The sequence below is a fragment of the Coffea eugenioides genome, chromosome 2, assembly GCF_003713205.1.
Source record: "Coffea eugenioides isolate CCC68of chromosome 2, Ceug_1.0, whole genome shotgun sequence".
Taxonomy (NCBI): domain Eukaryota; kingdom Viridiplantae; phylum Streptophyta; class Magnoliopsida; order Gentianales; family Rubiaceae; genus Coffea; species Coffea eugenioides.
In genome coordinates this window covers 62,919,363-62,991,451 of record NC_040036.1, presented here as the reverse complement: position 1 = coordinate 62,991,451, position 72,089 = coordinate 62,919,363, and the positions used below count along the sequence as shown (strand labels likewise).

General features: G+C 34.2%; 3 protein-coding genes across 5 annotated transcripts in view; 2 read left to right on the top strand and 1 right to left on the bottom strand.

The window, feature by feature from the left end:
• Window positions 1-34,032: 34,032 nt before the first annotated feature.
• On the top strand, window positions 34,033-38,242 carry LOC113763397 (F-box/LRR-repeat protein 12). Of its 2 annotated transcripts, XM_027307185.1 has the most exons (3): window positions 34,033-34,223; window positions 36,596-36,687; window positions 36,820-38,242. In XM_027307185.1, exon 3 carries the CDS (start codon window positions 36,945-36,947, stop codon window positions 38,124-38,126), a length of 1,182 nt encoding a protein of 393 aa, XP_027162986.1. In that variant the 5' UTR covers window positions 34,033-34,223; window positions 36,596-36,687; window positions 36,820-36,944; the 3' UTR covers window positions 38,127-38,242. The 2 variants fall into 2 exon arrangements, with proteins under 2 accessions (XP_027162986.1, XP_027162985.1); XM_027307184.1 differs by having other exon boundaries at window positions 36,560-38,242.
• A 3,186-nt stretch (window positions 38,243-41,428) lies between these two features.
• On the bottom strand, window positions 41,429-44,620 carry LOC113762008 (peroxisomal membrane protein 13). Of its 2 annotated transcripts, none has more exons than XM_027305238.1 (5): window positions 44,396-44,620; window positions 43,950-44,183; window positions 42,986-43,293; window positions 42,285-42,377; window positions 41,429-42,167 (listed from the first exon to the last, which is right to left on the bottom strand). In XM_027305238.1, the coding sequence occupies exons 1-5, from the start codon at window positions 44,418-44,420 to the stop codon at window positions 41,952-41,954; spliced, it is 876 nt and encodes a 291-aa protein (XP_027161039.1). In that variant the 5' UTR covers window positions 44,421-44,620; the 3' UTR covers window positions 41,429-41,951. The 2 variants fall into 2 exon arrangements, with proteins under 2 accessions (XP_027161039.1, XP_027161040.1); XM_027305239.1 differs by having other exon boundaries at window positions 43,950-44,180; window positions 44,396-44,617.
• Window positions 44,621-70,742: 26,122 nt separating this feature from the next.
• Window positions 70,743-72,089, top strand: part of LOC113761328 (mediator of RNA polymerase II transcription subunit 14) — a 16,261-nt gene continuing 14,914 nt past the window's right edge. Inside the window, exon 1 of the mRNA XM_027304276.1 lies at window positions 70,743-71,265. Coding sequence (XP_027160077.1) covers window positions 71,056-71,265 — 210 coding nt within the window. The 5' untranslated portion in view covers window positions 70,743-71,055. The remainder of the gene's footprint in view (window positions 71,266-72,089) is intronic.

The following is a 72,089-nucleotide window of genomic DNA, read 5'->3' as shown; positions in this document are numbered from 1 at the left end:
CATATTAACTAACATATTAATAGCTTTTATATTTTTAATTACATCTTAAATACACTTAACTAATCTAATTTACAAACCCAATCTAAAATTTTGGATATTTTACTGAAATATCGACTATTCAACTGAAATCCAATTACCAAAATCCAATTGCTAAATAAATCTTTGGACGATAAATCGATATTGACCTTATTGAAAAAATCCAAAAATTTTAATTTTTTAACCAAATTATAGATTACTGGCCAATGAAAACTCCTAATAATTATAGCTTCAGATTGATCATCAACTATCATGCTAGTGACCGACAAGAAATGAACAAAGTTGGCGATAGGCATATCTCCCTCTAGTGTAATACTGTGCACAAATACGTTTTTAACTTCATCCAAAATTTCATATTAGGAGTATGGTGGTCGAAATAATTCATTAACTTTCCTATATTCATGGTTATAAGGAAAATCAAACAAAGTTTGTCAAAATTGATATGAAAAAGATGACTAATGTATTTACAATTAACTAAAATAGATATTAAAGTATCCATTAATAGGAAATCATGTTTACCCGACAGTATTCAAAGCCACTAACAATGAAAAGTTTGTGGACCTTATCATGATTAGGCCACAGCTGTCCTTCCAATATCATAACTTTTACCCCTAACTAATGGCAGGACCAAGATCCTATACCTGTAACACAACATAGTTTTGCAATACTACAATTCATACGATTTTTATGTTGCAAAATCAATTTATTGCTAAAACATTTTTCAAACATGACTAACTAAACAATCTTTCAACAATCAATGTCCCATTGATTGCATAACTACCTTTCTACAAAAAAAAAGGAAAAAATTCTCTCACCAGTTGCACTTGCAACAAATAATATATCAACTAAGTTTTAAAGAGATAGACAAATAAATATACAATAATTATTTTAATTTATTTTGAAATATTTTACAAGCTCTTAAAGTTTTTTATAATAATTTTTCTAAATATTTTAAGAGCTACCGGCCATTTGAGGTTTTTGATTAAAAATCAATCTATAACTTTATAGCAAAAAAAATTTGTAAATGAAAGAGGTAAATGTTATACAAATTTATCTTATGTGTGACAGCCCCACCTTCCCTTAGGGTGTACCCTAAGAGTTAGTTGACTGCCAGCCCAACTCTCGCCAAAACTCATCAATCCAAAATTTTCAGTAGGCACACAAAAACGAACATAATTTCAAAATATCACAACCCAATACTATATACAATGGAGTCATTAACGATTCAAATTTAGAGTACAAGTCAAAGTATTCAATCTTAGACAAATACATATGAGATTTACTAATGTAGAGGAGTTAAACAAAACACTTAAGATCTAAAACTAGCTCAGCTCTTCCCAAAATCACCATCCCAAATCTTCGCCCCTAAAAGGAAAACAAGGATAACGGAATGAGTTTTCACTCAATAAGGTATCATAGGGTCATGCAGTCAGATATAAATGAGAAAACAAAATCAAATAGATTAGTCATTAAGTTATCAAACATGAATATCAATTAAAGAGTCAAACAAACACCACAAGTAATACAGAATGATTCAGATAAAAGGATACAGTTAGTTCTCGGGAGCTACATTCCCAGTTGCTATAGTTTGACCTAAAGCCGTTAACACTTCGTCAACGTTTAGAGAAGTAGAACATTGTCCATAGATCACCACTTTATACCAATTCCCATTCACCATTCATTTCTCCTACCGAGCCCAAACACCAAACAGTGAATGTAATACTCGAGTATACCAAATTTCAGAATGAAATCAGAGGTCAGTGAATCAGTAACAGTTTTTTCATGGCCGGTCAATCTACCTTGACCAAGCCCTTAGCGGCACGAATCGATTAACTAGCCAATGAGCTTTGGGCCCAAGTTCACAGTGTGGTCATTGGATAGTATGTTCCAAATGACATTCAATTCAAGCACACGTAATAGATTCCAAGTGACCAGTAGAACAATCAACCATCAACTGGGGTCGAGTGTGATAAAGTACACACCTGTCCAACCAATAGTAAATCAAAGTCACAATCAAATAATCATAGCTTTCAGTCACATAGTAGTTCACTTAAGCAACAAGTTATGCAGGTGGTACACTCACCAGTTCAAAGCAGAGCAATGTTAAACGTTCGTCTCGGGGTTATACTCGTATTCACCGACAAACCCTAAGATCAACCAAGATAAATATATTATGGTCCAACCTCTAAAACTTAGGTGAACCGAGAAAAAATCCAAGTACATACTAGGGCAATGATTCTAGTATGATTTTGGAGTGAAAGGAAAGCATTTGGACCCAAGAAACATGAACAACCAAAGAGTTCAACATTTCATTTCATTGCTGAAAATTTCCAGCAGCAAACAGTGAAGAAACCAAGGTGGTTCACCTTTTTAAACTATTAGATTCACTCCAATTCAACACACCATTGTAGTTCAAGTTTTTAACAAGTAATATGAGCAAGATTTGGCCAAAACTCATCATGAAAAGGTTGAAAAACAAGGTGAAACGCATCACTGTCAATTCGGCCAACAAGCAAAATCGCAGCCAGAAAAATTAGAGAAAACCAACAATGAAAACTCTTCATTTAATCTAAAATTCAACACACAAGTAAAGCTTAAGGGTTTACCAAGTATCTTAGGCAAATTTACCACAAAATTACCCCACAATTAAAGGAAACCAATCTGATTCCCATTCACCAGCGTCTCCCCTAATTTTTCTTAAATTTCTCCTTCAAATTTAAAGTTTAATTTCATGGCACATCAACTTTAATCAAGACCATAAGTTATAAGATATAAAGGGTACTTGTTCTAAGCCATAAAACCAACCAAATTGGACATATACCTAGCTCATATACAACCATACCAAAGCTGAAAAATTGAACCTTAAGGTGAAATTTACAAACAAAAGCTGGAAATTCCTATAGTGAAGCCAAAAGTGCATACAAAAGCATAAAAATCTTCATGTCAAAACTAAAAGGACATAGTAAAGCTAGAATTAGCATTTCAAGGCTGGAATTTCTCAATCAAAACTTGAAATTTCGAACTACTACACAAAACTAGAAAATTTTCCATGAAACTTACCATTATCAAGTCATAAATCCATTCAAGTGCAAGATACAAGAGAAAAGATAGTTTTTTGACATAAATACCTTCAAATCCTAAGGAGAAATGCAATCATGAGCTTTTTTTTCCCCCAAATCATTCCACACAAGTTTTCCCTCCTTCCTTGATACAACTTCCTATGGATTGGATTAGGGTTTTATGATGGATTTCTCAAGGAATCAAGCAAGAGATCAAGTTAGAAATTGGAATTTTTTTCTCTCTTTCCTCCCTAAGGTTCGGCCAAGAAGAAGAAGAAATGGTTAGATTTTTGTTCAAATTTTTTAAGATAAAGACCAAGAATAGTCTTGGTCAAAATCAAGATTCCATGGTTTTGTAACAAATGGTAATTCAAGAACTAATCCTAATATAATTGTTTTCCAAGTACTAAAATATTTAGCCAACTTCTAATTATCTCTTAACACCTTATAAAACAATATCTCTTTACACCAAACTCCTCATAATCTTTCAAATTTATAGCATACACCTCACTATAGGTCCCACTTCTATAATGTACTACGAATTTAACATGCACTAACTTATAGAAGAAAAACAATAAAAATCTTGACTCACTTGTAAAAGTATCTAAGAAATTAAGGCAAATAAAGTAAAGTAACGGAAAACGTATTCAAAGAAATAAAATAAAATATAAAATAATTTCGGATCTTCACACTCTTTCCCTCTTAAAAGAATTTCATTCTCGAAATTCTCACCTTGATTAATAAATAATTTAGGATATTTCTTTTGCATTTCTTCCTACACTTCATAGGTTGCCTCTTCTACACCATGATTTTCCCATAGGTTTTCATTAAGGGAATTTGCTTATTTCTTAGTTCTTTAACTTTTCGTGTCGAGTAGCTGCACAGGTTTCTTCTCATAGGTTAGAGACTCATCTATTTCAATTTCTTCTGACTATAGCACGTGAGTCGGATGAGGATGGCATTTTTTAAGTATCGAGACATGAAAAATATCGTGAATCCTGGATAAATTTAGTGGTAGTTCGTGTCGGTATACCACCTTTTCTACTCGTTGAAGAATTTTAAATGGTCCCACATATCTTGGTTGAAATTTCTTTCCTTTACCTGCTGTGACACTTCGTAACGGAGTAAGCTTAAGAAACACAAGATCTCCAATTTCAAATTTCAAATTCTTCTTGCGATTGTTTGCGTGGCTCTTTTATCAACTTTGGACTGTTTGGAGTTTCTGACGTATTAACTTGACTCTTTCATATGCATCCTTCATGAATGACACTGTCGTTGGATTTAAAATCTTCCTTTCCCGTATTTCATCCCAGTAAACTGGTGACCGGCACTTTCTTCCATAAACGGTTTCGTATGGTGCCATTTGAATAGACGAATGATAACTGTTATTATAAGCGAACTCCACCAACGTCATGTGTTGGCCCCAATTACCTCCAAAATTCATAATACATGTCCTTAACATATTCTTAAGGATTTGAATGGTTCTTTCTGATTGTGCATCTGTCTAAGGGTAGTATGTTATACTGAAGTTCAATTTAGTCCCTAAGGTTTCTTGCAATATTTGCCAAAATCGAACACAAATCAGGGATCTCTATTTGAGATTATACTTATTGGTATCCCATGCAATCTCACAATCTCATCCATACACAGTTGAGCCAATTTTTCCATGGAATACTTCATATTCACTGGCAAGAAATAGGCCGATTTGGTTAACCGAACAACGATTACCTAAATGGTATCATGGTCCCTTTGCGTCCACGGAAAAGTTGAGATAAAATCCATCATAATGCGCTCCCATTTTCATTCAGGTATCTCAAGGAGTTGTAACAAGTTTGAGGATTTTTTATATTCGGTTTTGACTTGTTGACAAATGAGACATGTCTGAATGTACTGAGTAATCTCCTTTTTCATGTTATCCCATCAATATAATTTTTTTAAATTCTGACACATCTTACTACTACCCGGATGCATCATATATTTAGACCAGTGAACTTCCTCCAAAATTTTATTTTTCAATGTTTCATCTTTCGGTATAACCACTCGGTTTCAATATCTCAAAATGTTCTCGAGACTCAAATTGAAATCGGGTAATTCTCCTTTTTACACATTTTCCATCCACTTTTGTACTGTAGAATCTTTCTTCTGAATCTCTTTGATTCGATCTAGTAGGGTGGATCTCACTGTTATATTTTTTAAAATCACCTTCTGGTGTTCAAGGCGAGAATTCCACTCACTAATCTTTTCTAACATTTTTCATTTCTTAATCATTAACTTGGCCACTTGAATTTTTCGATTTAGGGCATCCACTACTACATTGGCCTTCCCAGAATAGTAGTTAATCATACATTCATAATTTTCTAAAAATTCCATCCATCGATACTATCTCAAGTTTAGCTTCTTTTGAGAAACTAAATACTTAAACTCTTATGATCCATATAGATCTCAAAAGTTACCCCATATAAATAATGCCTCCATTTTTTCAAAACAAAAACAACAGCTGCTAGTTCCAAATTATGGGTCGAATAATTTCACTCGTGAGATTTCAACTTTTTAGAGGCACAAGCAATCACATTTCCATTTTTCATTAATACACACTCTAATTCTTCTTTCGAGATATTAGTATATACAGTAAAACTATCATTTCCATTAGCCAAAACTAAAACTGGCGCTATGGTCAACCTTCTTTTCAATTCTCGAAAACTAGTTTCACATCTGATATCCCAAACAAAGTTGTCATGCTTCTTCGTCAGATCAGTTAAAGGTCCTGTAAGTTTCGAGAAGTCCTTGATAAAGCGCCGATAATACCCAACTAAATCTAAAAAATTTCTAATCTCAATAGGATTTTTTTAGTCGTTTCCATTCAGCGACAGTTTCTACTTTTGCCGGATCAATAATGATATCATCTTTCGAAATTATATGCCCTAGAAAAGACATTTTTTCGAACCAAAATTCACATTTATTGAATTTAGCGTATAACTGGTATTCTCTCAAAATTTGTAAGATAATCATTAAATGTTGTTCATGCTCCTCTTGGGTTTTAGAATAAACAAGAATATCATCAATAAACATGACTACAAACTGATCCAGGTAGGGTTTAAAAATTCGATGCATCAAGTCCATAAATGCTATAGGGGCATTGGTTAATTCAAAAGACATTACTGTAAACTCAAAATGTCCATATTTGAAATTAAAAGCAGTCTTTAGTATGTCCTCCTTCCTAATTCACAATTGATAATACTCCTGCCGAAGGTCTAACTTAGAAAACACTACAGGTCCTTGCAATTGGTCAAACAATTCATTAATATGTGGTAAAGGGTATTTAATAATCGTGACATTATTCAAATCCTTGTAGTCTAGATATAATCTTAAATTTTCATCTTTCTTTTTAACAAAAAGTACCGGAACTCCCCACGGAGATCCGTTTTTTCGAATAAATTCTCGCTCTAACAAATCTTGCAACTGCAACTTTAATTCATTAAACTCAGTTTGTGTCATCCGATATGGAGTTTTGGAGATAAGTGTTGTCCCCGGTATCAAATCGATCTTAAATTTTATCTCTCTCTCTGGAGACAACGATGCTAGTTCATCAGGAAAAACATCCAGATACTCTTTTACTACTTATACGTCTTCTATTTTTACCTTATCTGTTAGAGTATTTATTAGAAAAGTTAAAAAATTCTGCGTTCCTTTACTTAATAATTTTCTAACCCGAATTCTCGAAATGAGTGCAGACGAGACTAATCGACCCCTTATATCTAATCTTAAGGTTGCCTTCCACGATATGCGAAATTCGACTACTTTTCTCTTGTAATCTAACTGAACATCATATTAGGCTAACCAATCCATGCCTAAAATGACATCATATCTCTTAATGGCTAAATTTATCAGATTCTCCAATAGTTTTCGCTCTCCAATCCAAATTTCACAGTTCTTACAAACGGTACTAGTGATTAAACATTGGTCACTCGTAGGTGTTCTAACTTCCAAATCATAAAGCAATTTAGCAGGTTTCACATCAATTTCGCATATAAAATTAGGGTTGACAAAGGAATGGGCAGTACCAGATTCTATTAAAATCTCAACTAAACAATGGAACATAGGGATCTACCTTCAGATGAATCAGAGACCTGATATTACTCCATTGCATATACCCAAGTCGGCACTTTTGATTTATTTCCTTCCACCTTTGTCTGTCCAGAGTTTGTCTTATTTAATTTCTGAGTCCCACTCCCTTCTCGAGACGGAACTGGACAGTTGGCGATCTGATACTAGGCGCTTCTACAATGCAAACATTTTCTTTTCTTCCTCTAACAACTTTTCTTAGTATGGTTTACCTTTCCACAGTATCCACAAGAGACACGGAAAGCTGATACAAAGTCTCCTTGTGAGGCACCTCTTTATTGTTCTCTCCAGCAATGGACTCCTCTTGACGTCCTCGAAAGTTTTATTCCACATGTCTCTCTTCCAAATTTTTGAGGTACATTCCTATCGACGTGTTCAAAGTTACTACTAGACACACCTCGTTTCTTTGCCTAAAAAACTCTAACTTGAAGTCTCGCACTTTCAAACCGTTGGACTTTCTCGACAGCATCATCAATCGTATTAATTTGGACTACTGCTAAATCTTTCTGAATTTTGACATTTAACCTCTGTACAAAGCGCATTATTTGCTTTTACTCTGTTACTACCAATTCATGAGCAAACTTAGATAACCTGATAAATTGAGTTTCATATTCGACAACGCTTTGGATGCCCTGACGAAATCTAATAAATTCATCTTCTCTTATCTCCTGAATCAGGGGTGAAAATATTTCGTATTAAACTCCCTCATGAAATTTACCCAAATCTTTGAGATTTGTTCTCTTTTCCATTTCGTTCGTATCACGTTCCACCAAAAACGGGCTGCTCCCTTTAACTGAAAAATAGTGAAAGTCACTTGCCTTTCTTCAGTATGATGCAACGCTGTAAATTATCAATTATTTTCTCTAACCATCTCTCAACTACATCAGGGTCAGGTTCTCAAGAAATTTTGGTAGAGAGAATTTTTAGAATCGTTCAATGGCTCTATCTTTCCCTTCCACAAGGTTTCCAGGGTTTTCAATTTGGTTAACAAGATTTTGATACTGACGGTCCACTATCTGTGCTAACAGATTAGTCATATGTTGTATGGTTGTAGCTACCTATTCGTTGGGATTGGCCCTTGGTTCGCGATTCTGTTCGGCTATCGATTCATGATCACCCCCTTAATTCAGGGGTTGCTTGGATCCACGCCCACGGTCTCGCCCATGACATCTATCCTCCATTTATTTTTAATAAATTTAAGGTCGAAATACATATACAAAAATTAAAGATGCATAGATGCATAGGCGAGACATAAGGATATAAACAAGTCAGAAAATCAAGTACATCTAAACACAACCCTTTCATACAAATCACACAATAAAAGTGGGTTACAACCAAAAGCAATCTCATTAAAAAAAGTAGCAGGATCATAATAAAAGTATAGTTAAAAAACTATACCAAAAGTACAGAAAACATTAAACGAGGGCCTTTCCTAACTACCTCTCACATAGGGTCAAAACATAGCTCACAGGAGTTCTAACTTAGTTCCCAATAGAGCTAGCAGATGTTTCATTTCTAGGGACTTCATTACTATGATCTACATCAACCAAATTTACATCCACCACCTCTCCAAGTAAAGCCCTACATTCCTACAAAATACCCTCAGTTCGGTCTCCTACTTCCCTCAGTACCCTAGGAAAGTGTTCATTAACCGCTTGCACTTGCTAGTGCATAGCATCCGTCCGCTCTTGTTTCTAACCAATAGCCTCCTAAAGTTCTCAGATCCTATCCCTTTGCATCACCATAATCCTTCTCATCCTTTCCATCTTGGTTTGGTTCCTAGAATTGGCATGTCTAAGTCTCCTCCTCTCATCTAGTACTGCCAAGATCACATGGTCAGAGTAGGAGTAGTTCTGACAATGGTTACATTTCCTAGTCCGGCATGCGGGACTCCAACATCGGATCGGTCCCCCTGACCTCTCTTCATAATCAATAACCTGAACACGTCTCTGAAGCAGCTCACTTTTCCCATTTCTACCATTTTCTTCCATGACTTACAAGGATAAATACAATTTACACTTAGATAAGTTTAATCATACTTAATGACATTCTAACATGACACACTATACTTTCTTAAGATCAAAACTTCTCTTTGCTCAGGTCATTTCTAACCTAAACTCTGATACCACCTGTGATAACCCCACCTTCCCTTAGGGCATATAACAATGGTTAGCTGACTGCCTACCCAACTCTCGTCAGGATTCACTAATCCAAAATTCTCAGAAGGCACAAAACCGAACAACATAATTTCAAAACACCACAATCCAATGCTATATACAATGGAGTCATTAATGATTCAAGTTTAGAATACAAGTCAAAGTATTCAATTTTACACAAATACATATGAGATTTACTAATACAGAGGAAAGCAAGGATAACGGAATGAATTTTTTCTCAATGAAGTACCACAAGGTCATGCAATCAGAAATAAACGAGAAAACAAAATCAAATAGATCAGTCATTAAGTTATCGAACATGAATATCAATTAAAGAAACAAACAAACACCACAACTAACACAGAGTGATTCAGATAAAAGGATACAGTTAGCTCTCGGGAACTACATTCCTAGTCACAGTAGTTTGATCCAAACCCGTTGACACTCCGCCAACGTTTAGAGAAAACATTGTCCGTAGATCACCGCTTTACACCAATTTTCGTCCACAATTCATTCCCCTTACAGGGCCAAAATGTGAGAACCCTTAGTTAAAAATATAAATTCTCCTAAATCACTTGCATTGCCCTAAGACTAAATAAATTGAAACATTTTCTTGCATTGCATTGCATTGCCTTTCTACATGAATTGTAACATCTCCTTGAATTGGTACCATTTTATTTCACTATATGCACTATGACCAAATACCTTTTAATTGTGTTTAAAACCTTATGTGAAAGTTTAAGGGTGCTAATTAGACATTTGAAGCACTTGAAGGGAAGAAACATTATTTGGCAAAATTTAAGGGAAGGATTGGCCAAGATTGGGTCAAGTGTCAATGTCCAAACCACTCAAACAAATTGACCAAGAAAATTAGCAAAATTCAAACCTTTTTCGCCCCATTTTTTTTCTTTGCTTGGCCAGCCCTCTTGAGCTCCAAAAAGAAAAGAAAAAATTTCATTTTCTTGCTTGAAACCCTAACTTGGACTTCGAGAAAAAACAAAAGAAAAGGAACCTTAGATAGTTTGAGAAAACTATCTTCAAGGCTTGCTTGTGATTCAAGTTTAGAACTCTTGCTTTGGTAGACTTTTGGACGGTTCAAACTTCATTTAAGAGAGGTAATTGATCCTTAAACCCTAGCTTTATTGTTTAATATCAGGTTTTTAAGGTATTGATGACAAACTAGAAGTAGGGTTGATGTTGTTTGTGATTAAATTCTTTGAGTTAAGTAAGTGGAAGTAAGGTTGGATGTATGGCATGCCATGTGTTTGATTCTTTGCCTAAACTTTGTTTGTGATTTTCCTTGATGTATTAGCATGTTAATGAACCCTATTAAAGTTAGAAATAACTCTTGAAATGCTAGCTAAGTTAAAAATAATGAAAGCATGGAGTTTGGTGGTGAATGTGAACTTGGAACTGCTCTCTTTTCTCCTTGCTAGCCGGCCATGGATTGAAGGTTTTTCCTTGATCTTTGTGACTTATTGAACCTTAATTGAACTTAAGAAACTTGGCTAAACATTGGTTTAAGCTTGTGTGTGAATTGAGGTGAAATGGAGCAAGTAAATTAGGTGATGTTGTCAAAGTCCTGAGCTGATCAGAACAGGAAAATCAGTCAACTTCCCCGGATTTCTGGTATTGATAGAAGAGGAACTAGAGTTTGAATCTTATACCGTTGGAAATTCTTTCGAGTCTAGTTTTCAACGCCACCAATGGTGCACGATTCTGACTTTTTTAAAATGAGATATGGCCATTTTTTCGAGACTACGCACGCGCGACTGTTATACCCTAGAAAACCCTTTTGAACTTTAATGAAATTTTCCTTTTACTCAACTTTCTTACAATTGTCAAACTCATTTTCTTATAACATTTTCCTACATTTTTTGTCTAACTTGCATTGTAAATTGAGTCGATTAACGACCCACTTGGTCACCCAATGAACTTACGTTTGGGTTGAAAAGTGAATCTAGAATATTAACGACTTTTACTCGTTGCTCTAGGATTGGGAAACAAAGGTGAGGGTAACCACGAGACTTGATGGACAAAGTCTGCATTTCTTAATAGATAAGTGTTCCACTACCTATTACCTGTCTAAGTGAGATATCTAAATACTTGGTTTATGATTGTTTGATCTAAACATTTGATTTGACAAACTTGAGGTGAGCGTGTACTTTATCACACTTGACCTCCTTCGATTCTACTGAAGCTCTGTATACTGATAATTTAAGATGTGATTTTCTCTATATTTGACTATACGTCGTTTGGGTGATCTCCCATCAACTACTGTGACTGTTTGAGTGCCCAATCTCATAGGTGAGTCGGTTGTATCGAACCAGCAAGGGTTTGGTCAAGAAGACCGATGAACCCTGGGGACTATTTACTGAAATCCGAAAACTGGTATACTCGAGTATTACCTAATTATACAGTTTGAGGTGTTCGGATTTGGTAAGGGGGTGATTGGTAGACGAAATTTAGAGAAAATTGTGCTCTATGGACTTTAAATTCTTTACATGTAAACGTTAACGGAGAGTGAACGAATTCTCGATACGATCAATCTTAAGTGGATTTAGTTTTTGGAAGTCACTCATTTTCTTAAATTGAATTGTGATTAAATTGTTCCAGTATTATACTGTGTTTACTTGTTTATATTACGCCTCTAATTGGTTATACGCCTACATGTTTATATGGAGTCTCACTGATTTTTAACTCACCCCATTTTCTTTTATTTTCCTTAACAAATCTGTGTTGGGGCTGTTATCAAGAACCTGCGTAGCCTTAAATTTTATCTTGAACTTGTACTTTGGGTTGTAATCCTTTTGTTTAGAAAACATTATCTTTGACTCTGGTAAACTTGAATTTGTAAGTTTGGCACTTATTATGTAAATTAAGTTTGGGATTGTAAGTTTGACATTTACCTCTATATTCTAAGTTTGGGAAGTTGGCGTGACGATTATATTTTCCTTATGGGTTGTAACATTTACTTCAAAAATATTTCGCTAGTTTTCTTGAATTGTTGGTTCATTAGTTGACTGAGTCCTAGCGAGAGTTGGACAGGCAATTCACTAATCCTTAGGGTTCGCCTTGGGGAGAGGTGGGGTTGTCGCAGGTGGTATCAGAGCCTAGGTGTGAATTGGTTTGGACGTATTTGAAATTTTCGACCTTAAGATTATATATGATCTTTTTCTTTTTTGTTAGGAATATTTAAACTTTTATCTATACTTTGTGTATGATGGACGGATCTAGTGGCCCTAGCGGATGTTAATGCTAGGTTTGAAGCTGAATTGAATTAATTAAGGGAAACTATAAAAGTGCAAGCTGACAGGATTGAAGAACGTGAGGCTGACATGATTGAGGGCCAGGAAAGGATCAATGATCTTTGTGCGCAACTTGGAGAAGCCCATGAGCAATTGGTTAGGGGAGCGATGAAGGTGAGCGCTAGAGCTGAGTCCATCCTGAATATTTGTGGAGATCTACTTGAAAAATTAAGTGACGAGACTTCAAACATGGGAGACGACTCAGGAGCTGAACCTGTCCAAGATGGGAGGTCATCTAGTTCTACGGCGGATTAAGTCTTGACTGTTAGGTTATCATTTTTGATGATTTTAAACATTGTAAATAGGAAGGATAGGAGGATGTGATGACTCGGTGGTTGTACAATTTTCTTTTGACTATTTACTTTGGCTTTTGTATGATATGGCTTGATGGACTATATCTGTACTTTTGGGCCCTGTGTTTGTTACTTTTGGCCTTGTTAGCTTGTAAATAACTAATATTAGTCTTTGAATGTATATTGATTTTGACTTTGACTTTGACTTTGTTTCGATTTTGACATTTAAATGATTTGTGTTTTACTTGCCTGTCATGATTTTGATTTTATTTTTCTTTGACTTTTTGATTATGAATAAATATCTATTATATACAAATACTTGCCCCCCACTTATTTATAATACTTGGATCCTAGACCAGTGAGCAATAATGGATGGTAGATGACAACGTGGTCGGGGTCGTGGGCGTAGACTCAAGCAAGCCCGGGATCAAGAAGAGGAACAAGGATATGTAGCAAATCAGAACCAGGGATCTAGAGCTGAAGAAGGGGACCAGATAGTTACGGTTATCAATTGTATGACTGACTTATTAACCCGATTAGTTGACCAGCAAGGTCAAGTACCTGGTAATTAGCAAAGGGACCCTAAACTAGATGAGAATAGGGCCCTAGAACGGTTTCAAAAGTTTTCTCCTCCTAAATTTTTTGGAAGACAAAATTCCGAAATTGCTGAGAATTGGTTTGAAAGAATGGTGGACATATTTACTGTATTACACTATATTGAGGAAAGACAAGTGACTTTCGCCGTTTTCCAGTTGGAAGGCGCGGTCCATTTCTGGTGGAACGTAGTAAGGACAAAATGGGACAGAGAACAAACTCCACGTACTTGATTTAACTTCATTAAGAAATTTAATGAGAAATTTCTTCCACCTTTAATTCAGGAGAAAAGAGATGATGAATTTATCAGACTGCGCCAAGACACTTTAAGTGTGGCAGAATATGAAATTTAATTCACTAGACTCTCTAAATTTGCTCCGGAGCTAGTGGTTACTGAGTAGAAATGCATAAGGAGATTTGTACAGGGTTTGAATGTGAAAATCCAAAAAGACTTAGTCGCAACTCAAATTGATACTTTTAGCGATTCTCTTGAGAAAACTCAACGAGTGGAGCATGTCCGATTTCAAGTTCGAACTTTTCAAACAAAAAGACGAGATGCATTTAGTAGTACTATGGGGCGAAATGATCAGAATGTACTGTCTCCTAAGTTTGGAAGAAAAGCGGGTGGAGCTTGAATCCCAGGGACACTGAAAAGAGCTCATCAAGAGGGGCTCAAAGCGAGAGAGGACAACAGAGGATAGCCTTAAGGAGGCCCTGCATTAGCTCCTCGGGTGAATTGTGGGTATTGTGGTAAGGCAAACCATACCAAGGATACTTGCTGGCGAAAAATGAAGAAATGTCTCCGTTGCAGTAGTTCAGAGTATCAGATCGCAGCCTGTCTTGTTAAACCCCGTAAAGGAAATAAAAGTTCGCAACTAGAGAAGTCAAACCCTAAGCAACCTACTGCCAGTGGGAGTAGACCGAGAGTCTCTGTTAGGGTTTATGTCTTGGACCATCAGCAAGCTCTCGAGTCATTTGAAGTAGTGGAAGGTACGATCCCTGTATTCCACCGCTTAGCTAAACTTTTAATTGACCCTGGAGAAACCCATTCTTTTGTAAATCCTGCCTTCATGTGCGGTATTGATATAAATTCCATTAAATTACCCTATGACTTGAAAGTTAGAACACCTACTGGGAATCAAAACCTAATTACCAACATGATTTATCAAAATTGTGAGGTTTGGATAGGAGAACGGAAGTTGGTGGTAGATTTGATAAGTTTAGATCTCAAGGGGTATGACGTGATTATAGGAATGGATTGGTTGGCTAGTTATAATATTCAGTTGAATTGCAAGACTAAGGTGGTGGAGTTCTGTATAGTAGGAGACGCGACCCTAAAATTGGATGTGAAAGGTAGACTAGTCTCGTCTGCACTTTTTTCGAAAATTCGAGTAAAAAAATTATTGAATAAAGGAGCGCAGGATTATTTAGTTTTTCTAATTAATACTCCTGGAGATAAGGTGAAACTGGAAGATGTGTTAGTGGTAAATGAATTTTTTGATATTTTTCCTTTCGAGTTGAAGTCGATGCCGCTAGAGAGGGAAATAGAATTTAGAATTAATTTGGTGCCTGGAACCACTCCTATTGCGAAAACACCATACCGAATGGCACATGCCGTGTTTAAGGAACAAAAACTGCAGTTACAGGATTTGTTAAAGCGTGGGTTTATTCGAAAAAGTGAATCATCTTGGGAGCACCTGTTTTATCTGTCAAAAAGAAGGATGGTAGTTTGAGACTCTGTATAGACTATCGCGGCTTAAATGATGCCACGGTGAAAAATAAATATCATTTGCCGCACATTGACTAGTTGTTTGATCAATTAAAAGGAGCAGTGATTTTCTCTAAATTGAATTTGAGGCAGGTTTATTATCAGTTAAGAATTAAGTAGGATGATATACCGAAAACTACTTTTAATTCCAGATATGGACATTTCGAATTTGCAATGATGCCTTTTGGTTTAACAAATGCTCCGGCTGCATTTATGGATTTGATGCATCGAGTCTTTACACCTTATTTGAACCAATTTATCGTGGTATTTATAGATGATATCTTGGTATACTCTAAGACTCAGGAGGATCATGAACGGCATTTGAGAATAGTTTTGCAGACTTTGAGAGAATATCAATTATATGCCAAGTTTAACAAGTGTGAGTTTTGGTTGGAGCAAATTTCTTTTCTACGACATATAATATCTAAAAATAGCATTTCTCTGGACCCAGTGAAAGTAGAAACCGTAACTGAGTGGAAACAATCAGAAACCCCAACTGAGATCCGTAGTTTTCCTGGATTTAGCAGGGTATTACCGTCGATTTATCAAAGATTTTTTCAATTTAGCAGGACTTTTAACCAATCTAACGAAAAAGCATGGTCAATTTGTTTGGGATTCTAAGTGTGAAATTAATTTTTGAGAATTAAAGAAACGGTTAATTTCGGTGCCAGTTTTAACCTTACCGAATAGAAAAGACAGTTTCGCTGTATATACTGACACCTCAAGAGAAGGATTGGGATGTGTTTTAATGCAAAATAAAAGTGTAATTACCTATGCCTCTAGGAAATTAAAACCCCATGAGCGAAATTACCCGACTCATGATTTGAAATTGAGCGCTGTAGTTTTTGCTCTAAAGAAGTGGAGACATTACTTATATGGAGTGACTTTTGAAATTTATACCGACCATAAGTATTTGAAATATCTATTCTCTCAAAAGAAACTAAACTTGAGACAACGTCGGTGGGTAGAATTTCTTGAGAATTATGACTGTACAATTAGTTACCACCCCAGAAAGGCCAACATCGTAGCAGATGCTTTAAGTCGAAAAGTTCAGGTGGCTGGATTAATGATAATGGAATCGAATTTGTTGAAAAAAAGTGAGTGAATGGAATCCGCAATTGGACCGACAGAGAGTGATCTTGAAAAATATCACGGTGACATCTAATTTATTAGACCGAATTAAAGAAGGTCAGAAGAATAACCAAATGGTACAAAAATGGGTAGAAAAAGTGCAACAAGGAGAAATACCAGACTTTAATATGAGTGCCGAGAATATTTTGAAATTTTGTGATCGGGCAGTGGTGCCGCAAGATGAAGTGCTAAAAAGGGACATTTTAGAAGAGGCACATCGATCTAACTATACAGTACATCCCGAGAGCAGTAAAATGTACCAGGATCTGAAAGGACTGTATTGGTGGGATAACATGAAAAAGAAAATTATTCAGTTTGTCCAAAAATATTTAGTATGTCAACAAGTAAAAGCTGAACATCAGAAACCCTCAAATCTTCTACAATCTCTTGAAATTCCTGAGTAAAAATGGGAACATGTTACCATGAATTTTGTATCATAATTGCCCCGTACCCAAAAAGGTCATGACACCATTTGGGTAATAGTTTACAGATTGACTAAGTCTACTCATTTCTTGCCTATCAATATGAGATACTCCTTAAAAAAATTAGCCCAATTGTACATGGATGAAATAGTGAGATTGCATGGAATCCCAGTGAACATTGTTTCCGACAGAGATCCATGGTTTGTGTTTCATTTCTGGCAACAATTACAAGAAATCTTGGGGACCAAGTTGAACTTTAGTACCACTTATCATCCCCAAACTGATGGACAATCAGAGAGAACCATTCAAATACTTGAGGACATGCTAAGAATTTGTATTTTGGATTTTGGTGGAAGTTAGGGGCAGTACATGGCATTAGTTAAATTTGCACACAATAATAGTTATCACTCCTCCATACAAATGGCACCATACAAAATTCTCTATGGAAGAAAATGTCGATCACCAATATATTAGGATGAAATAGGAGAAAGAAGGGCTTTAGGCCCAATCGTAGTACTATGGATCGAGAATGCCCATGAGAAGGTGAAAGTGATACGTCAGAAGGTTCAGACAGCGCAAAGCCGACAAAAGAGTTACGCAGATAATCAACGAAAGAATTTGGAGTTTGAAGTTAGGGATAAGGTATTTTTAAAGGTTACACCACTTCAAAATTTCGCAGTGGAAAAAGGAAAGAAACTTTAATCGAGATACGTGGGACCTTTCAAAATTCTTTAACAAGTAGGGAATGTGACATATCGATTAGAGTTACCAGCGAGTCTACTTAGGATTCATGACGTATTTCACGTTTCTATGTTAAAAAAGTATCATCCAGACCCCACTCATGTATTGAAACCAGAAGAAATTGACCTTGACGAATCTCTGACTTATGAAGAAAGATCGGTACAGATCTTAGATCGAAAAGTAAACGAATTGAGAACTAAGCAGATACCCTTGATAAAGATTTTGTGGAGAAATCATGAGGTAAAAGAACTTACTTGGGAAGTGGAAGAAGAAATACGAGCAAAGTATCCTGAGCTATTTAGTAATCAAGATGAGAATTTCGAGAACGAAATTCTTTTAATGGAAAGAGAGTGTGAGAACCCTCACTTAAAAATATAAATTCTCCTAAATCACTTGTGTAATGATCCCACATCGGCTAGGGAGGAAGTCCTGGGGCTGCTTTAATAGCCTGTAGTGGTCTCTCCCACCTGACCGAGGCCTTTTGGAGGGGTGTTGGGCTTCTTGACCTGCGGGCTTGGGCTCTTCACTTGTTGTGGGTATAACCCCACCTCCGGGAACAAAACCCACGGCCCAATGGGGTGGTTAACTGTGGGACAATATTGGTCAGGGGCGTTACAGTGGTATCAGAGCCGACTCCCGACCCCGGTGTGCCAGCGAGGACGCTGGGTCTCCTAAGGGGGGTGGATTGTAATGATCCCACATCGGTTAGGGAGGAAGTCCTGGGGCTGCTTTAATAGCCTGTAGTGGTCTCTCCCACCTCACCGAGGCCTTTTGGAGGGGTGCTGGGCTTCTTGACCTGCGGGCTTGGGCTCTTCACTTGTTGTGGGTATAACCCCACCTCCGGGAACAAAACCCACGGCCCAATGGGGTGGTTAACTGTGGGACAATATTGGTCAGGGGCGTTACAACTTGCATTGCTCTAAGACTAAATAAATTGTAACATTTCCTTGCATTGCATTGCATTGCCTTTCTACATGAACTGTAACATCTCCTTGAATTGGTACCATTTTATTTCACTATATGTACTAGGACCAAATACCTTTTAATTGTGTTTGAGACCTTATGTAAAAGTTTAAGGATGCTAATTAGACATTTGAAGCACTTGGAGGGAAGAAACATTAATTGGAAAAGTTTAAGGGAAGGATTGCCCAAGATTGGGTCAAGTGTCAATGTCCAAACCACTCAAACAAATTGACCAAGAAAATTAGCAAAATTTAGACCTTTTTGGCCCCTTTTATTTCTTTGCTTGGCTAGCCCTCTTGAACTCCAAAGAGAGAAGAAAATTTTCATTTTTTTGCTTGAAACCCTAGCTTGGACTTTGAGGAAAAGCAAAAAAGAAGGAACCTTAGATAGTTTGAGAAAACTATCTTCAATGCTTGCTTGTGATTCAAGTTTAGAACTCCTGCTTTAGTGGACTTTTGGATGATTCAAACTTCATTTAAGAGAGGTAATTGATCCTTAAACCCTAGCTTTATTGTTTAATATCAAGTGTTTAAGGTATTGATGACAAACTAGAAGTTGGGTTGATATTGTTTGTGATTAAATTCTTTGAGTTAAGTAAGTGGAAGTAAGGTTTGATGTATGGCATGCCATGTGTTTGATTCTTTGCCTAAACTTTGTTTGTGATTTTCCTTGATGTATTAGCATGTTAATGAACCCTCTTAAAGTTAGAAATAACTCTTGAAATATTGGTTAAGTTAAAAATAATGAAAGGATGGAGTTTGGTGGTGAATGTGAACTTGGAACTATTCTCTTTTCTCCTTGCTGGCTGGCCATGCATTGAAGGTTTTTCCTTGATTTTTGTGACTTATTGAACCTTAATTGAGCTTAAGAAACTTGGCTAAACATTGGTTTAAGCTTGTGTGTGAATTGAGGTGAAATGGAGCAAGTAAATTGGGTGATGTTGTTAAAGTCCTAAGCTGATCAGAACAGGAAAATCAGTCAAATTCCACAGACTTTTGGTATTGATAGGAGAGGAACTAGAGTTTGAATTTTATACCGTTGGAAAGCCCTTCGAGTCTAATTTCTAACGCAACCAACGGTGCACGATTCTGACTTTTTTACAGTGAGATATGGTCATTTTCCCGAGACTGCACGTGCACGACTATTATACCCGAGAAAACCCTTTTAAACTTGAATGAGATTTTTTCTTTTGTTCAACTTTCTTGCACTTGTCAAACTCATTTTCTTATGACCTTTTCCTACATTTTTTGTCTAACTTGCATGGTAAATTGAGTTGATTAACGACCCATTTGGTCACCTAATGAACTTACGTTTGGATTGGAAAATGAATCTAGGATATTAACGACTTTTACTCGTCTTAGGACTGGGAAACGAAGATGAGGATAACCACGGGACTTGACGGACAAACTCTGCATTTCTTTACAGGTGAGTGTTCCATTGTCTATTACCTGTCTATGTGAGATATCTGAATATTTGGTCTATGATTGTTTGATCTAAATATTTGATTTGATAGACTTGAGGTGAGCGTGTACTTTATCGCACTTGACCTCCTTCGATTCTACTGAGACTCTGCATACTGATAATTTAAGATGTGATTTTCTCTATATTTGATTATACGTCGTTTGGGTGATATCCCATCTACTATTGTGGCTGTTTGGGTACCCAACCTCGTAGGTGAGTCGGTTATATCGAGCCAACAAAGGTTTGGTCAAGAAGGCTGATGAACCCTGGGGACTATTTACTGAAATCTGAAAACTGGTATATTCGAGTATTACCTAATTATACTATTTGAGATGTTCGGGCCCGGTAAGGGGGTGACTGGTGGATAGGGTTGTCAACGGGTCGGGTCCGGGCCGAAATGCATATATCCGGACCCGGACTCGTTATACTGGATTAGTTCCGGATTCGGCCCGAATACCCGACGGCTCTTCTAATCTTTCACCGGACCCGCACCCGACGGGTCCCGAATTCGGCCCGGGTCTACCCGGCAAAAAGACCCGTTAAAAACCTGTTCAAGTAATACCTAGAAAATGCAGTCTAATTTTTATCACATTCTCCTCTTATATTCAAAAGCATAGCTAACCTCTCTCAGGAGTGACCCCATGAAGCCTTCAAAGACTGGTGTTCGAGATGCAATCCAAAAGGGATCCCAAATATGTTATAGTTCACCAGACTGGTGAACTATAAATGAATTATAACATAACTATAACTATAACATAATGAACTAACACCAGTCTTCGAGAAGCATTCATGATGAAGGTTCCAATATGCAATCCAATCAATAGTCTCACCACTATCGAGGGGACTATCAGCTCAAGAAAGGACTAGAAACAAAAAGGAACAAGGTGATAAATCCTTTTTCCTAACATCACCACAGCTCAAGAGTTAAACACTTAACAGATTTCAGCCAACAAGGACATAAAAGATAATATAAAGTAACATTAACAAGAAGAAAACAGCATGTAGCAAACTATTTCATATAATCTAATCCAATGAACACAAGGATTTAAAAAGTCCAATCAAAGCCAATATGACATCCAACAAATTACAATTTCAACAAAGCCAATATTAGCAACAACGCCAATATGATATCCAACAAATTACAATTTCTAAAAAGTCCAATCAAACATAAATATCAAATACATCAACCAACTAATGAAGTCCTGTAGATTACAATAGTCTTCATGGCTCTCAAGTTTCACAATTTTCTGTAACAAAAACAAGGATACAATATATTTGTAAACTAATTACTAACTAATACAAAAAAAAAATCAGGTAAGAAAGAAATCAAATTGGCCTTACTCAAATACATCACCCTAACTTGAGAACTTTAGAAGAATCACCCAAATCTTCTGCAAATAATTCTAAGAAAACAAAGAGAAAGAAAGTAGATTAGTCTTTCTAGAGTAACAATACCAGTAGCAGTCTTAACTCTATCCATATCAAACCATACCTTAGATGTTAATTTCGTTTCCCTAGGTTTCTTACACGAATCATCTTCCTTCACCTCCTCCTCTTCCGAATCCAAAATGGCAACCTCATTCTCATCAGCTGTGCTACTTGGTCCTGTTGGATTACTCGGCAAAGATGACATCCTGCAATTAGTGAATAACATAATTTATTAGATAAACATGGTACAAGACAAATTCCTTAGAATGTCGCATTCAAAATCCAGTGAATGCAAAAAATCTAAACAGCAGAATGCAAAATTTTTAGCACGAGTATAAGATAGTACTGTCCAGTATACAATACTCCAATAAAGGTTGATGATGAAATGATCCATTAATTCTCCTCCTCTTTTAATGCAGCCACATAGGGGTTGTTAGCTAACCTTCCACCTTAGCCACATTTATTAAAGATCATTAAACTTGTTAGAAACTTGAAGACTTTTCAACTTGTGATTGAACCGGGGGAAAATAAAAAATAATACCACAAAATCTGGTCAGTGTCAGCAGAACTTCCCATCAAGAAAAAGTAATCCTTAGTGCGTTGGCTCGACTAGTAAAAAATAGCACAAAATTATGCTTTCAAATCTCCACTGTTCAGTTTCATCTCAACAAAATTTCTGGACTGGACGATTATTACCCAATCCCCCCAAAAAAATAACTAATTTAATGGCAAATATATCCACAATTTTCCGAATCATCAACCTGGAAATTCCGCATCCACAAATCCTAAGACTTCATCAACTGTTCTCTATCCAAGAAATTTGCAACTGCAGCTACCCATTTTGGACATAAATAAACCCACCCAATCAAAGAGCCCAATTGCCAAATTAATAAGTCTGGAATGACAAAAAAATCATAAACATATGCTGCATGCACGCAAAAGAGATCCAACAATTGGGTGGTGAGGTGAGGTGTGCAGTAAATCTTTGAAGAAGCCAATGAAGTATGAAACCACACTTTACTTTAATTTTAACAGTGTACTAGCTAGTATCATCAACCATTTCTGGTAGGCGCCATTAACGATCAAATCGTTTAAGCACTCTTCCGAAAAGAAAACTCCAAAAACTGATTTATTTACACCCCCCAACCCCATTCACAACCAAATCCTTAATTACTAATTTATTAGCACCACTCTTCCACTACCAGAAAATTAGATTTAAGGAAAAATAGAACCGGAGAACGCTCGAACGATTATTACCCAATCCCCCAAAAAAAAACTAATTTAATGGCAAATATATCCACAATTTTCCAAATCATCAACTTGGAAATTCCGCATCCACAAATCCTATGTTTTTTTTTTTTGGTTTGGGGAGGTAAGAACTAAGAAGGTTTCGTTCTACAGCATTTCTCATATCTTCTCAATTTTCCCCCACAAAAAATTTAAAAAAAAAAGAATACCTGACTGAGAAAGAAAGCTGGGCTGCTACTTGATAGAACTAGAAGCCTGGAAGAGCTGGGCTTGCTGGCTGCTGCAATCGTCAGGCGTCATGGTGGACTGGCGGAGCCGCGGAGGTAGAGCAAAAGAGGAGAAGTCTCACGGAATGACGGAAGAGCTGGGCTTGCTTCTTTGGAGCTGGGGATGAAAAGCAAACTAGAAGCGTCGCCGGTCCAGGTCAGGTGTCTGGTGGTGAGTGGTGACTGGCAGTGGCGGAGGCGCGACTCAGGAGTCGGGAGGCAGTCAAGCAGAGGAGAAAAAGGGTAGCTGGGTAAGGAGCAAAAGAGGAGAGTACGGCGTCGGTGGTATTAGACTATTAGGGTTGAAGAAAATTGGGAATGAAAGTAAGTAGTGGTATGAATAATTATGACAGATAGAGATAGGTATATATTTTTTAATTATTAATTAATTAAAAAACGGGTTCGGGTCCTATACGGGTCGGAACGGCATATTCCGTATCCGACCCGTAAATTCATTAGACAAAATGGGTCCGGGTCCGAGTCCGGGTCGCGGAACTATATGCCTACCCGTACCCGGCAAATATTAGCGGGTCCGGGCCGGGTCCGGGTCCAAACTCGAACCGTTGACAGCCCTACTGGTGGACGAAATTTGGAGAAAGTGGTGTTCTACGGATATAAAATTCTTTACATGCAAACGTTGACGGAGAGTGAACGGATTCTCAATACGATCAAGTTTAAGTGGATTTGGCTTTTGGAAGCCACTCGTATCCTTAAATTGAATTGTGATTAAATTGTTCCAGTATTATACTGTGTTTACTTGTTTGTATTACGTTTCTAATTGGCTATGTACCACATGTTTATTTGGAATCTCACTGAGTTTTAACTCACCCCACTCCCTTTTGTTTTCCTTAATAGATCTGTGCTGGAGCTGTTGTCAAGAACCTGTGTAGCCTTATATCTTATCTTGAACTTGTACTTTGGGTTGTAATCCTTTTGTTTAGAAGACTTTATCTTTGACACTCGTAAGCTTGAATTTGTAAGTTTGGCACTTATTATGTAAATTAAGTTTGGGATTGTAAGTTTGACATTTAGCTCTATATTCTAAGTTTGGGAAGTTGGTGTGACGATTATATTTCCCTTATGGGTTGTAACCTTTACTTCGAAAATATTTCGTTAGTTTTCTTGGGTTGCTGGTTCATTAGTTGACTGAGTCCCGGCGAGAGTTGGACAGGCAGTTCGCTAATCCTTAGGGTTCGCCCTGGGGAGAGGTGGGGCTGTCACACAAAACACCAAACAATGAAGGTAATACTCGAATATACCAAAATAAAATCAGAGGTTAGTGAATCAGTAACAATTTTTTCATGGCCGGTCAATCTATCTCGACCAAACCCTTGGCGGCTCGAATCAATTAACTAGCAAATGAGGTTTGGGCCCAAGTTCACAGTGTGGTCATTCGATAGTTTGTTCCAAACAACATTCAATTCAAGCACACGTAATAGATTTCAAGTGAACAGTAGAACAATCAACTATCAAGTGGAGTTGAGTGTGATAAAGTACACACTCGTCCAGCCAATAGAAAACCAAATCACAATCAAATAATCATAACTTTTAGTCACATAGTAGTTCACTTAAGCAACAAGTCATGCAGGTGGTACATTCACCAGTTCAAAGTAGAGCAATGTTAAACGTTCGTCTCCGAGTTATACTCGTGTTCAACGACAAACCCTAAGATCAACCAAAATAAAGATATTATGATCCAACAACCATCCAAAGCTTAGGTGAACCAAGGAAAAATCCAAGTACATACTAGGGCAATGATTCAAGTATGATTTTGAAGTGAAAGGAAAGCATTTGGATCCAAGAAACATGAGCAACCAAAGAGTTTAACATTTCATTTCATTGCTAAAAATTTTCAGCAGCAAAACAGTGAAGAAACCAATATTGTTCATCTTTTTAAGCTATTAGATTCACTCCAATTCAACACACCATTGTAGTTCAAGGTTTTAGCAAGTGATATGAACAAGATTTGCCAAAAACTCATCATGAAAAGGTTGAAAAACAAGATGAAATGCATCGCTGTCAATTCGGCCAACAAGCAAAATCGCAGCCAGAAAAATTAGAGAAAACCAACAATGAAAACTCTTCATTTCATCTAAAATTCAACACACAAGTAAAGTTTAAGGGTTTACCAAGTATCTTAGGCAAATTTACCACAAAATCACCCCACAATTAAAGGAAACCAAGCTGATTCCCATTCGGCCAGCATCTCCCCTAATTTTCCTTAAGTTTCTCCTTCAAATTCAAAGCTTAACCTCATGGCACATCAACTTTATCGAGACGACAAGTTATAAGATATAAGGGGTACTTGTTCTAGACCACACAAAGCTAACCAAATTGGACATATACCTAGCTCATATACAACCATACCAAAACTAGAAAATTGAACCTTAAGCTGAAATTTACAAACAAAAACTGGAAATTCCTATAGTGAAGCCAAAAGTGCATACAAAAGTTGAAAAATCTTCATGACAAGACTTAAAGGACATAGTAAAGCTAGAATTAGCATTTCAAGGCTGGAATTTCTCAATCAAAGTTGGAAATTTCGAACTACTACACAAAACTAGGAAATTTTCCATGAAACCTACCATAATCAAGTCATAAATCCATTCACGTGCAAGATAAAAGAGAAAAGGTAGTTTCTTGACATAAATACCTTCAAACCCTAAAGAGAAATGTAACCAAAAGTTTTCTTTTCCCAAAATCACTTCACACAAGCTTTCCCTCCTTCCTTGATACAACTTCCTATGGATTGGATTAAGGTTTTAGGATGGATTTCTCAAGGAATCAAGCAAGAGATCAAGTTGAAAATTGGAATTTTCTCTCTCTTTTCCTCCCTAAGGTTCGGCCAAGAAGAAGAAGAAATGGATAGATTTTTGTGCAATTTTTTTAAGATAAATACTAAGAATAGTCTTGGACAAAGTCAAGATTCCATGATTTTGTGACAAATGACAATTCAAGAGCTAATCCTTATCTAATTGTCTTCCAAGCACTAAAATATCTAGCCAACCTCTAATTATCTTTTAACACCTTATAAAATAATATCCCTTTATACCAAACTCCTCCTAATATTCTAAATTTATATCACACACCTCACTAGTAGGTCCCACTTCCATAATGCACTACGAACTTAACATCTACTAACTTATAGAAGAAAAATGATAAAAATCTTGATTCACTTATAAAAGTATCTAAGAAATTAAGGCAAATAAAGTAAAGTAAAGGAAAACATATTCAAAGAAATAAGATAAAATATAAAATAATTTTCGGATCCTCATATTATGTATTCTCAATTTTTTATCAATTAACACATGTAAAAAAACCTAAATCCTAATTATCTTTGTAATTAATCATCACAAACTATTAAAATAAAATAAGGTGATACTGAAATGAGACAAAAAAAAATTTGTTGATCTTTTACCAACTAGTCAAATAAATAAATAAGTTTTAAATTTTGAGTTAAAGTCACCTTAAAATTCAAAAATATAATATTAGTAGTGGTTCTGGTTGGGAATTGAGACTAATTGTATAAACCTTAGAATTAAAAATATATTAGACTAGTTTTGGAATGAACTTAATACTAGTTCAAAGAGTATATATTGTTTATTATATTTTATCGAATTAATCTTATATACACTGATAGTGCATATACTATCATGGTTGAATGAATACCATATATATAAAATTTTGATTTTAAATTCAAATTCAGCAAAAGTGGCATCAATCCAAAAAAAATTGTCGTGTAACCTGTGTGGAAATGGAAAAGATAGAGAAAATGAAATGAAATCATTAAATATGTGTATAATAAGTGAGGTGACAAAACATTAGCCGTTAAGGTAAAAAACTTAGTCTTTCATTTATTAGAAAGTACTTGACCAAATATAAAGCATTTAGTTATATATGCATGTGGTCAATTGAACCAGCAAGTTAATTGCAACCCATTATGATTTAATGGGCTGACATTCGACATGGGCGCAGTTCTTCCAAGTTTGAACATACGAATAGTTTTTTCCCTTAAACCCCTGAGCGGAAAGGTCAATAGTTTAAGAGGTCCAACTGTCTAGTCCCATCTCAATTGTAAAAGATTGAAGAGAAGAGCATTAGCATGGCACAACATCACAGGAAGAGTAAACATTTGAGTGCTAAAATCACACAATTAAAAGAGTCAAGGGATTAAGTTTGGAGATTCTGCCTTATGGATGACTAAGCTACTTCGTACAGAAAAATATGCATGTAAGGAGAATGAAAAATTGAAGTAGAAACTTAATGAAAAATTTGGAACGATCAATTTCATTCGAGTAAATTCTCAAATAGTGGTACTTTTCAAGAAGATTTCCCATATAATGAGAGTTATGAAACAATGCATTCATTGAATGCATCTTTTAAACAATGTATTTAGTGAATGCCTTTTTTAAGGTAAAATGCCTAGAAAAAAGACATATTCTGTGAATGGTCTTTTAAGGAAAGAACGCATTTACTAACTGTGTTTTTCATCCTTTGAGAAAAAGTTTAAAAAATACCTTCTTTTTATGAAGTGATTTTATAAAATCCCATTTTTGGGAATTTACTCTTGTGATGATTAGCAAACAAGTAATGATAATATTGACAATGAAATATCTACAAGCCAGTAAAACATGAATTAGATATCTATTCATGAAAAACAACATGCACAATAATATTCATTATCTTATAGAGAGATCAATTATTTTGTAACTCTTTTGCCCAAAAGTCTTAACTAATAATAAAAAATATATTTTTGGCCCCTTATTATTGAGGTCTTTATCAACGTGATCCCTCATCTATCACCGTCTGCCAATGTAGCCTTTTATTTTTATTTTTTCAAAAAGGGAAAATGACCGGTTTCCTCCCTTACATTTCACAAAAATATTCTTTTTGTCCCTCACTTTTAAAACAAAGCAATTTGGTCCCTGACATTTAAAAATTAAACCTAGTACATCCTTGAACCCAATTATCAATCTGAATCAAACCATCTATCAACTTAATTACAAATTTTGAGGGGTATAATTTGTAGATCACTTGACTAACTCAACTTGATATTCACGTGAAGTTTAATGAACCCAAAAATAAAAAATAAAAAATTATAACATCTAAAAGAAGAATTAATCTTTCTTACAATGTCATTGTATATACTGATGGGTTTATGTACCTGCCACATCATTTCAATTTAAATTTAAACGCCACATTTTGTATTTGTGATATACATCTAGACTCGCAAGCGTATATACTAACGGTACATGAAAAGATTTACCAAAAAAAAAACTCTATTATTTCAAGACAAAGAATGACCTTTTATGATCTTATACTTTTTATTTTTTTTGGTTCAATAAATGTCATGTGAATATGATGGAGTTGACGGAATGATCTATCAATTCTATCTCCGAAATTTATCACTGGGTTATTGGATGGTTTGATTTAGATTGATAATTAGATTCAGGGATGTAATAGGTTTAATTTTTAAATGTCAGGGACCAAATTGCATCGTTTTAAAAGTGAGGGACGAAAAGAATATTTTTGTGAAATGTAAGGGATGAAACAGGTCATTTTCCCTTTCAAAAAATACAACCATTTGAAGAGTTCTAACGAGAAATTAAAGAAACAAATGACCATTCATGTATATTGCATGTGCACCGTGATGATAAAAGAAGCAGAAAAATTGAAAAGATCAGAAACTACCTAATCCTCTTAATTTCATTTTCTCAATTTTCCCTATGTTGGAAGTATCAATCCTTATATTCGAATAGCAAATTGAAATGGACTGGTACATTTGTTTGTGTTTTTTCTTTTAATATCACTTTCTTTTGGTCTTAATATTGTACGTAGAATGCCTACAATCAACTCATTCAGGATATCCAATTTTCCATTTCAAATCTTACATTGGTTGCATTTTGCCAAGATAAGAGACTAAATTGATATGCCATGAACTCGTGATGATGAAAGACCATATTAGCCATCACCCTAAATGATAATGGACAACAATTGCCCAGCGTGGGCAAATACATAAGAAGTTAGACGTCTGAGATATAAGAACGAATTTTTTAATTATTGAAGTCAAACAACTTAAGGAGTCGAGGGATTATTTTTAAGGATTAGCTACCTTATGGATGACTAACCTATTACGTATAGAAAAACTTACAAGCAAGGAGAATGAAAGCTTGAAGTGAAAACTTAATGAAAGGACTGATGAATTTATAACTAATAAAATGATGAATGATGTCTTACGTAAGGAGATTGAGAAACTTCAGACTGCCAACATTTGAGATGGATAAAAAAAAATGGCATTTTGAAATATAATGTCAAGAAGTTAACAATTTGACACAACAAAGTTGAGGAATAGGAATGGCAATATGGACTCAAAGGTCCATAACTTGAAACATTATAACATACAACTCTATCGAAAGATTGAGGAATGAAGCTGCCCATTGGAGTGCACTATAGATGAAATGAATTATTATACCTAAGATAACGTATTGTCCATTATAAGAGCTAAGTATGTGCAAAGAAGCAAGAATTTCTGCATTATCATGGCTTTGGTGCAAATTATTTGGCATCATATGGATAATGAGGGAAATGATGAGAATGAAAATATTTTTTAAATGAAGAAGAACATAATAAGGAAGACCACGTAAAAGAACTTCCAATGTAAGAAGAATAGAAAGATGAGGAGCCTATGGAGGTTGAAATAGGCAATGGGATGCTCTTGAGGCTAATCAAGAGAAAACTTTGGAGGTCAAGATATAATGGACCATTAGAGAGTTGATATTACAGTTTTAGAATATGATCATATTTTCTTGAAATAAATTTTCACTGATTATTGAAATAAGTTTGGCATTACTCCCTAATGCTAGACATTATTATTAGTACAATTCGGATTTTATTTTTTTGGATGGAATTTTTGGTTGTTATACTATAACAATTTGCTTGATGATTTGACTATTAATTTTGGCAAGTAGTTGTGCTATTTAATTTTCATATAATTTTTCATAGTGTATGAAAAAAATCTTAAGTTAAAACCTATACTTAAATTTGAATATTTACTCGTTTTAAGATATTTAGTCCTTGATGCAATTTAGTTAAGTTTTAAAAAGGTTGTCTTGGTTCTAGGGAATGGCATGGACCAAGAGCCATGGTTAGGATGGAAGTACTGATGCAAACATCAATGGAAATGACAATGAAACAGTAATCAAAATGTCAATGGCCAGGGTGATAATGCACAGCTAGTGATTGTACCACCCAAATTTCTTTCTGTGATAATCGCTATAGTTCTATCGAAGGACACGGGCAGTTGCAAAACAGTACATGCAAATGCATAGAAATAAAGTGGTACCCATGCGTGCTACAAGACAATGAAAAAAGTGCAAATCCTTACTTTTGATGGTTTTGTCAATCCTAATAAAGCTGAAATGGATGGATAAGGTGAAAAACAATTTTAACTTACTGCAACTTCTAGAGAAAATGAAACATTAAATAATCAAACCCCTTTTGTTGGAAACAGCGGGGAGCCACATTGCGTTGAGGGTGTGCAATTGCACCCCCTCAACTTAGCAAAATTGAAAGAACAGTCTTGAACTTTTATAAATTTTTATGTTTTTATTATAATTGCATTCGCTCAATTTTAGAAAATACCTTTTTTTCTTTAAATTGTCCCCTTTATATTATGAGAAATTCTCATTCCTTTTACATTAGCTGCCAAACGATCAATTTCTTTTAGATATCTCTTCTATAGTACAAATGTTTTGAAAGTATTAAAACACAAATTTGGTTACTATTTGAATAAAGAATAGCTTTGATACATTCAAAGCACAGAAACTCAATACTAAAAATCTTATTTTTATCTAAAACTTTCTTGCGCGTTAACAACATTATTTTAGGTGTATAATGCTACCGCCACTGACTATAGGTCTTGGCTCCACCATTGGTTGGAAAGGGTAAAAAAAAAAAATACAGGTCAACCATCGAACCAACCATTGCACTGTTGATGAATTGGAGAAGATTAAAAGAATGAATCTTGAACTACTTTTTTCCACCTGCCATTAACTTGGGAAGCTTTTTCCCTTCAACCATTGCAAATCAAGAGTTAAAAAGACACTGAAATATACTAGGTTACTTTAATGTAGGATGTATGCAAGGTTATCAAATGCAATTTTTTCAGTTTACAATATAATAGTCAAGTCAAGTGCCATAGATGAGACAGATATTGAAACACTAAAAGCTAAGGAAAGAGGCACAAGGCCTTAAGCTTGAAGATAAGAGTGGTGCTCAAGGATGCCCGATGGATTTTTTAGGCTAGTGAAAAGAAAGTTTGGTGCCAGTCAGAGCCAATACCACCATGTATAGAATAAAGGAAAAGCCATTGTTATAAAGGAAATTTGGCATAAGATGCGTTTGGGAGAATGCTGCTTGAAGTCTACTGCCTATTTTTTGGTGTTGCCAAATGGGATCACCACATAAAGTACTACACAAAACTGAGGAATGAGTTTGTCAAGATCGTTGAAAATAAATCGAACTAATGCAAGGATGCATACCATACCATGACTGACTTTAAAATTAAGGGATCTTAAGTACACGTCTAGTAAACTCTACCCCTTCTAATGTGCTCCTTTATTGTGGTGCCCTGTATTCTTTTGTGACTACAAGCTTTGTTAAGACTTCAAATGCATAACCTAAATGACTACATAATCCATGTGTTTGCCCCTAATGGTATCCTTGCGTCCCATTTGAGATGTAATGATTGTTTTAGTTGAACAAAAGAACAATGAAAGTTAACGTGGTTTGCATATGATTGAGTGATCCAGCTGTCATTTTTGGAATGAATTGGTGAGCTTAAAAACATGTATAGCCTGATCATAGAATAAAACCAAAAAAAAAAAAAGAAGATTCATCAACCCTAATGGGGACGAATTCTCATTCCAAGGAAATCTATCAAGTAAGAATAAAAGGCGTGGACGCTTGGTGATAAGTTCTTCACAAGCTTTAGGGCATTAAGAAAGGATGCAGAATATTACCTAGATCATATGATTTACAAGAAGGAGACCAGTACATAATCGTAGTCAAGGAATTTCCCAATGCTTTTGTTGTATATTTCAAAAGATTTGTTACTCATAGTCATGCTTTGACAATTTCAAACTCTATCAGGTTGCTTCTATCGGATAAGAAAAAGCTGTTGGCATGCACATGGGTTTAAACAGAAACGTGGAGCATTATGTTATCCCACAACTTTCAGTCAAACAAAGTTAAAGCTTGGAATTGGTTTGTTTGACTCTTCCAAAGGCTCTACGTTTAAAGCTTTCCTTGAAGTTTGTTTGACTATTTCCAAAGGTTTTGAAATTGCACGTGTCCTGTTTTTTCTAAACAAGCAAAGAGATAATAATATCTATCCTTTACTAACGTTTAAAACCATTACAGAGGCTATAAATAGAGGCCTTGGGCAGATTCATTTGAAAAGCACGACACACATTCTAATTCTCACTTCTACTCTCTGCTCTCTCTTCTCTCTCTCTCTCTTATTGCTGGACTAAAAATTAGCTGGTTCTAATTCCCTCTTGATAGAAGAGGAAGGCTTGTTTAATCCTGGGGAAATATTTCAATACTCCTGAAATAGTTTCTTAGGACAGTGTTCTTCAAACACGACTCAAGCTTGTTCAATTTATTTGTACTTTCGTGTTAACACTGTTCGCCATTTTTGCTACAGCTTTTCCTAAAGAATTACTTGGATTGTGCTGTGATTTCTAATGCCAATTTTGTTCCTTCTTCGTGTTTTGGCCGGAATTATATTATTATACCAATTTTTATGCCTTCATAATGAATAACATTAAAAGAGTAGTGATTTCTAACATGATATTGGTGAAACTCAATTGAAAACAAAAGCTTCAAATTGGTTTATCATGAAAACTAAGGACAACATTAGTTAAATCCTTAAAGATTAGGTACCAAATTGATCATAATTTTAACGATAGTGACATGCTGCTCCAAATCCCTTCACTTTTTTTGTCAAAGTTCCTGTGTTGGTAAATATTTATGGAGATAAAGGATCGAATTCGTAGATGGTAATAGGTGAGAAACTAAAACGATAATTTTTCCACCTTCATACATAGAACCTATAGAACACAAATAACCAAGAATTAGAGCGAGACAAACGATAGAAGTCATGTTTGCACGTTAAATTTGCGAATGGAACATGAAAAATTCACGGGTTTGGTCCCTTGTGTTTGGCATTAAACATAGAATGAATGGTCCCTTAATATAATATCAAAAACAATTTAGTTGCCGATTATAGAAGAGTGGATTAATGTAGGAAAAGTAACCTCTTTTGATCAGAGACCAACAAAAATTTTGCTTTTGAATGAATACACTTTTCCCTTACTAATTTGTATTCATGCCTCGATTAGCCGAAAGTAAACATTCATTTTTATTTTTTTTTGGAAGACATTTATTTTTAGTGCGGAATTTTAGAAATTTTGTTTTATTTCACGTGATTTGAAAAAAGCCAAATACATATACATGTGAATGAGTAATCTGATAACAACTCTTAATAAAAGAAACAACTAATTGACATAATACATCACTTTGATCATGACTACAAGTACAAATATTGATGTTTTAAAGAAATTAGTCCACTAGCAACTTTCCTTATTTACACATTTTTGTACACTAATGAGTTTTACTTGCTTTACATCGTCTAATTATTTTTTTTAGGTACACGTGTTTGTACATTTTAGTAATACATAAATGATATTATCGATAACTTTTATTTAAAATCCTTAGAGAACTTTTAATTTTTCCTCGATCGAAAATATATCTTAATTCTTGAAAACTTATGCTAAGTTACATTTGTCATTTTAGCGTGTACTTCATTAAGTGCAATTATCATCAATTCTATGGGCTAAGACTGTAAAGTCCCTTGACATTTTGTGCCAAGGAGGGAATATGGAAAGAGTAAGGCCCCAAACTGCAGTTCTCTCCTCATCTGTCCCTTTGTCAACTGCTTCACATCAGTTTCCACCCTCCACCGAATCCTTTATCTTAACCGTTACTTGATTTTCTTCTCTTCCCATTCTCCCTGTAGACTTTTTCAGATTCAGTACAGTGCAAAAGCCAAGGACAAAAGATTGGATATTGCTTCATAAATCAATGGAAGCAACTGTCATCCCAGGCACAACCACAATCTGTGATGATCTAAATCAAGAATGTCCCAAGCTGCTGTCTCCTACAGGTTACCATCAATTGTTTCTTTGAGACACTTGTTTAATTTATGATGCATTGCCAATTTTTTTTTATTTTTTAGCCCTGTTTAATATTTTTGTTCAATGGTATCCCTTCTTTTCTGATTTAATTTGTTGGGCTTAAATTGCTTTTGTTGTTATGTTTCTTGGGTATTTCCTGGAGTTGCTTTGTTGAATTTAGTGCTGCTTAGGTGATGGTGAATCTTCGCAAAAATTTCTTTTATATCTGAGTATAGATAGTTGTTTGCGAAGAAGCAATGAATGGCAAACGGGCATATTCTTTGGGATAAAATTAACTAGAAAATCACAAGTAATCAAAAAGAAAAGGAAAAATGGAAAGAAGCCAAATTTTGTTCAAAATAAAGTTTTTGATAGAAGCCTTGAAAATCTGTTACTGGATCTATTCATATACTGTAAGTTTCTAATTTCAAGTATATTTAAGAATTTTACGCTATAAACCTAGAAATAAAGGGTGGAACTGCCTTGTTCCTCGTTAGTCCGCCAGAACCCCACCCCGCCTTGTTGGATGCTTCTACTGAAAGTTTTCTGCAGTTTTCATCCAACCAATTGACGATTGTCATAATCCTTATTGAAGTCAGTTTAGTTTCAAGTTAGTTTTGTTGAGAACATAAGTGACCATATCCTTTTCTTCTGATAACTTTTAGCTTTTTATAGCTAATTGTATTAGTATATTTTACATTCAACTTTTGAAGAAAAATCGTAAGGGATGTAGCTGTCAAAAGGTTGTTTGATTTGTGCTTCTGATGCTTTATTCAAAACTGATATTTTTGAGCGGTTGACAACTTAAAGCTTCAAATATGCCAGTTTCTCCCTTCATATTGTTTATCAAATTCTGATAAATGTGTTATAGCATTTTTTTCTCCTTTCCTTGATGTTAGTTGGAAGTTCAGTTTTTTCTTGATGTTAGGTTTTTACCTTTGTTTTGTTTTATGTGACAAAAGTAAAGACCTATTACCTCTAGCTTTCTTATTAAGAACAACATAGCCGCGTTATAATAAAGAATAATTAAATTGCATGTGAGAGTCTAATTAATAGGTTGCTTCATACATTTATCCCATCTCAACTCTTGATTATGCTTTGTTATTGTAGCTAGCTTGGCAGTATCAGGATTACATGTGCAGTTGCTCCTCCCTTGAACTCGTAACATTTATTTCCTGCTATTTTCCACTCAACATGCAGTTTTAGCTATATCATTTCATTAGGGCAACCTACGTGAGCTTTCTTTCTAATTAACACCACTGGTACTTCTTGCAATGAGTAAAAGATATAGGAAAATCAAAACTAAGGTTAATGAAAATTATCATTTTAAAAAACTAACACACTTCTGTATTTGTATTATGCTCCAATTGCTTCAACTTATCCTTAGTCAATGACTTCTTCTGACTCACAAACCCCATTGATGAAGAGCTGAGAAATATTCTGCTTAAACACAACTTTGCTAAGGAATTGAGGGTTCTGTATTATATTAATTATTCAATTTTAGGTTGGAGTAAGAATCCTGAGTCAAAATGTGTGGATTATGAAAAGAAGTGGATTTAAAACTCCTTAAATTCTAATTTCCAGTTGTTATATATTCTGCTTTTAGAAATGAGGCAATTTCTAGAAGTGTTTCAATTCTGTTTAAAACAACATTAGTTTTAGATTAAAATTTTGGTGTATCAACCCAAATCCTAGATATGTATAGCAATGTTTGGCATTAATAATCACTTCAAACATGATTCTTTATAAATGATGTGACCTTTCTACATCAAAATTGATATCTTCAATCCAGAAAGTGCCTAACACCAGCAATTTTGGTTCTTTTGGGTAATTTTTCTTCCTATTTTATAGGAACTGAAAGATGATGAAGATATTAATAGTTATTTCCACATTCAGTCAGTTCTTTTTTTATTTTTCTTCTTTTAGGGAATCAAATGTTGTCTAAGATTCAAGCGTTGTCCATTACCTAAAGTCACTATCGGTTGATTTCAACTCGACAATTTTCAATTTGCCAGTCAGTTTGCACCTCTATCTGCTGATATGTATTGGCACCTTTAACACTCAGTAGAATTTTTGGTGGCTGCGTGTGTAGTATGTATGCTAGTATCTTGGCACAGTCTGTGTCTTTATTCTGAGATAGAAGTTCTCTTAAATATTTAACAAGTACAAAAGTAGTTATTTGAATAATCTAAAGCCAACTTAAAAAAGCACCTATTTTGTCCTGGTAGTTATAAGTATATATGTTGTATCAAAGGGTATTGGTGGAATATCAAAAGAGACCAGATTTCATTTGTAGTAGGACTAACCTTGCATATGATTCTTGCAGAATAATTTGTTTATCTCTTCTTTCAATGCTTTGCAGCTGTGGATCTTGTGGATACCCTCTGAATCTAACATCTTCTACACGTGCAATTTCTGGCATAGGACCCGAATACAAAAAATCCATTGCAAAAGGTTTTATCTCATTCATCTCCATTGACCTCAGTCGATTTACTCGAGTTGATGAAGTAACGTGCCTTCCAATATCTTTGGGCTGTTACCCTTCAAAAACAAAACTTCTTTGTCGTAAATGTGGTGTGCTTATAGGTCACATACAAGGAGATTCACACACTCCATGCATTTTTGACTCAATGACCTCCTCTAGCTCATGCAAAAACATTATGATAAGGATTCAAGCTTTGCAACCTTCAGAAGAGTGCTAGTGCTTTCAAATGGAGAATTGTTACGAAGATTGTCTGACCTCTATTATGCAACTTCCTGATGATTGCTTGTATTTTATTTTTCACTGGCTTGACTCTGCCTCTGATCGGGAATCTTTTGGATTAACTTGTCATCGATGGCTTCAGATTCAAAACTCAAGTCGTCGAAGATTACAGTTCCAATGCTCATTCACTAAACTTGATATTCCCTCCTTATCTCAAAGTAGCATGAAAATTGATGCCTTTTATCTACATAGGTTGCTTAACCGCTTCCAGAAGCTGCACTATTTGTCTCTATCTGGTTGCATTGAGATGCCTGATTTTGGTTTGAGACAGTTGCTAAATTATGGGTCCCAGCTTCAGACTCTTCATTTACACTGTTGTTTTGGAATAACTGATCATGGAATTTCCTTAGTTGCCTCTGGATGTCCTTCGTTGACAACTATTAGTCTTTATCGCTGCAATGTTACTGATATTGGGTTAAAGACCTTATCTGAATCTTGCTTGGCCTTAAAAGATGTGGATCTGTCATATTGTTCACTTATATCTGACCAGGGTATAAGAGCCCTTGCCAAGAATTGCCGTCACCTTCGTGCTGTCTGTATGACTAACTGTAGAAGTGTCACTGGTGTTGGCTTTATGGGCTGTTCACAGAGTTTGACTTTTCTAGAGGCCAATGGTTGTAAGCTAGAGCCAGGAGGAATCATGGCTATTGTGAGTGGCGGTGGACTTGAATATTTGAATCTTTCATGCCTGTGGTGGTGCATTGGTAGAGATGGTTTGACAGCAATTGGTGCTGGATTTGCAACTAAGCTGAAGGTACTTGATTTTCGATCTTGCAGAACTATTGGCGACAATTCTATCATTGCAATTGCAAAGGGATGCCCTTTGCTCCAAGAATGGAACCTGGCATTATGTCATGAGATCACGAGAGCTGGTTGGGAAGCAATTGGTGTAAATTGTCATCACTTGGAGAAGCTTCATGTCAATCGTTGTCGCAATTTATGTGATGAAGGATTGCAGGCCTTGAGGTATGGCTGCAAAAAACTCTCTGTTCTTTATATGAGTATCAGTAAATCCTGCAATATCAGTTCCACAGCGCTGGAGATTTTCAGATGTTCAAGAGGTGATGTCAAAATCCTAGAAGAAGAAGTAATGTCTATTGCTCCTGACTCTGCCTTCCATGTATATTAAGCGCAGATGAACCCTTTGATTTGGTGAATTCGAAAAGACACATTGTAAAATTGAAGTGTTTAGAAGCACAAGTGTTTTGTAAAATTTATACAAAACCTTTGGTAGCTTGCATGTCACTCTCAGAAGTAACAGCTAATAATGCTTACGAGTCACAACCTAAAACCTTCTTCAAGATGGAGTTACCAGTACAAAAACCAACATATGACAATTTTTGCCTTTATCATATTAACAGGATGAAGGGAAAAGGCTGGTTACTGAATTTAATCTATAAGCGTTAGGCAAAAAGGCGTTAAGCAAATAGACCTATGAGAATATGGCTGACTCGTCCATGCTTATGTTCTCAAGAGTAGGACTGTTCTTGAAAACTGATTTTAACTAAGCCAGAAAAGCCTAATGGCTTTGCTAAGTTGAACGGAAGTTTTACCTACACGATCATTGTTTATACGTGCAAGATTGGCATTGCCGTGTCTACACATTGCGGCTCTAGATTGAGATGAGATCCAATAGCTTTCTGCCAATTATATGTAACAATAAGACAATATCGCTACTTTTCCCTCAACTTTCAAAATATCACATATCTCTTCTATCAGTCATTTGAGGTCTATTATTGACATAAATAATGGTGAAATGACTCTTATACCCTGATTTTGATTGATATATATATATATGTGTGTGTGTGTGTGTATTGGATTAATTACAGATTGCACCGATATAATTATGGGGTCAATAGCAATTTTCTCCATGTTTTCATGAAATAAAAAAATTGCCTCGTGATGACTAACACCATTAACTTTCTAATGATTCTCAACTTATTTGTTGAATAAATATGCCCACATTGTTATATGTTTTTCTTTTAAATTTCACTTTGTATGTGTTTTTTCTTGTATGTTTAGTTTTCGTACATTTTTCTTTCTTTCTTTTTCATCCTTTTTCTTCTTCCTTCTTTGACGTTGTCAAGGCATTTTATTTTACATTCATATGTATATATTCAAATAAACTCTTTATTTGAATTAGTATTTTCTCTCATTTATAATGCTGTTTATGCCATTTCAACATTTTGTAACAATTAATTTATCATTGTTGTAGTTATTGTTCAAAATAAATCACTAATTTCTAGGTGAATCATTAATTGTTAATAAAATGTAATGTATGCTAATACTTGGGAATCACTAAAAAATAAAAAAAAATTGGCAAAACATTTATACTAAATGTATATATTTTTAATTTCTTATATGATTTATAATAATTATATATTTGCCTTGAAAAAATAAGATATACATTTAAGCATGAAGAAAAATGTTAATAAGGATGAAAAAGATAAGAGACAATAATAAACAGAATTGAAGGTGCAGCATTGTTATCGATCATTTAACTTTTGTTCGTTATTGACATTTACCGTGTAATATGAGGTTGTTAATATAAAAAAAAAAAAAGAATTACACAAGATTTCTAAATACTTTTTTCATTTACAATGTTTCATTACATTGATTAAAATGTTTCATAAGGATTAAAGAAAAAGTATGTATTTCAGCATGAAAGAAATTCTTAATATGGGCATGAAAGCATATTGTGTAATTGCTATGGACGTGTAGCTACAAGGCATAATTTGAATTAAAGCGAAAAATTATTTGTAAACAAACTAATGTTAAGGATAGCAAAAGGATATATGGGGATAGATTATCTTATCTCTCGTGAAATTAATTTTTTAATCTCACTTGAGCTAACATGTTACGAAAACATATAAATTAGGAGAGGTATGGGATATTTCTAAAACTTCAAGAAAGGCCAGCGATACTGACAAAAACATTAGTTGAGGTTTCTAAAAGTATCCCTAACAATTATATATATACGCTAGGCACCCGTTTCCCTCTTTGTTCTCAACTCTTTACATGTCCTTGGCTTTATACTGCTTTTGAAAACATAATATGCTTTCGCCTTCTTATCCTGGGGATTCTAATCTTCCATATACATGGTTGTGGTGCCTAACTGCCTAGCCATACTATAATAATATTAGGTCCTGGTGGAAATTCGTTAGATATGAATACGATAAGAACTCTTGGTCAAGCCAAAATGATTGCCAATCAATCGTGATCAATTACTTAATTGGTGAAATAGTTCTCTTCCTTGAAAAGCATGTTTTTCTGTTACTTGTGAACAAGCATAATTACATAGCCCGATTAAACATGTCAATGGGTTAGATTTTACTTATATTCAACCCAAACCCAATATATTTGGATAGGGTTCGGGTTTAATTTCTCAAATTCAAACCCTATCCAGATCTAGACCCTATAAGGGAATTATGGATCTAGGTAAGGTCCACTTTTTTATGATCTATATTTAAATCTAAATCCATATCAAACTCATGTATATATAATTAAATAACATGTGTGTGTGTATTAGTAAATTTAGAAAATAATCTAAAGATTTTATGGGGCATTGGATTGAATATGGTAAGACTTCATGATTTTTTTTAACTAATCCTAGTTGTCATTCTAATTGGTAGAACATTTTCAGGGAAAGGAGAAAAAGTAAAGAAAAACAAATAAAAGATTGGATATGAATACGGTTAAATCTTTGAAAAATAAATAGTAGGGATAGACAATAGTTCTTTTTTTTTTTTTAACTCATAATATTGCATTCAACTTCTTGAATAAAAATTGGATGGTATCTATATTATTTTTGAACACTATATATTTTTAACATATTTTTAGTTTAGTATATTCAAAAAAAAATACAACAAATACCCATTAAATACCCAGACCCATGAGAGTCTGGATCTACATTTGGGTCTAACTATTTATAGATCTAGATTAAAAAGATCCAACCCAAATTCTATCCATTCACGTGCCTAACCGTGACAAACTATTAGACATGCAAATGTTAGAGCAATCGTGACCAACTACTCAATTGGTAAAAATACTTCTCTTCCTTGAAAAGCTGTTTTTCTATTACTAATGAACAAAGAAAAAGTTGCAATCGCACAACCACAAGATAGTGCAAAATGGTTAATATGTGAAAACACAATTACCGAACAGGGATTTCTTGCATTTTTGAAGAATAAAATCAATTTGCTTCGAGAAAAAAAAAATATATGAATGACCTTTTTCAACCATCTGCTTTACTTATGAAACATAAATTGAAAAATGGAACCTGTGCTGTCGAAGGATTTTTTGCAATCATTTTGACTAAACCAGAATAAAGTAAAACAACCAGCTTCAAAGCTTACCTTATTAATAGCAAAGCGACCAGCTTCTGCCAATGCCAATTGAGAATAGTTTTGCTAAATATGATCCAAACAGGTATAGAAGGAAATAAACATCATACAAAAGAATTTGGTACTGTTACTCCATGCAAATGAATTATGTATGATCAACCAACGTCCAGAGTATGGCATTTAAGTTGATTAACATAATCAATATCTGTAGAGAGCCCTGAGGGATCACAGCCACGGTCTGAAGGTTGAATTAAACCGGAAAAGACACTGACAAACAGTAGGTCTCAAAGAGCTCAAGACAAGCCATATATTACAACTTTCACACTACATTATTGGTTACATTATTTGTTCATCCCCCTGTTCATTTTGGGATTGTTCATCCAGAAACCAGCACAACCAGTATTCATTATGTAGATCTGTTTGTGTGTGCTGCAACAGAGGGAGACAACAGAGAGACAGGTACAGGTAGATCACCGGCAAAAAAATTCTCCACTAAGAGGTTTTGTGCTATCCCGGACACACAATTGCAGCATCACAATATCAATCTTCTGGATTCGTAAACATTTAACAGCCAACTCCCATCGGCACCATTGATTAAGCATTCCATCAAATTAATTGTTTGCGTTATCTCCCCATAGATTATCCCAGCCACCACTTGGAGGAGCCTTGGGTCCCTCGATATAGTTTTGGTTCCCGTGGGGATTATGTGGACCTTGAAGCCCATGAGGACCAGGGGGTTGACCTTTTTTTGGCTTTGTTCGAATTCCCAATATTCTTAGAACAAATCTAGCAAGCTCCCCATATAATAACCCAGAGCGATCAAACAGCTGCAAATAAAAATAACAAGAGTCACTAATTAAGATTGTAACCCCACTTATTCAATCTCCAAAAACAAAACTACCTTTAGTTAGAGACAAAAATGAGATACAAGATCACCAAATTACCTGAAGAAGAGCCGTCACAAACATGTGAAATGCCTGGGTATTTTGGTCAATTAATATCGCAACTCGTCCAAAGAAAGTGACGACGCCTTGCATCTGCAACAGTTGCAAAGAGTTAGTTATAACCTTCTTCCAAAAGAAGCAATTACGTAGTAGTAAAAGGATAACAGAAATTATAACGCTTACTTCAGGACATACACAAATCAAGATGCATTTAAAATGAATGGACAAGCTTAAAATGACAACTGCATAAGGTAAAATCTTAATTCACATATAAAGAGCTTGTTAATCTTTGTTGTTTGTTTTCCAGCACAGTCAAACCTGGGAACTGCATAGTCTTTCAACCAATAATTCGATTCGACATATACCAGTTAGTTAATTAGCAAAATTTTGCCTTGGTATGGTCCGAAACAACGCCCAGTAAGGATGCACGCTTTAGTCCCCTCCCAAAGTGAAATAGCTTAATACTCCATTTCATGCAGCAGGTACTAGATGAAGAAAAACGAATTCATTTGATCCTACATCATTTCTGTAAGCATCTGACAAAGAACCAAAGATCTATTTTGAAAAAGAAAGTCACAAGCTTCCAGGATCTGATGGTTATACTGAAACACAAAAAGGCAGAAAGCCTTGAAAGAATTCAATATCTGGTGCACAATTGTGATCTTCTTTAGCATGAGAGAGAGAGAGAGATCTTAGCTTACCACCCTCATTAAGGAAACCCAAAAGCTTGGCGGAGAAGAAGGAGCACCAAAGGGATTGTTAGGGTCCTGGTCACCATATGGAGCACCCATGCCACCCATGCCACCCATGCCATAACCACCACCATACATTCCCCCTCCATACATGCCACCTCCATAAAGTCCACCATACCCTCCTCTATACATGTTGTTTCCATACAAGCCACTGCCATAAGACCCACCTAAACCGCCATAAGACCCACCTAAACCGCCATACGAATTGTACATTCCACTCCCGTAACCAGTATTGTAATTTAAACTGGAACCATAACCTGGATGAAACAAATCAGGCAAGCAGATTTTGTCAGATACTTAAGGCTTAAATAATTTGCAAGATGACATACATTGCTAATCTGTCATCATAAACTACAAGCTTATGGAGCACTAAAAGCAATAACAGTTTCTTAGTGAATCAAAAGGCCACATTTTGACAATATGAACCTTAATCAACAATCCCAACTTTAGTCTTTTATTTAGCTTTTCTTAAAACACAAGTAATTACAAACACTGGAAAGCCTAATTAATATCATTAAGGAGTTTTAGAGCCAATATTTCACCTTTGAAATCTAGGAGAAGTGCTTAGAATGGCATGCTTAGAGCTTCCTAACCCTATATGTTGCCACTAATCAGTCACATAATATTAGTAAATAATCACAAAAAAATCGATCATTAGTGAATTATTTGCCAAAAATTTATTTGCTTGCATCATTAATACATTTTTCCACCAACATTTTATCTCACATGCATTACATCAAAAAAGTACTACAGTATCTTTTTGAAAAAATTATCGCAATAATCTACTATCCAAACATACTCAAAATGACACCAATGACACCAGATAATTAACCACAGCAATAGAGATTTCATAGCCCCATCAAGTAACAATATTAAAATAGAAAAACTAAACAAAAATTCAGTCAAAATCTACCTCCGTAACTTTGCTGCTGCTGCTCCCAAGGCCTAGAGGGCATAGGCCGCCCCACCGCATTTGCATTGACAGTTGAAGCATTCCTATCCGCAGTCGAAACAATCTCACCGGGCCTTCCTGTTCCAGAAGCTTCCACAACATCACTTGTGGTACCCGCTGACGGTGGCTTAAACGGCGCCGGGCCCGATGACGACCCGGCACGTTCCCACGGTTTCGCCGGAGGATTACTACCTGCTACACCAAAATTCACCACAAATTCCCACTCAAGAAGATAAAAAAACAAAAAAAAAGGAAAATTATCTAACATTTCAAAATGATAAGCTACAGAAACACGGACAAAAATTAACCCTAATATAAAAAACTGGAAGATAAACCTAATTACAAATAAAAATCACAAATTTAGTACTTATGCAACACGATTGAAATTGGAATTGAACTGTACAGACCTGATGCTGACGAATTGCTAGCCATCGGAGAGAGAAGAGAAAACCGGGGAAGGGGTTGAGAGTTTCAATGAGGCTACGTTTTTGCCTGTTATATGGCTATCTTTTTGTCCCCCCACCTTTCTTTTTTGGAGAATTTCGTTCTATTTTACTATTTGGATTTTTTTATTTTTTATTTTTTGGAAAGGCAGGGGAGGATTCCTAATCGTGTTTTTTTGATATGGATGATGTGAATTTACATTTTTGGCTGTTAAGGGGTCGAGACTTGAGAGTTTCAATGAGGCTACGTTTTTGCCTGTTATATGGCTATCTTTTTGTCCCCCAACCTTTCTTTTTTGGGGAATTTCGTTCTATTTTACTATTTGGATTTTTTTTATTTTTTGGAAAGGCAGGGGAAGATTCCTAATCGTGTTTTTTTGAGATGGATGATGTGAATTTACATTTTTGGGCTTCTGTCTAGTTGTTGCACATGGTAAGTGTGCGTGCGTCCACTTAAAATTGATCGGCCATGGGAGGTGGTCTTGGTCAAGGTCAAATGGCATGAGCTTGCGTTGGACTTGCAAATTGCTGGGCTGGCCCACTTGGTAAGTGGCGGATCAATGCCAACATTGAGTCAAGCTTTTTTTTTTTTTTTTTAATTCGTAACACTGCAGTGTTACAAGGATCACCTGAAATGAAATTAATTTTTATGCAAAATTTTTTTTTCTAACAACAAGCAGAGGTGGGATGGGATTTAACGAGCAGGGAAGGAAAAGAGGAAAATTGAGCCAAATATCTAAATTTTGAAATCTCAATCTTAATTATTAAATTAAAACTTTTATACAACTTGTTAAGTTGACTAAATAGTAGTGTTTGTAGTTTACATGATGTTGAAAATCATTTACGATGCTAAATTCGTAATTTACAGCTTTTGAAAGATTTTGTACTTCTACTATCCATCGTGTAAAATAATTGACATGGACAATTTAATTTATTCCAACTCTGTAAGTCACCACTAATAGACATAGCTTTGTTTCCTTGATTTAGATGGAAGCATTGGTCTGGGTGATGCTATTGTCATGGTTGGGATTCACCTTAAAACTTAAACGAATTTTGATATTTGTATTATACATAGTTGAGTATGTGAGGGATGAAATGGAAAATTAAGATGGGTTGAGTGTGAAATAAAGATGGGACTCTCGACTGGGGAAGGCAATAACTAACAAGTTCATCAAAGGAAAGACATTGAAGACTAGAGTTTTCTTGTACGTCCAAAAGTTGCATTGGGATTCCTTAGGCTAGGCTGTTTATACTAAGGCATTTGTCCAATTTAATAACTACCTTAGACTACATTTTTATTAACCTTTTACCACTCTAAGGTTTAGTAGTTTAATGTGATATCTATCCTATCTGCCCATTTATGTCTGTCAATTGCTTAGGCAGGGTACCTTCTTGATCTTTACATGAATAAGGAAAAATGTTTTTCATCCAGCTTTATATTGACATGTTATATACCCTAGTGTCTTCTTTCTTCAATCTTCACTCATATTACAAGGTATTCATCTATCATATAGATAGACACAAAGTATACTTGGATCCTACTCCAACTCAAGTACAAGATAACGAATCCCACACCTCACTCTAGATCTGACAATACTAAGTTAATCAGTATCCGCCTATTCTGTCCTAGGAATACCCTTTAATAATTACTTAACCATGGTATCATTGCCCAATTTCCGGTTGGCAACTTTCCATTCATAAGTGGTCAATATGCAAACATTTCACGTCTAACCTAGTGGCTTGTGCAACATCATCGAACTATTAATGAAAATTTTCAACATCATCTAGCTTTGAAGGAGAGTGCCCAAGGTCAGGTATATTTGATATTATATTTTCTTTTCTTCAAATACTAGAGTTGAACCTCAGCCTGGATTGTCTATTTCTAATTCCTAAAGACCTCTAAGACAATTGATAGCAAATTTTAAAGACCTATCCTTTTATTACTTACTCTAGTTAGTGATTTTTGACTAGCTGCCTAGTCCAATTTTTGGTTCTTCATCTTCGAAAAACAGCTTTATAGTTGCAATAAGATGGGTTTCTTGCTTAGTGAGAAAATAAATACTAATTGCACTATATGTGACGATCCCACCTCCCCCTAAAGCGTACCCTCAGGGTTTGGCAGACCGTCTGCCCAACTCTCGTCAGACTCACTCGCTCATATTAACTTGAGAGATAATATTACTATTAACTATCAAACTTCACAATATATACATGAACCTCAACTGTCCAATAGCAAGAACAAAACCTCTCCCAAACTTACTTAAATATATACATTGCTTGTCATCAATTGCCCATACAACCCTAGGTACGATCAGGGGTTCAAGCTTACAAAAAAAAATCAAATAATCTTGATATAGAGCCAAGAAATGCTCACTAGAATATTTATCAAAACTTAGACAAAAGCTCTGCCTTCTTCGATTTCCACTCTCAAGTCACAACCCCATGTTAAGGAAAATAGCTAAAGGAATGAGTTAAAAACCCAGTGAACCTCCAAAAAAACATGCAAGCAAACTAGCAGATAGATAACATTCACATTATTTCGGGAAGCAGGTAATAACCAGATAGATCATGCAATAATGTATAGTAAAGAACACATTTACATAAAAGGAGATAGTCTGCTCTCAGGAGCAAGTTTCACAGTAGCTTGTCCGGGATCCGCTGACACTCCGTCAACCATGGAATTATAATGTCCGTAGATCACCACTTGTCTCCAGTCCCGTTCCTCTGATCATCCCCCTGTACAGATCCCGAACTCCAAAGATAAACAGTATCCATGGTTCGTCAATCTTCTCAACCAAACCCTTGCCAGCTCGATTCGACCAATTAGCCAATGGGATTTGGGATCCCATCTCAGGTACTCAATATTCAAGTTAGTCATGAGTGGAGACATTGGATGTCACCCAATGCTCAAGTATTGCAGGTAAACAGTGTATTTCACTTGTCACTTGTAAACAGTTTTCGCTTGTTCAGGTCACTTGTAAAACAGGTTAGAAATCTTTCCTTTACCCAAGGCTGTCCAGCCTACTCGGATAGGGGTTCCAGCAAAGGGTTTAGTTCAATCGATGCGATAAAGTACACATCAGGCGTATATTCATGCAACGCATGAGCAACTCAAGGTTGTCCAGCCTAGATAGGGGTTCCAACGAAGGGCCCAGTTCAGCCATTGCCAGCCTACATTCATGCATACGCATGATTAATCCAAGGCTATCTAACTTACTCAATGTCTCGGATAAGGGTTCTAGCGAAGGGCCTAGTTCAATCGATGCCGTAAAATCTACAGCCGGCCTATATTCATGCACATACACATTTAAGTTCCCATTCAAGATCATGGAATTCAAGTTCACGAAGGTCGAGTGCAATAAAATACACACTCACCTAGCCAAGGTCAAGTCAAGTGAGTTTAGTATTTTAAGTATTTCAAGCGTTTCAAGCAGTGATAGCAGTTGCATTTCAAGTACTCGACAATTTCGTCATGATAACATTTCAAGCAAGCCACAAGTCACATGTATATCAGGTCAGTTATATTACACATGTATATCTGTTCACTTATAAACAAGATATCAAGAGTTCAGTCAAGTTAGATCAAGTGCGATAAAGTACACACTCGCCTATGCAATAGCAATTCAGTGTCCCTAGCAATTTCGAGCAATAAGTCCCATTTTGAGCATCAAGTCACATAAAGCATCAATTAAGTAAAACACATAGTCCTAGCATGTAGTTGGAACACTCACCAATTGATCACAGTGTTTCCACTTCAAACCTTGGTTCTTTCTCTTGATCATTCTCAAGTCCTGTGGTTATATCATACATCAAGAGTCTAGCCACTTCACTTAGCAAACAAAGCAATTTGCAGGTTTAACCCCCATACAACTTTCACAATTGCACAGTTTTCTGGGTCAAATCCAGGGGAAAATCCATGTGCATGCTAAAACAATACTTCAAGGAGAATATGGATGTGACGACCCCACTTCCTCCTAAAGCGAACCAAAGGGTTGGCGGGCCGCCTGCCCAGCTCTCGCCAGGACTCACGCAAGCATTCTAACCCAAAACCTTTCGAAGAATAACCTAATCTATTACAAAACAATTCCTCCGAAGAAGACCGTTACTAAAACCACATTAACTTCAGAGATAGCAGTGATTTAAAATAGCCAAACGACGGCTCCTAAACATTTCACGCGTTGCGAACTACGGAATAAAATCGTACCGTCCCAACTAAAAAAAAAATTCATACAACAAAATACAACAATCAAGCCAAGCATCCAAATTAAGTTTTACACATTTTCCAGCTTCAAGTGGCAATCCAAAATAAAAAGTACATTATCCAAATTTAACACATTACAGCCCACACAAATAGTCATAGTATACAAATACATCCCAAAACGAAACATGGATAAGTTTCAAAGCTTTCAATTTTCAGAACCTATCAAGGAAAACAAATAAACGTGGGGTGAGCTAAAGCTCAGTGGTGCCCCAAAACATGCAATCAAATAAAACAAATATCACGTATCGATTTTAATTAAAGTAAACAAATAGGAAAGCGTGTAACAGCACAAGGTAGGATACAGGGGCTCTCAGGAACCATTCTCCTTGCTTGATCAGAAATTACCGTAGTTGACCCTCCGTCAACTCTCACTACTTAAAGTCCATGTAGATACTCTTATTTTTCTTAGCTCCGGCCACCGAACATACCCCAGCTCCGGGCCCGCACGACAAAATAAATGAGAGCGGTAGTACTCGAGTATACCTGGGACTGGTCGAGGGATTTTCCCAACGACGTTGCGTCCAGCAAGAGATTAGTATAGACTGGTCGAGGGATTCACCCAGCGACGTTGCGTCCAGCATGAGATTAGTATAGACTGGTCGAGGGATTCACCCAGCGACGTGGCGTCCAGCATGTAGTTAGTGCAAGCAGGATATTCACGAAAATATTTCAAGCAAGCCACCACTCGAAAGAGCTAGTGCGATAAAGTACACACTGCCCACTTCGATGGATCAGAAAACCACTTTTCCAAATCATCACATTTTAATTCAAGAAAGCACTTTAATCACGTAGGAATAGAACAAGCAGGGACACTCACCAAGAGTGAAGTTCAAAGGTCAAGCCGGGAATCGAATTCCGCGTCCTCGCAATATCCTAAAAACCAAATTTTGAAACTATAAGTTCTCTATTCAATTTTTAAGCTTATTCGTATAGAGGATTATCTAATATATTACTAGTTTACTTCCTCAAAGTAATTTCAAAAATCTACTTAGGTTGAGACTTGACAAAAGTAGAGAAAATGTTTCTTATAGTTTTCCTTGAGATATTTTTCCTTATAGAAGGGTAACTAGTATTATTTTCTCGAAATAAGTCGACAATCCACTAAGGATTAAAACTGGTAAAAGTAATAAAATATTCCGTATAGTTTCCTTATATTACTTTTCCTTCTAAAGATGTAGCTAGAGCTGCTTTACTTGAATAAGTTTGCTTACCGAACAAGTCTTCTACGCCTTTTGTTTAAAACTATTGAAATCTCGCGTTTTTAACGAGTTTCTCAAAACAACTAGTCAGGGGCAGCTTTTAAGGAATGAAAAGAAAAGTAAGCTAGTACCTAGGATTTTAAAACAAATGAAATCATTTTCTAAGAAAAGTACTAAAGCTAATTTAAGCTTAAGAAGGAATCGTCGAGTCGGCAAAGTTTAGAAAATCCTTACGCAAGAGTTTCTACTTAAAAGTACGATACTAAGTTTTATCGTTTAATGCCAAGCACAAGCTATGTTTAAGTAATTCCCCGAAACATTCTCGAATTCACAGGGTCGAAATGAATTTCACAATTTCGATTCCACTTCGAAATCACATTGTAACTCAGGTTTGCCAACACATCAAAATCACATTTCAATAGCAAGTCACTAGGGCTTCGTCAATCATTAGCCCTAGGTTTCAATAGATTCATTTCTGATCAAGAATAAAATAAATGACCAAGGCTTCATCAATCATTAGCACTTGGTTTTGGCAAGCTCATATTACGTCTCAACTAAATCAAAATGAATGTAAGGCCTCCAAGCAATTCCAGAAATTAACTTTCATCATCCTTTAACATTTATAAAATCATTCAAATGGCCAAGGGCTTCATCAATCATTAGCCCTTGACAACCATCAATCACTTCCAACCACAATTCAATCAGGAATTCAAATCACAAATAAGCTAAATGTTCGCTCCAAGTCAAAATTCAGTTTCATGAAGAAACAGGACATTCAAGCAGGACAGCCTACTTTGAGGAGTCACGGACAGCAGTACATATGGAGGAAAAATATGAAATTTCTACAGAACAAAGGCCTATGATTCTAGTTTCAAATGCCACTGACGGCACCTTAAACGGATTTTCCTACACCAAGATACAAGCATTTTACTGAGACTGGTCAGTGAAATCCGAAAATCTGAAGACTCATTTTTCACTTGTGAAAAACTCCTTTTTCTCTTTTAACACCATAAGGTTTTTATTCAAACCATCCATACATTTCTTATAGAACTCCAAAACAACATATTCCAGGCATTTCCATCCATCATGTTTCAAGGAAAAATTTAAAAACCAAGCTGAGATTCCAACTCAACCTTTGGCTATCACAAAAGAAATTCCAGCAACTAATATACTTTAGATCAAATTTTCCCTTGGTTTAAACATGGTGTTAGGTACTCAAATTCAGCATTTAAACACTTAGCTAGCCATTAAAGATTTCCACTTCAAACCCGGATTCACACAGCCCCTAAAATCATCCAGCAAAAATCCAGAAATCTGTCCAACCAGTCACGGATGAACATGCATGAAGAAACTTTCTGTTTTCATTTTATTTTCTTGGTTAAAACATGCTTTTAAACTCTCAACTTCCTTATGCAATTACTTAGCTAGAAAATAAGCATTTCCAATTCAGAAATCGAGTTCAAATCACAGCCATCAACACCAAAATTTCCAAAAATTATTCCAGCTTGGCTCGGATGAACATGCATGTGGCAGGTTTTATTTTGATTTTATTTTTTTCTGGTTTAAACTAATTAATTAACTACATGCAGAGCCTAATTAACTTGTTATTAACTATCTAATTATGGTTATAAGCTCAAACAACAACATTAGACCAAATCAGGCTGCAATAATCAAGCTAAGCTCTCGGCAGTCTCAACCTTTGACACATCAATTTTCTTCTTTTCTTAATACCCTCATCCGGATGCCTAACATCACATGCATGTTACTAGATGACCTAATTTTCCTGTTTGTGATTAGTTAAACACTTAATTACGCTCAGATTGTCGCAGGGAATCAGAGATGAAGCTACAATTCCAAGCCAGCTCCTCGGCAGAACCATTTAGCCAAAACAGAAATTTTTCCTAGTGACTGATTTCATCAACCGACTGCACAATCCATACATGCAAGCTCTGATATGGCTTCATCTACTAGCAATTAACTTAATTAGCCCAGAAATTACCTCAGATATGAACTTAACTCCCACACGAAAATCTGGAAATTTCTTTCCTTCCTCTCGGCTTCACGCGCAAGTTTGATTCTGGTTTGATGAGTTGCGGCTGGGATGGTGAAGTGCAGCTTGGTTGAGGTTGCAAATGGCCACGGCTGGGAGAAGGGAAGGTACAGGATCGATTGCTTTCACTCGTGGTCCTCTGATTTCTGCCCTCAGCTCGAGATCAGAACGAGAGAAAGAAAATTTCTGCAGCTTGTTTTCTCGCACTCTTGCTCTCGGATGGCTGGTTTCTCACCTCCTCTCATTTACTCTCGGTCTAAGGCAGAGGAAGAGATGAGGTGTTGTTGTGAATCAGAGATGAAGTAGTGGAGTGTGGTGGTATCGCGGTATTGAGAAGGAAGAGGGAATGGCTTGCGGTTTTGGAGGAGTTGACGTGTATGAAATGGTTTGCATATAGAATTGGTGAAAATGTGATTGGCCGATTGGGGCGGTGATTGAAATGCGGTCAGAGGGATTGTTTGGTTTTGCATGGAAACGTTGGGGTTGTAAGGGCATTTTAGTCTTTTCACTTTGCTTCCTAACCTCTACTTAAATTCTCCATTTTAACTTAATTCCAAAAATTATCTCCAAGTGTGATTTGAACGCCTAATTATACACTAGTATACTTAAACCATTTTTATCGAAAATTTATCGATTTAGTATAATAAAGTCAAGTGAAATAATAATTTAATACAAGTGTGTCAGTTTGCACATAAAAATTATTTCTACGCACTTATTGTGAAAACAAAGAAGGATAAGACTATAATTATCGAAATTTTCACGCCTTAAGTATGTTTAGTATATTAGTATCATGTTTATCTAAAATTCATTGGTTTTCATCTTAACGCGGAAATTCCTATTAACATTTAACATTAGCAACTAATTGGAATTAATCATTGGAATTTAAATAGTTTGTTTTAAGATAGTAAGTTTATCGACTCAAGTGTCATTAATTTCGCATAAGGGAATTTAAGTATTCTAACATTTTATGCTAAGGCGAAAAATTAAATCTAACTCTAAAGATATTAATTCAGTCTAGCAAAACCAAGAAATTTCATAACTTAGGAAAATTATATTATTTTTCACATAACCCTATTTTTACATACTTAGTTGCGAACAAGTAAAAGTAATGCTAGAAATTATTAAGGAATAAAAGAAATGCAAATGAAATATGCACTGGCTTATATATATTTTTCAGGGTTCTCACAATGGAGCACAAGGACATCGATTATACTCAAAAGTTTAAAGAAAATAGGACAAGACTCTCAAGGTGCAAAGCTAGAAATTTCAACTAGAAAACAGTTCAGAGAAAACTCATTTCCTTTCATTTAAACCTCTTGTTTTGGCTCAAAACCAACACACATGCATAGAACAAGATTGTAACAAGTGTCTTGAGCAAGATCATATGCAAGAGTAAAGCAAAAGTCCCCTAAACTTAAACTCAAGCTCTCTCTCGCTCCATCAGTCAACCAAGCAAACTTAGCAACTCTTAACCTCAATTCCTCCATCTAAACTTCCGAGTTTAACCTCATCTTTATGGCAAAATACAATAGAGCATGGCTAACATAACATGAGACTTATGGCATATCTTCTTGGCAAGGAAAGCCGTCAAAATCACACATATAGAAAGCTAGACTAAGTTGTGTACTACATGTACCAAAACTAGAACTTTCGCATGATAAAACGGTTTGAAGAGAAAGCATGTCCTTTCTTTTAAACTTCTTTGTTTTAACTGAAATTCAAAGTATATGCAAAGATCATGGTTTAACAAGTGTTTTGGACAAAAGTAACAAGAATATGTGCATGAGCAAGTCAAAATAACTCTCCCTCTCTCAAACGACCAACCAAGCAAAAGTTCAACAACTTGCCCCAAGTTCTTCTAGTTAAACCTCCAATTTTTCACCCTATTTCCATGGCAAAACCACTAGCAATCAAATGAACATATCATGAAGTGTATGGTGCATATGCTAGGTAAGGAAATCCATCAAAATGTTACATAGATAAAGCTTTAAATTCATCTGAAGAGATTATACACCAAAGCTGAAATTTTCACTTATAACTTGAGAATGCTCCATAAAAGGCATTCCTTTGAACTTATAGGATATCATACATCAAGTAGATTCAAAGATAAGAGAAGAAAGATAGGTTTTCTATCAAGTTTACCTCTTTTCCCCAAGACCTAAGATGAAACAAATCAAGAAGTGATTATGGTTTTCTTCCTCCAAGAACTCCTCCAAGAATTCCCTTCCAAGCTTGCTTCAAAGGTCTTCCCTCTTGTTTTCCCACTTGTTTTCTCACTAATTTGGAAAAGAATCAAGACTAGAATTTTTGTGCTTTCTCCCCCAATTTTCTCTCTAAAATTTTGTCCAAACTAAGCAAGAAAGAAGAAAAATGGTGAACAAATGAAAGTTTGGTTGGATAAGAAGAAAGTTTGGTCTTGGTCAAGGGCCTTTGGATGTTTGACAAATAGCAAAGCAAGAACTCATGTCTATCCATTTGTCTCTCATTCACTATAATATCTAACTCTCCTCCAATTAACTCTTAATACCCCTTGTCACATAATTTCTTTTGCACAAAACTCCTCCTAATCCTCCAAATTCATTGCACACACCTCACTAGTTGGTCACACTAGTATAATGCGCTGTGAAACTCGACATGCACCAAGTTAAATAAGGCAAGGGAATAAAAATCATGACTCAACCATTAAATCAACCACAAACTCAAGACAAGTAAGTTAAATGAACAAAAACGTAGAAAACGAAATTTCTGGTCCTCACACTATAAATCTTTGAACTCCTAGCTAACAGATTCTATTACCCTAAGAAGAGTCATTAGAGTAAGACTTTAAATAAGAGTTGAGACGAAACAAAATTTTGGTATTTGTTTAGGATGTTAAAACATTTGTTAGAAGATTTTCTCTTTATCAAGAAGAATAAAAGGATTGGAAAATGTATTGGTACTTTTACAAAGAGACCTTGGAAATGTATTTCTATCAAGCCACTTACATATTTAGTCACTAAACCAATTTTGAAATCTTACAAAGGTCCTCTAAATTTATTAATCCCTAATTCATTCTTAAGTTTAAGAGAAGACATTTATGCAAACTAAAATAATTATTTATGCAAGCATGTATAATTTTCCAATCAAAAGAGAAAAGAAAAAAATATGAAGTTGTACATGATTAATGAAAATAGAGAAGAGAGTATAGAAATTATTAGAGCAATCCTAAAATTACTTCTCAAGATTGCTTCTCTTTTGAGCAATGAAAATAATTTTAGTCAACAAAATAGTATCCCATACTTATTAGATTCATTTGACTTATAAGAAAAAGAGTAAATCTTATATACATTAACGGTGTACACACTATCACGGTTGGATATATGACACATGTACAAAATTTGAGTTTTAAATTCAAATTCGGCTTATGTGTCAAGTATCTAATGGTGAAAGTATATACACTGTCAACGTATCGAAAATTAATCCTAAAAAAAATATATTTGATAAAGAATTTATTAATGAGATATGTCTCAACCAGTTAAATTGAGTATTAAGAACGAATAAATACAGTTAAATAATATGCAATCAATTTTTTGTTGTTTATTATTTTCTCTGTCATAGTGGCCAAATTCATTTAAAATTCGTTGTTGAGAATATAGATTAAGCATTTTATTATCGTGAATATGCAAATGCATGAAAATGAGTTTTATATTATTTTTATGTTTTCTTTTTGTTGGAAAAGCATACTCTTACTCTTTAGAAGACTATTTTAGTCTAAATAAAAAAAAATTATGTACCAAGAAATTTATAATAAAATTTTAGAAACCTTCATGAGATTTCAAAATAGTTTACAGACTAAAGAGTTTAGAATAAATTTTAAAGGGATCTATGAGATTACAAAATTAATTTTGGCACCAAATATGCAAATTGTTTCATCTCTATTTCTTAAGTCTTTTTTTTGTACTTATTATATTCAGATTATGACAACTGATGGATGATGGTATTGATATAGGCTACAACTAGAAGAGGATTATGAATAATGCAACATTCTAGTATATTTTCATATCAAACCTATCATTATCATCATAGTTAAAATGAGATATTGCATATTTTTTGAAAATTTCTTGTGAAGTCAAGAAGATTCTTATAGTCAGCATTAGTGCTGTAAAAAAATAAAATAACATATTATGATTGACTTTAAGTAAAGGAATTGATTATATGATGGGAAGTCAATTTAAAAGTTATTAATTTTAGTGATTTTGTAGTAAAATTTAAGGATCTATGTCTCAAATCCAAATTATGTCAGCATCTCTATACAAAATTTTACTTATAATTAAATTGAGATGGTCGTAAGATACTCTATAGGATTCATTTAGTGTATAATTGACAAATCTGATATGTAACATCTTTCTAGTAGTACCAAAGAAAAAGATAGTTTCATAACATTGTTTAATCCACCACATGAAGTTTTGACAGGCAAAAACGATCCAATAGGATAAGAAAAAAAAAAGTAACAGTGGTAGCACCTATAAAAATATTGAACTCTATATCAACATTAAAGTCAAAATCATCACCAAATACTTATAATTTATGATAGTGGTATCTAACCAGTATAACCATTTTCAATGAGCAAAATATATAAAATAAAAATAGCGATGGCTTCAATGTTGATATTAATATTATTACAGTTCTACTCAATTTTATATCTCCAACCAACTAATTCAGTAAGTTATAAGTTGAAGAGAATCACAAATAATGTAATGAGATTTTAGTAGCATGATTGCTATAACTTTGAAAGCAACATATATATATATTTATATATATAACTCATTCAATCATTACTTCTATCATTTAAGAATTTAAATACTTGGGAAAGTGTCTAAAAATTATGGGGTGGAAGTACTCAAACTATAGGAACAAAGAGTTGGAATAACGAAATTTTTTTAAAATTAATGGCTAAAAGTAGTATGTAACTTTTAAAGCTACAACATTTGTCACATTTCCATTTTCTTAGTATAATATTTTGGTCTATTTGACTGCTAAACATGTTTTTGCTACAACATTAGAAAGTAAGAATTTTTTCTTTTTGCAAAATTAGGAAGGTCCTTGCAATCAACATTATTGCAATGAAAAAGATTGAAAGAAATGAGTATCATAAGAAGAGATATTTTCTAAAAATCTATGCCTTCACTTTTTTTTAGGGCCCATACCTTCCATCCCTATTTTAAGTGTCAAAGAAGATACCCAAAGAACTAAAGAAGAAAATATGATCCAATTGTTTATATTTAATTTAAAAAAATGTCAATCTTGTTTGTGCTTTACAATTACCTTTAAATGTTCCATTTCATTAGTCATATTTATAAATATATCATGATTCTAGATTTTAAATCCATATGGAATGAATTCTCCTTAAAGAAACTATTTCTCATTATTTTCAAAAAAAGCCCGTCTTTAGTATGAAGTTTTAATATATAAAAATATAATTTTTATTACTTGAAGAAAAAGAAATATCTTTTTAAACTATAGTAGTCCCAAAAGTAATCTTTTGTTACTTTATAGATTTCATACCCGAAGAAATATATAATATTATCATGTATGTATTGCCTATTGTGCAGCTAAATATTTTATAGCTGCAAAGTAAAAAAAGTGTTTATATAAAAAAAAATCTTATAACATAAAGTATTATCTAGGTGTTTATGTTATTTATCCTACAAACTAAAAGAAGGAGTTATGTATATGTATATTGATTTTCTTTTTTCTGTATAATATCTGACTAGGTTGGAACTTATGAAAATTTTGGTTATGAGAAATATGGGTATTGTTTAAGTTTCAACTATGATAGAGATTGGTGTTCACAAATCCATTTGCTTATTTCATCTTTTCTGGCTTGTTCCACCACTTTGCCTTCTCATCAACTAATACTTTCAAAATCTTCTTTTGAATTCCCTACTAGGGCTAATTGCTTCCTTTTTCTCAAGTTTTTTTCTTTTCAAAATTGACATTAAAAGAGATCTCAATTGCATTTTTTTTACCCTCCTACCTCTGCCTATACCCTTTTCACCCCTAACTGTCAAGTACAAGATTCAAACCTTAAATTTGATTGTGGGGAACTCTCTAAGCGTCCTCCCCTAACTACTAAGCATTTTTCTCAAGTTATGATTATTCGTTTTCTTTTTTAGCAAGACATAATCGGATGACGTTCTTTATAACTTTGATTTAGGATTTCATTTCTATTAGTTTGATATCATGATTTTTTTAATTTTTTTGTAGCAGCTTTTTCTCAAGATTGCATGTTGTGTGGTTAGTTAATTGTGTATGCATATGCAATTCTTATGTTGATATCATGTCACTTTTTAGTTTTGGGTATTATTGATTTGGATATAGTGTATTGAAATTGTTTTTTATATGTAAGTTCACTTAAATAATAGCTTGTATGTTTTGTATCTGTGGATCTCCTATTTGATTTTGAGTTTTAATATAGTTTTGAGATATATAACTAACTTTCATTGTTTATTTGATCAAGTTAATTGTTTCATGTTTTACAATCATAGTCCTCTTCTTAGATGTCGAAAATAATTATTTCAAATGAAGTTTTTAGGGTGATCCATATGGCATGTTCATGAAATTCTATTGTTTGATTTTATGTTTATCCTTATCAACCGTTTATTTGTATACGCTTGTCGAAGCATGTGCTTTTATTCTCCTTACCAGCATCCCCCAATTGTAAAAAAATAAAGTAGTCATGAGTATAGTTGAGAACATAGATACTAAAGTAATTTAGGTGTGTATTAAAGAACTAAGGTGATCGATGAGTAAAAATTTTTTTGGCAATGTAATATGTAAATATTCAATTTTCTTTCATTACTTCTTATACAATATTGTATCCTAAATATTACATTTTCATTACTTCTCACAAGATGATTTTTGAGCAAATACCAATTTCTGGGTAAATAATATTAAGGAGAAGAACTATGTTGAGATGGAGTCTACTTTGACATTTAAGTGAGAAGGAGAGCCAGCAATTACTATGAGTTGTTTCACTTTGAATTCGTGTTCGAAAGACTTTGAAGTGTTACAACAAATTCACAGTCTATATTTGTTGCTGCCCAAGTATTATTTTATGATTGGAAAAGAACCTCTGCCTTAAATTGAGTTTTGAGTACTAAAATTATTAGTTATTGAATATGATCACATGTATTTGTTGATTATGATCATGTGTATATATTTGTAAAAGATAAGAACATTTAAACTTTTAACTTATCTAATATGAATTTTCTCTTCTTTATACTTGGATTTAGCTATTAACATCTAGAATTTGGACATCGAAGATGTCAAAAACAGCACATATATAATAAATATGGTAACAATTACTATGTTTGACACTTAAAATTAGATTTATTCATACCAATTTCCTTTTATTTGCAACATTAATTAAAGGACCTCCTTCCTTATATGTGAGGTTTACTCTCTTTGTTATTATTATTAATACGGTAAATATGATAAGAAAGGATTTAAGCATATTGGCATGGGAGGATAATCTTGTCATATCGTAAAAGGATAATAATTACTCTGGTATTAACACTAGTCAATGTATTAAATCTTAAATATGGAGAAACTTCCAGGTGTCATCCTATAGATTCTTAGATGAAAATTCTTCATTGGATATGAGAAGAAATTAGTCAAAGTTTGAGACAAAATTGATACAAATTCAAGAAAAGTATGATCATGTTTTGTAGTCATAATATGAACAACTAGTTTTGTATTTTCTTGTTTTGACTCTGTTAATACCAAAGATTTACTCCTAGGGTTTTGAAGCCAAAATATTTTTCTTAGTTTGTTAACTTCTTTTAGTAAGAGCTAACAATCATCTTTGTATAATATATGATTTCTTATTTTTATTTGTAACAATTGAAATCGACAATATTGAATTGCATATTGAGCTAGTCACCTTGGAGCACTTAGATGTGTGCTAATTTAAATCATTGATAATTACTGGGTTAAAAATAAAAAAGCCCCCTATAGTATACCTAATACACAGAAAAGTCCCCCGTGGTTTCAAAACATATAAAACGACACCTCATGTTTTGAACTAAATTGTAAACTAATAGAATTCGTTAAATTTAACGAAAATGACGGTCTCGACCGTTAAACTTATCGGATTCCGTTAAGTTTACCGTTAAACTTATCGGATTCCGTTAAGTTTACCGTTAAACTTATCGGATTCCGTTAAGTTTACTGTTAAATTTACCGGATTCTGTTAAGTTTTCCGTTAAATTTACCGGATTCCATTAAGTTTAACGAATTCTGTGAGTTTATAATTTAGTTCAAAACATAAGGTGTCATTTTGTATGTTTTGAAACCACGAAGGGCTTTTCTGTGTATTAGATATACCATAGAGGGCTTTTTTGTTTTTAACCTATAATTACTTTATATATATTTCAAATTTAATGACAAAGTCATTTGATTCAAATATTTTGATAAATAAAAAAAGAATTTATTTATCTAAAAAATCATGAGTCGTGGGAAACTCTAACTCAATTTGTTTTATCTAATGTATATTTCTAAGCGCAATCTGTAGATGTATTTAGGGTTCATATTTTGTCTAATTTAGGAAAAATAATATTTCAAAAAAACTTTTTAGGAAATTTAGAGAAAATAAAATAAGAAAAACTATAGCCTTTTTTTTTCTTAAATAGTGTGATAACAAAAATGTAATGTAGGAAATACAAGTTTCTTTCTTTTTGGTTTTTTCCTTTTTAGCATGAAAGGAGTGGAATTTAAGAAAATGAAAGAAAGATTTGAACCAAGAAATCCCAACTCCTAGGGCATAAACAATATAAGTTTCTTCATTTGTTTGTATGAAAATTATATAAAATGACTTTGAATCATAAAGTTTAGGAACTAAAAACAAAATTTAAATATTTCTTAAAAATAGCATAAAGTTCATTTCTTGTCCCAAAAAAGGGAAAAAAGTTGTAAAGAGTCAATCACATCAAAAGACATCATGAAACTTGCATCTTTTATTTTTCATTCATAACAAAAAGAAGAGAAAACTGCATTTTATTTTAAATTTTTTTATGTTTATGTTTAATTTACCGTTCCTTTATGATTTTTTGATGACTTATATTTCTTGTGAAAGTAAAAAAATTGCATTTTATTTTAAATTTTTTTAAATGTTTATGTTTAATAACTATTCCTTTTTTTATGATAACTAACCTTTTTTGTTACAGTCAAAATTATGTCATTAGATTGATGGAGATTATTTCTTCTTTTTGTCATGTCATGAATAAAAAAAGAAATTTAATTTTTATACGACAATAAGAAACTCTGGTTGCTAGTGACAACCTAGAGTTTTAGTTTGGGGAGGGGAGGGGAGGCCAAAGTTTGGGAGGGCCAAATCATCAAAGGTATAATAGCGAAAATAAATGTTATATTAAATAAACATGCTAAATGTAAAATAAAAGTTCAATAGACAATTACTAAGAATGAGATATTTTTCATAATAAAGGCAACACATAAAGAAAAATGTAAAAATTAGACTTTATACCATTCTATTTACTATCGATGTGGGCATTCAAAGTTGTGTTCGAAACTTCTTTAATTTGTATAATAGTTAAATATTCTTTTGTTTGTCTTTGATTTCCTATGTACATAGAGGGGAGGGAGGAAGAGGGAGAGAGGGAAGAGAGAGAAAAAAAACTTACCTCTGTCGGCGCCAGTGCCAGCGCCGGAAGGGATGGCCGGCATTGGAAGAGGTGATCGGAGGTGGTGGTGGGTTGATATGGGGAAGGAAGAAGAAGAAAAGAGGAAGGAAAATTTTTTTTGTGTGTTTTTGATATTTTGAATTATGTAGTTTAAAAATTTTGAAATTTTTTTTGAGATTACTATAATTAAAGTTGTTGAAAAACTGGTAGAAGACAAACTTGGTCAAAAACTTATTTGCCAAACAAACCCTAAAACTCGTGACACAATTTTCTTCTTATAGAGGGGTAGTAGCGGATTAAGGTTAAGAAAGCCATACTCGCCCATTTTCCATATTCGAAAGATGACTATTCTAACCTAGGTAAGCAAATGAACTAACTTACTTTCCTAATTTTCTAAATGAAATGCAAATTTAAATGATACGATTCACGCATATAAGGATAAGGGGATAATATAAGAGAAAATATCACACAAATGAGAAAAATAGCCTAAAATAAAAAAAAATGCATGAAAATGTAATAAATGACACAAAGAATGAATCTAACGCATAGATAGAGCCTACAAGTCTAGAACTAGTCCATTTCTATAGATTCTCACTAGCATTGGACTAGTAAGGAAGTAAGAAAAAACCACAACTAGCATTGGACTAACGTGGTGACATCATACACTTATTATTTATAACAATAAAACATAATTAAAACAAATAAATACATATTAGCACATAGCACATAAGTATAATATCAAGATGCCAAATCTTAAGGAAAAGAAGTAAAACACATAAACTACATAAACATACAAAACTTATCTATTACGTCGGAGAACTTAATTACAATCTAAAATAGGGGAGCACAAGAGAAAAAAAACATAACTAACCTATCAATTACAATTAGAGTGACCTAACTACAATATAAAATGGGGAAATATGGAAGATGAACCTATCTAATCTATTTATTATAATTGTCTATCTAATTACAATTTTTTGTGAAAAGGAAAATATAACCTATCTATTACACCTTAGGTATTCGAATACTCTTCAAATAGTTATAAAATATAAATTCAATAAACATAAAAAATGAATAGAAACTTAAAATGAATAAATAAAGAAAAACACATAAATATATAAACACGTAAGAGCACATAGGAGCATATAAAAGCACATAATCGAAATTTAGAGGGTAATGCATGTACCTCACTTTTGAAGAAGTGGACTATAATGAGAGAAGATTACTCTATTCATGCTCAAAAATCAACTAGAAGATTAATCCAAGATACTTTAAAAGAGAATATAAAAAACGTACTAAATTCTCATTATCATGTCAAACACACAAAGAAACTTAAAAATCCCAAAATTACAAGTTAAATGCACTCAAGAATAACATAATTAGCAATTAAAGAAAAAAATTATTATAATTGAGAAATCAAAAGGCAACTAGGGACTAAATTATAAAATTAGAAAGTTTTGGGGCCAAAAATATAATTTTAGAAAAGATTAAGGATCAAAATTCAATAAAAACAAAGTTTATGGGTCAAAATGTAATTAAAATAAGGGCCTAAATGAAATAAATAAAGTTTTGGTCTATAATAAATTTACTTAAAAGTTTGGGAGCTAAATTGCAAATTTTGATTTTTGATTTGACGAAAATACAATCAAAATAATTTTGGGCCATTTTAATATTTAGGTAGAAACAAATGCAAATTATTTTATTAAAAATGAATTGGCCTAATAAAAAGCCCAAGTTTACTAAAAACAATAAACATATGTACTTTGAACACCCCAAATCCTAACTATGAACCCACACCAAAAAGTAAACACAAGCCCACTCCTTTCTTTTTCTCTTCCTTTTTCTTGTCTTTTCCCTTTTTTTTATTTGTCCTCAACTTCCTCACCTTCGGCCACACCTGCAACTTCTTGTTGGCAGCCTTGGCAACGCCGGTGGTGGCGCCGTCACTAGATCACTGCCGGCTACTAGTCGTCAAAATGCACCAAAATACCACTCCGAACTCCGATTTTCGCATAGATCACTCGTCAACCTTAGTTTTTACAAAAAATGATTAAAAAGTGATGAAATTGACAAAAAAACAATTCGATTTCGCTCTTCCAAAATCACTAGAATCAAATCCAATAAATTACAAAAAATGCACCAACATGCTCCTTACAATATGGAAAACTCAAAACAACCACTCAATCTACAAGAAACAGCCACAAAATCATAACTTCATATGAAAAAATTAAATTTTTTTTATGAAAACCATTTGTTGTTTCCAAGCTTTGAAACTGAAAATTAAATACTAAGCATCATCATGAAACTCATAAGCAATTTAACTAGCCAAGTATAGTCATTCGCAAACTTCCAGAGCCAAATACAAATTTTGTAGTCAAGTATTCATCATATACTACTTAATCATCCAAAGTAGAAAAGCTTCAAATTTTTACCAAGAAAGAAACAAGAAACATCAATAGACAATTATGCCAAGTGAGAGATGACCTCAATTAGTAACATTCGTACCCAAGTATGGAGAAGTTGATGAAGAGATTTGTGGTTCCACACGACACCTTTGCTCATTTCTCTTGCAATAATGCCCCTTTTTGTCATGTGTATCACTAGAGAAGAGAGACTCAAGAGTTGTGTGTGTGTCTTGGGAGGGTTTGTGTTGATTAGTGTGTTTGTGAGATTGAGAGTCGAGAGTTGTGGGGGAATTGAAGAGAATGTGTATGGTGCAATGTTGTGTGTATAGAGTGAATTGAAAGAAAGAGTTCGTATGAGAGAGTGTGTGTGTGTGTTGTTTTTTTTCTTATTCTTGAGAAAGAGAGAGAGGAAGTCAATGAAGTTGGTATGTGAGATGATGAATTTTGTACAAAAATAAAGAGGAAGAGGGATGGGAGGTGGAGTATAAGGTTAGGTTAATAGTATATTAGTTGAAAAAGAAATGATTAGGATGTGTGAGTTTTGTTAGGATTTTTCCTTTTCATCCCTTTTCTTTCAATAGCAAAACTCACATTAGCATATATGAAATAAATAATCAATAGGCAAATAAATATTTTAGCAAAAAATAAGGAGCACAAATGAAAATTAAAATTTTGGTGTCTACAATGAGTGTTGTGATTTGTTTTCACAAACTTAAGAAAGTTTGTATGTTAATCCTACTTAGGAGTATTTTGAATAACTAAAGCTTTGTACCTTCTAAAATTTGCAACTTATTGAAATTTACAAACTAAAAAACATAGGGATATGTTTATATACATATATATATGTGTGTGTGTGTGTGCGCATGTGCGTGCGCCTCTATGTAATTATGTATGTATATGTGTGTGTGTATGTATGTATCAGAAAAAATTTAATTATGATATGACAATGACAGAGATGAAAAAATGACAAAAAGATAGAGGAGACAAAAGAAACAAGTATATATCTACAAACATGTATGTATGTATGTATGTATATGCATTTATGTATGTACATATATACATGTGTGTGTGTATCTGTGTGTGTATATACATAAATACGTATCCTTGAACCAACAAAATGAAACCAGACTCCATTTTTTAGAAAATTCTTCCCAAAAGTGTACAATAAAATCAAACAAGGAACTTGGACATATTGTTTAGTATCCTTGGTTACATCAAATTGTTAGCACCTGAAACTTTAAAATATGAAGTAAACCACCTACATTGCATGGAAAATAAAAATGATTAGTAGTAAGAGTTAATTAAAGGGGAGACTAATACATGCAACTATCAACATAGGATCAGGTTCGAGTTTTAGTCTTTGGAACAAATCTGGTTTGAATTAAACAATTGAAGTAAAACACATAAAGAAATTTCAAACAAGGGAAATTTCCAAGTTAATGGTTCTAGATTATTAAATAATTATTAGATAATGTATTGCATCTATACATCCAGCTAGTTTACCAAAATTAGATGAAATAGTGATAGTAATGAAAGCTGACTAATTTTATGGAAATACAGGACAAGGAATAGCACAATAGAAATGAAAGAAAAAAAATGAATAGCAATAATATTATTAAATAATAGTAAAGCCATGTTGAGTTATGCTGTTAAGGACTAATCCATAAAATGCATTTGAAGGAAAAGTAAAACACTACCGTTGTCGCTTCCAATTTAGAATACAAATAGGCCATGTCGTGTAAAGTATTAAAGCATTCAATAAGTAATTAGGACAAATTGTTGAGCTACAAGTCTATGAACTGGACAGCTGAAAAAAAGAAAGTAGTAGCTAGCACTGCAACTAGAGTCATGCATAAATAGAATTATTATTGTGACACAAGCTAAGATTACTATTGGTCATCTTTATTCTACCACCAAGAGTCATTATACAACAACATAAATAGAAAATAAAGGAAGAAGAGTGATGGGTAACCTCACAACCGCACAACAGCTCTTATTCGCTTTACCTCCACCAATGGAGCTAATGAAATGCCTACCGCAGCTGCTTCTAAAGCTGGCCAACAAATGGGGACTCAGGGAGAAAGGTGGTTTTCAATTGAAAGACGGCAATGGTGGTGGTGGTAACGGCTGACTAGTGGTGACGGTGGTAGTGGCTAGGATTTGCTTTTGATTTGGGAGAATGAGGAATGAGGAACATGGAGAAGAAGAATAGAAGTTACGTTTGCGTCTTGTGTTTCTTGGAAATTTAGAACTTAATATTTAGTTTCTAATTTAGTAATTAGGTATACAATTAGGGGTATTTATGTAATTTTGCATAGCTCGACGAGCTCATAAACCTATATACAAATGACTTGAGTTTGACTTGATTCGTTTGCAACCCGACATCCAACAAACAAACCAATCTCAAGAATCCAGTGCACATTAGAATTACAATATCTAATAGACAACAAGAACTTTCATGAAAATTGTGAATACAACTTAAGTTGAAAACACAAATTAAAGTAGTGAACATCAACTCTAGAGGTTTATGCTTCTACAACACAATTAAAGCTGTTAATCGAGCCGAGTTGAACTCGAGCACACGATAATCGAGCTCGACTCGAACCTCTAATCGAGCTAGCTCGAGCTCGCTTGATTAGTAATTCGAGCTAGCTCGAGCTCGCTCGATTAGTAATTCGAGCTTCACAAGCTATTCGAGATTGACTCGGTGTACTCGATCGAAAGCTCGAGCTCGAGCTCGAACTCAAGTTCAAAATCGAGCCGAGCTTATCGAACTTGAAACTCGAGCTCGAGCTCGTTTGGGAGATGAACATTAGGGCAAGACCGAAAGAGGAAAGAAAAAATTAGGGCTAGAAATAGGAGAATGAATTAGATAAAAGTATCAAATACACAATGAAATGACGCTAATGATCCTACTATTCGAGCCTATCGAGCTTAAACGAGCCTAAAGTTGAACTCGAGCTCGACTCGTTTCTCTCAGTAAACGAGCCAGGTCAAGCCCTTATCGAGTCGGGTCGAGTTCTGCTCGCGAGCTACCCGGTTCGATTAACAACTCTAAACACAATAAACACAAAATTAACAAGAATTCAGCAACTTTCTAAACCTTCAATCTTCAATATTAATAACAGCATGCTCCTCTGTCAAATTTGAAATATCTATAAAAACAAAGGCAGCTAAAAATGAAATTAACACAAGTGAATGAATAAATAAGGCAATTTTCAAAACAAAAAAAAAGAAATGCAAACTTGCTTTCTCAAGCATAGTTATTAAACCTGACCCGCCCTGGCCGTTGAACCAGTCGGCCCGATGACCCAGCCATCAAACCCGGCTGGACCTCTAGTTTGACTAGACAAGAAATTGACCAAGTCAAACCCGATTGACCCAGTGGTTCAACTGGGGACTCGCTTCGATTTTTCAATTCATCCAGTTTACCTTTTTTTTTTAATTGTGGATCTTTGTTTTTTAAACAAAAAATTTATATGCTTTTGATAAGATTTGTACATTGGATTTTCATTTAAATATATATAGACTTTACCACTTACTTAATTTTTATTTGATAACTAAATTTTTTAAAATAAACTTATTTTTTATTATACAATTAATTCTTTTAACTTTTAAACTGACAATGTTTGATTAGTTAGAAAATTACTTTGTTTTTAAATAAACATAAAATAATGAAAAAATAATGCTATATTTTTTAAAACAAGCGATATAAATTTTGTTTTATACTTGATTGTATTATTTATTTGTTTAAAAGTATGATAAAATGAAATTAAATCTTCTATTAATATCTATATATTTATTATATATCTTTCTAAGTATAATAATTAGTATCTAAAAGCACTTTATTATATATTTCATGTATATTAAAATTACTATTTTATACTTATAAATATTAAAATTTATGTATATTAAAATTAGGGATAATTTTAGAAACCTCTCTTGAGGTTTCTGATAATTTCACTAACCTCCTCTAAAGATTGCAAAATTACACAAACCTCTCATGAGGTTAAGGTTTTGATAACAAAATCAGTCCAATTAGAAAAAGTAACATTAAAAAAGCATTTTAAGGAGAGAGATGAAACTTTTATTTCATAAATACCCCTTATTCATTATAAGTTGTATTAGTAAAAGAATAAAAATAATTAAAAGTTGGAAACAATTAATACACACATTTCACCGCTCAACAAGTTCATATTTAATAAATTAGACAATACAAATAAACAACAAAACTCTACTAATGATCACAAGTTTCAGCAAAATAGACTAGTCATCCCTTTTAACATGATGTTTGCTATGATTCTTGTGATTTTGAGCAAAAAATATTTGAATTTTGCCTTTTTTTCCCTTATTTCTCCCTTCTATAAAATTACTTTACAACTGTCACAACTTTAAGAATTTCAAAAAAAATATTCTCATGAATAATCTTCTTGTGCCCTATATTTTTTCTTCTATCAAAACCCTTCTTCTCATATTGTGTACAACTGATTTTTGGTCATTGTCAAATTCTATTAATCACAAAATAGCGCCATTAGATATATCAATTGATGTTATTTTGTAATTACAAGTCATCATTTATCATTAAAAAAATTTCAAAAGTTATTTCCATTAATTAGTTACTAATAGTTAATTACTTAATCGTTAGACATTAGTAAAGGAGAAAGAAGGGAAAAGAAAGGCAAAATTTGAAAAAAAATTTCATTCAAAATCACAAGAATCATAGTAAACGTTATGTCAAAAGAGATGACTAGTCTATTTTGTTGAATCTTGTGATCATTAGTGTAGTTTTGTTGCTTATTTATACTGTTTAATTTTATTGAATGTGAATATTTTGAGTGGTGAAATGTGTGTATTAACTGTTTCTAACTTTTAATTATTTTTATTCTTTTACTAATACAACTTATAAACATGCATAAGGGTATTTATGAAATAAAAGTTTCATCTCTCTCTTTAAAGTACCTTTAAAATATTACTTTTTCTAATTAAACTAATTTTGTTATCAAAACCTTAACCTCATGGGAGGTTTGTGTAATTTTACAAACTTTAGGAGAGGCTAGTAAAATTATTAAAAACCTTAGGGGAGGTTTGTGAAATTATCCCTTAAAATTATTTAATATATTCACTGATTGAACCAGTGACCCAGTCCCTCTGCAGGTTCCTTATTGAGTCGGGTTTAATAATTATGTCTTCAAGTACTAGCCTTTAATAAGTCAGAAATGCTTTAAGAGATAAATTTAAGAAACATAATTGCGGTTACCATAAAATAAATCAATTAAATAAATAAATGCAAGAGACAAATTTTTTAATTACTTGGCCAACAAAAAAATTGGAGCTCTAAACACAGATCTTTGCTTGAATTTCTTGTTCTCACTTCTCACACTTTGTCCCAAGTTGGGAATGTTAGAATTGATGGAAAATTTGACAGAAAGAACGATGGAGGTAAAATAAAGATGGAAAAGGATGAAAAATTCTAAGGAACATGTGATGGAGGAAGAACGTCGAAGAAAGAGGAGAAAGAAAGGTATCTCAATCAATAAATTTGAGGACTGAGGTTGAATGAAGGGATGCGATTATCTCTTCTTTTGGTTCAAAGTCTTCACACAAAATGAGGAGAATGGCAGAGGCAAATACAGAATTTGAGCCACATAATATTATGAAATTATAAGATGACCCCTATTTTTTAAAATATTTTTATAATATACCTTGCGAGTCGAGTGCCCGTGGATTTTTATTTTTTCGATCCGTATCCATATCCGTATTTTGTGGGTAACCAATCCTCATCTACCCCTTTAAGAGAAACCAGATCGGATATCCTATTTTTCGGAGTTGAGCAGGTCGAGTACATCGGGTTTTTGGATTGGCGGATCATTTTGCCCACCCCTAATTGTCATGGTATGAGAAATATGATCCATTTTCCCTACTAGAAAATAGACGGGTAATGAAAATCTCAAGTCATTTTAGCTGAGGCCTTGTTTAGGTGGAATCTATTTGCCCCTTTTTGGAGCAATTTCAGCACATATAAAACGAAAAAAAATCACATATTTTACGGTGCAAAACCTTTATAGGACTTTTGTACTATGAATAGGTAAGTAATTGCCACTACACTTATTTTATTTTATCCTATTATAAATATTTTTCCTCTCATTTATAATTTCACATTTTGCTTTACTAGAAAAAACCTTAAAAAAAAAAAAGAAGACAATGGCAGTTGAATTTACACCATTTTAGAACAATATAGATAGTGTATTGTGTTCAATTAAGTTTTGCTTGACAGACTTACGAAAACACAATTCCGACTCTTCATTTATACTTTCCAAGAAAGGCCAAAGAACTTTTTTTGTGTAAGAAAACAAAAATTTCAGAATTTTCCTATCCTATATTGTAAATATTCCTAGAACACTCAATTGAAAATTTCCACCACAGTTTTCAAAAAGAAAACAAAATATAATGTGATTCTCCCAAAAGCTCAAAAAATATGTTAGGAATGCAAAAATTTCTAGACCAAAAAGATTACTATTAATACCCCTTTTGTAGACCAAAAATTTCTAGACCAAAAAAATTACTATTAATACCCCTTTTCCTTCCTCTATCTTTCTTAATCGGCCCCAAAAGTTTATTTGTATAATTTAATAGTACACACATATTTTCTGCATATAATGTATATGCATACACATCGTTTTCGCGAGAGAGACAGAGGAATCGAGCGCGATAGCGCGACAGATTTATCGAACAGAAGAAGATACGCATCTGATGAGCAAAGAAAGAGAGAGGGAGAGAGAAACTTTCTCTCTCTTCTTCAAACTCCTGAATCTTCAGTTCTCACCCTAGAGTTTTGCAATTGAAGAAAAAAATCGAAACCCTAATACAGCACTTATTAGTTCAATGGCTTCCCTTTAGTACTAAAATCCTGCACTTCAAGATCGATTTCTCTTCATTTCTTGATTCATTACGCAGCATTCAATATTTATACATATATTTTGTTAATTTTTATGTATGTATAGAGCGGGGGAGAGAGAATTTGATTGAATAATGGCGGAATTAGGGCAACAGACCGTGGATTTCTCGACGCTGGTGGCCAGGGCGGCCGAGGAATCTTATGTTTCTTTGAAGGAATTGGTGGAGAAGTCGAAAGGTTCGGACATTTCGGACTCGGAGAAGAAGATTGGGATCCTCAAGTATGTAGTCAAGACTCAGCAGCGTATGCTTCGACTCAATGTCCTCGCCAAGTGGTGCCAGCAGGTCAGCTTCTTTCTTTTCTCTTTGATAAGTGAATTTTCGCCCATGTTTGAATTATTAGTGTATTGCATGGATTTATGTGGAATTTCTTTTGCAACTGAATGGTTTACAGTGGAAAAGTGTTGTTTTCTGTTGAAGTTTTTGAATACTTTAAACTGGGGAAAAAATGCTATGGGGTCAGAAGCTGTAGCTGTTATTTATCAATTCAAAAATTGGAACTTTATGATAATTTTCACTCCGGCGGGTTTGGATGTAAATAAAAGTTGAGAATAAGAAATGAAAACAAGGAATTGGGAAATTAAGGAAAACGGTGTACCAGTGATTGAGAAATCGAGATTGTTACTTTTGCTGAATTTTCATTTTGTTTGTAAGTTTCAGAGGCTTAGGTAGTTAAATGCTAGTAATGTTGGATTTTTTAGCTCAGGCAGTGTGAAAAGGAAAATAAGGTTTTAAATGTAAGCATTGAAGTTAGGCGATCTCCTCGAGAAACAGAAGAATCAAATATGGTATCTGTATTGATTTCACGTGATGGTTGTTGTTCTTTTGCACTGGATATTGATTCTTTGACTTTGACGGCTGTTGAAGTTCATAAATTAGGGATTTTTGGTTGAAAGGAGTCTATGGTACAGAAAGTAAGGTCAGTTTAGGCAGTGAACTTGGTGGGTTTGCTCGGACATCTGTTAAGCTTGCAGAGGAGTTTCCACTTGTCATGTATATCTTTTTTTAGTTTGTAATATGTGAAGACACGTCACAGACATGGACAAATACAATGCCTATGAATTATAAGCTTTTAGTCAAAGTTGGTATTTTTCGTGACCCTTATATAT

Coding starts and splice junctions, on each gene's coding strand:
- LOC113763397 (XM_027307185.1), top strand. CDS start 36,945: ATGGAGAATTGTTACGAAGATTGTCTGACCTCTATTATGCAACTTCCT.
- LOC113762008 (XM_027305238.1), bottom strand. CDS start 44,420: ATGGCTAGCAATTCGTCAGCATCAG. Junction 44,184..44,395: donor TAGCAATTCGTCAGCATCAG/GTCTGTACAGTT, acceptor ATTTTGGTGTAG/CAGGTAGTAATCCTCCGGCG. Junction 42,168..42,284: donor TTGTGACGGCTCTTCTTCAG/GTAATTTGGTGA, acceptor TTTTATTTGCAG/CTGTTTGATCGCTCTGGGTT.